Source organism: Lactuca serriola, chromosome 2, assembly GCF_051521515.1.
Source record: "Lactuca serriola cultivar US96UC23 chromosome 2, Lser_US96UC23_V15, whole genome shotgun sequence".
In the NCBI taxonomy this organism is placed as follows: Eukaryota; Viridiplantae; Streptophyta; class Magnoliopsida; order Asterales; family Asteraceae; genus Lactuca; species Lactuca serriola.
Window position 1 is genome coordinate 200,064,826 of NC_136409.1, and position 72,089 is coordinate 200,136,914.

Sequence of the window (72,089 nt, forward strand, 5' to 3'; positions counted from 1 at the left end):
GTAGGTAACTGTAATGTCAAATCATCAACGTACATACCCTACATTTACGAGTAAATTATAGTTTTGGTACATATAATTTAACATATTTGTTCTTTTGCTTTTTGAACAGCAAATTTTATTAAAAGAACCCAACTAGCAAGAGTCTAGAAAAGGAACAATGAAGCATAAGAAAAACCAGCTCTATGTGACACTAAATGGAGAGGAGGACCAGTCCTCCCACTTACATATCACCCTCTTCCCCCTGTATTTTAACCAAAAATACGCCAACGATTTAATGTCTTCCGCCCCCCTAGTAGGATTTCTAAAGACACCATTGAAGACTCTCATTCTTATATTTCCACATGTTCCATAGTAAGCTATGACAAATTGTTCTGAATATTTTTCGCCTCTTAGGACACGTACCCCATTGCTCCACATATGTAAGTAAATCAGCAACCGAAGTAAGATAATTATATGTTATTCCGCACTAGTTGAAAATTTTAGACCTTGTTTCACAAGCATAAGGGCAATTTAGTAAAAGATGATCTGCACATTCCACCCTACCAATGCAAGCACCACATGTAACTGGAATGAACCCTACACCACGTACTCTTAATGTCACTGCCGATGGGATTCTCATTTGCATCGCATGCCATATGAAGCAATTTACTTTTATCGGAGAGGTCTTATTCCATTTGAAAGTGGGGAGACTAATATAAGAATTTCTCTGTTGTTCAATCCGCCTACGCATGGCACATACCAAATATGTAGCACTATTGTCTAATACACAATTCCATTGATCTTTACCTCTTGATAGCACAACAGTAGACATCTTAGCTTGTAAGTTGGCTATGTTTTGATTAATCCCATGGTCTACCACCCGAGTTTTCCAATGGCCAACAAATTCCCCATTCAAGAATCTATCGGAAACTGTGCACCGTTTTCTATCTTCCAGATCGTAAAGATGCGAATATTTGACACTTAGGATCTGAGGTCCTATCCATTTGTCAAACAAAAACTGTGAGTTTTCGCCAGGTTTAATGTGCAATTTAAAGATATCCTCTAATTCAAGACCATTCTTTTTTAACTCTTTCCTAACAGAGGCAATATTGTTCCAGACACCACATATGCTTCTGTTTGCTAAATAGTCGTGAGGCTTATGATTAAGATTATGAATGCCCCTAATCGTTCTACCCCATAATGAGTCCATCTCAGTTTTTAGGCGCCACCACCACTTCACGATTAGACCTATGTTTAGGGACCGGATTGAACCAACACCCAAACCACCATCAGCTTTTGGGGCGATCACTTTGTTCCATGAAACCCAGTGGATTTTTCTTTTGTTATCGTCACCTCCCCATAAAATCTTCTCCTGGTTTTTTCTAGTGCTTCTGTTATCTCCATTGGTGCCTTAAACAGAGAGAAGTAGTATGTAGGCAGATTCCCCAAGACAGAAGAGATTAGTGTCAGCCTACCTCCAAATGATAATGACTTTGATTTCCATGAGGATAGTTTAGATGCAAATTTATCAAGGATTGGTTTCCAATTTTTTGTGAGGTTCATGTTTGCACCGACCGGAACCCCAAGGTAATTGAAGGGGAAGCTACCTGCTGCACATCCAAAGATGTTGGCCCAATTCGCTATTTCTCTACTAGAAGCACCAATTCCGAAAACTCTTGATTTGATGAGGTTGACTTTAAGGCCCAAAGTAATGTTTAAGCAATTCAGAATTCTGGCTAGATTTTTTAGATTACTACGTGACCATTCACCCACAAATAGTGCATCATCTACATAAAAAAGATGTGTTAATATAGGCCCGCTAGGAATTTGGATTCCTTTAAAAATTCCTTTATCTCACGCAGCCTCCAAAGCAACATTCAAGCCCTCCATTGCTATGATGAACAGAAACGGGGAGAGTGGATCACCCTGTCGAACACCTTTTGAGATTTTGAAGTCATCCGTCGGTGATCCGTTGACTATCACCGAGATCCAGGAAGAATTCAAGCATCCACGAATCCATTGCCTCCATTTACTACCAAACCTCATCTGCGCAAATATAGAATCTAGATACTCCCAGTTTATAGAATCAAAGGCCTTCTCGAAATCGACTTTGAACATTAGAACCCTCTTTTTAATTTGCCTTGCCTACGAGTATAGTTCGTTGATCACAAGAGGGCCATCTAGAATACTTCTTCCCTCTACGTACGCTGACTGGGCATCTGCAATCAGCCCACCAATGACAGTTTTAAGCCTATTTGCCAGAAGCTTAGTAACTATTTTGTACATACTACCGATCAAGCTAATAGGCTGGTCATCTGCTAGGGATATCGAGTCTTTCACCTTTGGGGCTAATGTAATGAAAGAGGAGTTGCAACCTCTCTTAAGAGTTCCAAACTTGTCAAAGTGGAGAACAAAATTTATCACATCATCTTTGAGGGTATCCCAGTAAGTTTTAATAAACTTAAAAGTGAACTCGTCAGGTCCAGGAGCCTTTTCACTCCCACATGCCCATATCGCAGCTTTCACTTCCTCAAGACTGAATGGTGCTTCAAGTTTTATGGCATCCATCATGGTTAACTTCTTAAAATATGGGCTTGTGAATTTGGGTCTGATATGTCTGTTCTCTGAAAATTTGTTTTTGAAAAAATTGTATGTTTTGTGTTTGACCTCCTGCATCTTGGATGTCCATCTCCCATTCACCATCAGTCCATTAATTCTATTTTTTCTGTTCTTGTTGTTAATAAATCCATGGAAATATTTCGAGTTTTCATCTCCTTCAATGTTCCACTTCACCCTAGATTTTTGTTTTGAATCTAACACCGCGATTTTTTCTAGTTCTAATATTTTTTGAAGTCCACGACTTCTGGTGTCAAATTCATCATTAGTTAAAAGCCTTGATTCCGCTGCTTTTTCAATTAGTGTTACCTCCGCTTTAATTCTTTGTATTTCTTGATTTTCTTCCTTTTCCGTATTACGTTTCCATGCCTTGATCTCTTCCTTTAAGAATTTGAATTTGGCAGCAAGTAGGGCATCTGGGTTGCCATACCCATAAAATTTCCCCCATGCTTCCTTAATAGTATTTTCAAAACCGTCTTTTAATATCTAAGAATTAAATAGTTTGAATGGAGGAAGTCCATAGTCATCAGATGGAGAGTTTAGGATGACGGGGTAGTGATCTGATATTTCACGTGGGTGAGCAGTAACCACTGATGAAGGGAAGCATGAGAGGAAGTTTGAACATGCCAGAAATCTATCTAGTTTGCTTAATTTCACCCCCACTCTGGACATGTATGTATATATCTCACCTCTCATCCCAAATTCTTGCAACTCAGCCTCTTGAATAAATCTGTTGAATGATGCAGCACTCACCGGAAAAAAATATGAGTTAACACGTTCTTCTGATCTTCGAACTGTGTTGAAATCACCGAACATGACCCAATTACCTGGGTTAGAATTTTTTTATCATCAAGAGTTCTCTCCATAATCTTCTTTGATCACTAATGTTGTGTGGTCCATATATATTAGCAAGAGCTGTATCACCTGCTATTCCAGTCCACCTACCAATGACTATAATATAGTGTCTTGATTTTATCACTTCTCTCTTCTAAAAACAGTTTGTGTTCCACATTGATAATAGGCCACCAGATCGACCACAAGAGTTTACCACTTCATAATCGTAATCATGAGGTCCCCAACACCCATGAACATCTATTTTTCGCAATCGACTAGTTGTGTCTCCTGTACCCCCACAAAATAGGTTCTATGTTAATTTTTTAAGGGGGATAAGGTGGTTCAGGCATAGTCATACTCACACCATTGGATTATGTGCCTGGTGGTGGCTCCAAGTTTTGTTTAAGTGGGGAATTAAACTCAGGTATAATCGAAGTGGGGGGATGAGGGAGGATTATTGTGACGAGAGAGGATAGATTCGAATTAGGTATTTGGGAGCATTCCAAATCTGATTTACTCACCGATTTATCTCTTTTTCTCTTCTTTTGTTTTCGTCCACCAGATTTCGGGTTAGATCCACTTGCAGGAGAACTAATTTGGGCATGGGGAGAAGTGAAGGAGAACCGGGTATTGATATTAGGGAAGGGCCCAAAATATCCCATAAGGACTAGCTTTTCTACATGCTCAAGGAATTTTGGCCCAGGAGTTTTAGGGTGTTCCACCGCCACAGATTCAATGTGTTGACTTTTGATGGACTCATTAATGTGGATTTCAGGCGGCTCATGCGCCATGGGATTTAGATCGTCACCGATATTATGATTTGCATCGTGAATGATTCCCGACGGTTCCCCTCCCGGATACCCATCAGACCTCCCGCCGCCGGCGCCGATGCACACCACCATCGAAACCAGATCGGCAGAGGATTCTGGCACTGGCGCTTTTTTCTGTGATTCTCGATATTTACTTTGTAATATTTCCCCTTCTTCAGGTTCATCGTCTTCACCTCCTAACCAGGTATCCGACACTCCATCCACTTCATCGTCTGATTCTTCGACCTCGTTAAACGGAAGAGGTTCGAACGGAGACCAGTCCTCGGTGTATTCAACAACGCCGACCGGATAATTCACCCCGTTTTCTTGGACAATTATTTCCTCGTTGATCCATTTCCTATTGGATTTGAGCACCCCTATCTTCCCCATTGAGTACTCACGTCTGGTGGAGATGTTGTCAAATGTGGCAATCACCTTCCCAAATCTACTTGCAATTTTGAGAAAAATTGTTTTCATCCCATAGCGGTAAAGGCATGCTAAGAATTTTAAGCCATGCAGTTCTTTCATAGCTCAATATTTGTTCATCTGCACATCTAACCCATTTGAACCAGTCACTACATCGATTTTTATCTTTTAGATACGCATCCGAGTCACTGGAACATCCAAATTGGATGGCTAGTGGAAGCCCCCCCAAATATTTCGTCTCATCGATGAAGATACCGTTAGCATAGAGGGTACCAATGTGGTCTAGACTATGAGATTCACCAATTAATAGCCACTTATTCATCCATCCTTTCATGTGTGTGTTAGCGTTGAGAACTATGGGCGGATTAATTATTGTTTCCTTCGATCCACCGATGACCTGAGCATAAGTCTTGTGTTCCTTGACACCGGAGATGTGGGGAGAAAAGTCATGGTATGTACCTGTCTGCACTTGATTTCTATCTTTCGGTTGTCTTCTAGGCTCACCCTTATGAATCTGTGGAGGCTTCCTTGGGTGCTTTGATATGCTTACTTCTAGAGTTTTATTTCTACAGACAATACCCTGTAGCTGTTCCTCCAACTCCTTGGCGTCTTTGGTGTCCCCATATCGGACAAAGGCAAAGTTTTTCCTGTACAGATCTTTCTTTTAGCCAAAATAAATATCCATAACCTTCCCGAATCTACTGAAAGGTTCTCTTAATTCCTCCTTTTTCGTCCCCTCAGGAAAACCAGCCACATAGTAGTTGGTAATCTCTTTGTTCACCGCTGATTTGCTGTTTTTCTTACCTCGTCGGACCTCCGTCCATTCACCGTTTGGGTGGTGACCTCCCATAAAAGTAATTGATATTTTGATCTCCTTCTTCTCTCTCCCCAAAAATAACCTAAATTTCTCCCTTAGGAAGTTACCATTAAGTCATCTCTATTAAATGCATGTAAAATGACCATTCTACTTCTATTATTTGTCATTTTATTAAATGAATGGACCATTTCTATAAATTAGCTTAAACTCAACTTAAAATAGAAGCTCCACAATTGAATCAACCGGCCAATCCCATTTTTTTAGCCACAATCGACAACGCTAAAGAAGAAAACCTCTCGACCGATAGCCACCTCTTACACCAATGATCCCGTCCATTCACATCACTGATGTTTCACCTCCATCCTCATCATTGTCAACGCAATGTCTGTTAACTTTCACATCATCGTTCTCCTCTCTCCCTTTCTCTGCGCTACAACTATGGTCACCTCCTCCATCATTGATCTCATTTGTCTCTTCCATAACACAACATAAACTTAATCATTTATTCTCCCTATTATCGTCACTATACTACCTCTTGTAGTCAAGAGCTTGACAATAGGTGGTAGTAGAGCAGGCGATTACCAATGACAAATCATGTGTTCTTAATTGATTGTTTATCCAATAAAAAATGAATATTCTTGAACTCAGTAAAGGAAGGAGATGAAATCAATTTTGATGTTTCTACCCCAAAAAAGGAAGGTTGAAGATAGAGCCAAAAAATGAGGTTTTAACTTGGAAAAAGGTGATGAAGTCAATTTTCATTTCATCCAAACTAATTGCTAAAGTTTGAAGATGAATTTTGAGGTTTCATCGCAAGAAATCAAATAACGGAGATGAAGTGGGAGACCCACCTTCTCTAGCAGCTTAAGAAAAGTGTCAAGTGTCCACCACCATTTATTGTTGTGAGATTGGACTTATCGAGATTAACATGGGTTGGGATATTTGCAAGCTTTATGATGCGACATTGGAATCCTGGCATCGGGTATTGAGTGTTGGGTTTGGATTGTGGATTGAAGATGAGCGTCGTTAGTTGGTTCCTGAAGGGATTTTGTAACGCCCGTAGATTCGGGATACTCAATTTAGAGATAATAGGGGTCGAAAATGACTTTTTGACAAAAGATTATTTAGAATAAATAATCTTAACCAAGTTGTAAAATATGTCTCAAGGGTTCCGTACATATAAAGAACATTGAAATCCGAGTTATAACGAAGAAGTTATGGTCCATCGAAGTTTTACGGCAAAACCGGCACGACACCGGGAGACGTAAATAGTGAATTTACGATGGAGAACTTTTTATCCTTAGAAATTTAAACAAAAGTTGTATTATACGTTAAACTGAGAACATACAAAAAAAGAACGCCCAAATCTGACTTCGTATGAGGAAGTTATGAATTTTCTAAGATTTAGCTTAACAGTGCACAACCCGAAAATCAAATTTTAGATCGAGCGGTTTTTGGCCTACGCGACCTAAATGAGAATTGAAGATCTCATTAATAGAAACTCAACGGTAAAAATACAGATGAAAACAGAGTCCGTATGTAGAAGTTATGAATTTTATGCGGACATTTAACAGTATAATCTCGTCGTACTGTTAAATTTAAGATCAGTCGAGAATTAGCCGACGGAGTCAAAATGAAAGTTGTAGATATTATTTTTACCTACGCGTGGATATAAATAACGTCAAAAACGGAGGTCTTATGTGAAAGTTACGGATTTTAGAATTCGGAAGTGTGTTGTGCGAAAATGGGTGATGTGGCACAATCTTGGCCATTGCTTTCTCCCAAAGTCTTGCCACTAAATGGTGACATGTGGCACCAAGTTCAGCCTTTTTCACCCTATAAATAGAACCTCTCTCACCCTCATTTTCTTCACACCTTTCTCATTCTTTCTTCTCTTTACTCTCTCTCTCTAAAACCTCTCTCTAGCCCCGAACCCCCCCCCCCCCTCGGAAAAGCCTAGGGAACCTCCCTAGCACGAGGCGGAAGCCCCGGAGTGCTCGAAGGCTCCGAGAAGAAGAGCTTTTCGGCTCGGGAATGCTGCTCCAAGCAAAGCCTGGTTTTCTATAAAACCCGTTGTTTCGTCGAAGGAAATTACTTTTAAGAAGCGAACCGCTGTCTGAGTTCGGATTCACCACCTTTTCAAGTGAGTGCATGGTCCCTTTCGTCTTACACATAGATAGGAAGTATTTTATATAAATTACGTGCTATGTGTGCATATTATCTGAATACTTGTTGTCTATGATGGATGAATGATTTTATACATGTTTTAAATGATTTAAATACATATTTATTTTATATCTACAAATATGTTGGGATAAAACATGGGTAGATGAAATAGTTGGTGTTTGATGAAATAAAATGATGAGAGATAGGTGATGGATAGGTGATGATGAATCGGTGATGTAGGATGAAAGATACTATAACCTTGTCCGGCAATTTGGAGATGTAGTCATCTACTAGAGTATAGATGGCGACCACGGACTATTCTAGACATCCCATGGAAACACCAGGAGACTTATAACCTGTAGGTGATGAATTACAAGTCCAGGTGATGTTGTGACTATATATTCATGTGATGATACTCTAACCCTTACTATGAATTACGAGTTCAGGCGGCGTAACTACGTATTAATGCTTTAGGAACGAGCATATAAGGAAATGTGAGGTAAAAAGATGAGAGGTAAATATGATATAGGAGATGACCCTTATGATAATTCTTTAAGGAATATTAAATAAGATAACGGGGATGGGTAATCGGGTTAATTGTTTGATGTTTAAATATAATAATTATATTATTGTGGGTTGAAAACCCTATGTACTCACCAGGTTTCCCAACCTGACCCACTCCAGCTTATTTGTATCACATGTGTCGATACGAAGCTACTTTGCACTGAGAGATTTAAAAGAGATGTAGATCACTAGTGTAAATGAATGTAAGTTCTGTTTATGCTTATGTTTCTTTATTGACGATGACATCCCTAAATGTTTTAATGAATAAAAATACATTTCTTCGAAAATGCTTTAATAATGTATTGATCATGTTTTTCTGGGAACAAATTCCGCAACATTTTTATTAAAAGAAGTACTCTGATTTTTATAAAGCATAAACAAAATTGGTCTTTTCTGGCCGTGAAAATGGGGATGTCACAGTTGGTATCAGAGCATTAGTTTAAGCGAAACAGGAATATGAGTTTATTTCTAGACTTAAACTTAGAGTGGACTGGACCGCAACGCATATTCTACAAACATATTTTGTTGGACGGAATTGTAGTGCATGAACATTAAACAATTGATTTTTGTCTTAAAAAGATTGGCTGTTTTTATTATTTTTGAAGTAGTCCAATAATGTGAAGAACCTCACTTGGGAAAAGCCTAAAATGAATTAGGAGCCCACTTGAAAATTATAGCCCAAAATAACAATTGATAGCCCACTTGAAATAGTTAGCCTATTATTTTTCTTCTTCTATTTTTTTTTTTGCTAAGTTGATTCAAATGTGTCCGTTTCTTTTTCATTATTTACTTCCTTTTTTGTTTAATTGTGAGACATATTAGGTAAAAGGGTAAGGTCCACTATTTTTTATCAATTTTGAGAAACAAGAGTTCCCAGTTATTCCTTAATGTCACTTTTCATTGTGAGGATATACCCAAAAATAAGAAAATGGTGACCAGAGCTCATAGACATCCATGAGATGATTTTTTTTTCTTTTTATTTCTAGTTGGAACTTATCGCCTGCAAAAGAGATCAGAGTGGTAGGCTTCGCCGGAATTCATCAGAGATCTGTAGATTCACAAAGATTTTTTTTGTTGTTTGTTTGGTTCTTTTCGTGAGCTCGCCAACGAGCTATGACCGAACCAGAGGGTCCAACGAGCTACGGGACTGGAGGGTCCCACTGAGACACATCGACCGGAGGGTCGTATTATAGCCTTGAGTGGCGTATGTGTTGTATGTGGTATTTTGGGGAACTCACTAAGCATTTATGCTTACAGTTGTTTGTGTGATGTGTTTCAGGTACCAGTGATGAGCGCGGGAAGGCGCCGGCATGATCCGTACACACTTGAGGAGTTTATGTTTTGGATTCTGGGGAGATGTCTTTGTGATAAATACATTTGAAACAATTTGTTGATGTTATTTTGTTCAAAATGATGGTTTTGAAAATGAAAAATTTGTTTTGAAAGTTTACGTTGTTACAACGTTGGTATCAGAGCCTTGGTTTGAGGGATTCGGATGCATCTTCGGGCGTATCTGAACTCAAACTGAGGAATTGAGGAGAATTTTTATAATAAAATAAATTTTTTGAAAAGAGTAACAGAGTTTTGAGACAAACAGAGCAGAGCCGTGTGTACTATCAGCCAGCGCCCAAGCGACGAATTCCCCAAAAGTACCCTTACTTTATGTGTTATGAGATATGTTATATTATGCATGCTAGAGTAGGCTAAGTATATATATTATGACTAGAGTGGCCTAATTTGTGATGCCTTAGCCTAGGAGTTTTCTGCTGCTGAGATGCTTTGAGGGCGAGTGATAACAGTTAGGAGCTCATGAGAATAAAGTACTTGTAATCCAAGATCCAAGGAGGAGGACTTGAAGTGAATGCTGGTGCGGTGTGGTCACTAGTATTGGGCCTGTACTACTGAAGACACCGGACCAGTGGGCATTTCAAGTAAGAATCTTTTGGACGACGCAGGACAAGTAGGGTTGCGTCATCGAGTATCAGCATGTTCGAACGAATCTCTGATAATTTTTGTTGTATTTCAGAGACATCATGATTGGGACTCGACACACACCTGAGACCAGTGGTATCAGCGACAAGGAGATCCGTCGGATGATTCATGAGGAGGTGGTTGCTGCCATCCGGGCTGAGATTCCTGAGATGTTTGGAGACATCAAAACCATGTTGATCGAGACTTTTGATGAGCGGTACGCTGCGTTGACTAAGGCTGCTGCAGCTGCAGCTACTGCTGCTGTTGCTGCTGCCAGACCTCATGGATGCGACTCGTTGTTCCGGGAGTTCAGCAACACGAAGCCACCAGAGTTCAACGGGACGCAGGACCCGATTGCCGCTATGAGGTGGATCTCTGACATCGAGGGATGTTTCTATACGTGCTCTTGTCCAGAGCACTTGAGGGTTCGGTTCACCTTGAACCAGCTCCGCCTGGGAGCGAAGGATTGGTGGAAGTTCGTGACGGCGAACTTTACTTTGGCTGAGATTTCTGAGGTGACCTGGGATAGGTTCACCGCTATGTTCCGAGAGGAGTATGTTCCCCCGGTAGAGAGAGAACGGTTGATTCAGGAGTTCTTGACCCTCAAGCAGGGTACTGATTCAATGACAGTCATCACCAGGAAGTTCCATGAGAGGGCAATGTTTTGCCCTGAGCAGGTGTCGACTGAGCAGGCTCGTATGAGCTGGGTGTTTTGAGGAGAGATATACGGGAGTTCGTGGCGAACTCGACTTACCGGACATTTGCTGAGCTCCAAGCAAATGCCCGGAAGAGGGAGATCGAGTTGGAGACTCAGGCCAGGGAGGAGGCCGAGTCTCAGAGGATGGATCGGCGCCCGGCCCAGTCTCAGTCGGCAGCCAAGCGGGCTAGACCCGCTAATTCGAGATCTGGGGGCGCGAAGGGCCGCACTTGTGGGAAGTGCAGTAAGAGTCATGAGGGGTCGTGCAGGGTTGGGGTATGTTACAAGTGTGGGAAGGAGGGGCATATCATGTAACATACACGTTCTGAAATTGTGTATTGTTATTATTAAAAGTGAATAAAATTGAGTGTTGAGTTCTAACAGCTAGTTTTTACTAGAAATGAAGTAAAACTATGTTTAGAATCACTCATAAAATATTGGAAGTCTTATGAGATTCCAATTAATAGTCAAATCATGAAAATTTAGCGAAAATATAAAATTTGAAATAAGTAAAATTTTATTATTGAAAGCTGTAGATAATCTCGTTAGAAACATTTAGGCGAAAACCTCATCGAAATCCGAGTTATAACGAAGAAGTTATGACCAAACGAAGATCCGTGATAAATCCGGAAAATACCTTGTCGCTTAAAAATCTAGTTTTCGATAAACTAATTTTTAGCCTTAGTAATGTAAATGAAAGTTGTAGAACTCGTGAAAATAATCAACTTTCATATAAAGACCGTTTGAATCTGACTTCGTATGAGTAAATTATGATTTTTTCGAAGTTTCAGCTTAGCAGTAGACAGCTAAAAACTCGAATTTTAGATCGAGTGATTTTTAGCCGACACAACCTAAACGAGAATTGAAGGTCTCGTCATTAGTAGTGCAACGGTAAAAAGTCTGACGAAAACGGACGTCGGATGAAGAAGTTATGAATTTTTAACGGATTTTCCTGTCCCGGTCTGTTAAAAATAATAATATTAAAATTAAAATCAAAATTAGCCGACAAAGTCTAAACGAAAGTTGTAGAGCATAATTCTAGCTTCGCGTGCATATAAAGAACGTCAAAAACGGAGCTCGTATGCGAAAGTTATGGATTTTAGAAGTTTTTGCACATTTTTCGAGAAAATTCGTATGAATAGTGAAATGCCACGTCACCCTCGTATGCGAGGCTTCCACGTGTCGGACAGATGTTCGCTTCTGATTAGACCGCAGCCTTGCGTGTTGCCTTCTGATTGGACCAAGCCGAGGACCACTAAGCCCGGAGCACCTTCGCATGAGACACCCCCTTGATCACCCTCGCATGCGAGACCCACGTGCGAGCCACCTGCTGTCCGAGCCGAAGACCGAGCCGAAGACCGAGCCGATGACGCGCCTGAAGCTGATGACTCCTCGCATCCGAGCCTCGCTGGAGCCCTGCGAAGCTGCCATCTGGTCCGAACCTCGCAGCCACCGTCTCCTTCCCTTCGCTTCGGATCCGAAGCTCAGCCCTATATAAGGGGTGCGAGCCCTCTCGGCTAGTTTTAGAAATTTGGCATTTTCACCCCCTCTTTCAATATTTTTACGATCCCGACATCCCCCGAAGCCCCGGTACTGATTCTAAAGCCCGAAACACACCCCGAGACTCCCGAGAATCCCGAAAAATTTATCTTTTCGGTTTTGAAGCTCTACCTTTTTAGAGTCCGGTTTTTAGCTAATTCTCCCGGTTTTCAACAAATAAAGCCATATTTGGAGCCGATATGCTGCTCAAATTACTATTTTAACCCCCGATTATTTTAAGGTGAGTTCAATATATAGGAACAATTGTATGTTATGTGTTATATGTGCTATGTGTTTTTCAGTGTTATTATTCCGGGTTATTTCTATTCGCTATTTTTAATAGCAAAGTTATGCCTTTGACCATGTGATCAGTAAAAGGACTTAGATTCACGGTGGTACTGGTATGTAGCCTCTGGCCATGTAGAACATGTCTCGTAAGAGAATGACTTCTATTCTATGGCATTGACAGAAGGTTAGATAGGACTGGTATGTAGCCTCTGACCATGTAGAGCATGACTCCGTAGGAGAATGAACTCTATTCTATGGTATTGGCAAATGGTTAGACAGGGCTTTAAGCCTGAAATCTACCAAAATGTTAATCCGAAGTTGTATATCTTCTGTGCCGTTTGGGCCAAAAAGCTTTATTCATGCATATCAAGCATGGAAATTGTTATGTCTCATTGATCGTAAATCTTTGAATCAAATCTTGAGTTGATATTGAAAGCGTGACATATGATACGCATATGCTATTGTTGTTCTTGTTCCCTTTTGCTTCTGTCATATTGATATATATAAGGCATAAGATTATATTGTATCTATTTATTGAATTCACTAAGCATTATCGCTTATCCCTCTCAATATTTAACAATTGCAGGTGATGAGTATCCAATATAGTTTTATACTGCTGAAAGATTTAGAATGGTTAATACTATTTCTATGTATTTTAATGTTCATGTATGTATATGAATAGTAGATTCCTGGGTAGATATGAAATGTAATAAAACTTAGTCGGTTTGTATCCAATCCTTTGTAATCACTTTATCTATATAAAATATTGTTTTATAAATATGCATGTAGCATGTTTCGAGGAAGTAACTTAAGAATAATGTTGGAATAGTATGAAAGTTTGGGTCTTTCATAAATACGAAAGTTGGGGTCTTTCAATCATGGTATCAGAGCAATGGTTTAAGTGAACTAAATATCACGGATTGGTATTTAGACTTAAACTGTTGGAAGCTTAATATATGAGCTGATTCATAATAAGTATATGGATACAAACCATAGGAAATACTTAAGTGTGGGATTGGGTAGTGATAAACCCTAGTATTCTAAGATATTAAGTTACTTCAGAATTTTAAGAAAATTAGTTTAAGTGAACTAGAAATTTTGAGAATTTCCAAACTTAAACAAGAATTGTTAAGTAAAGATGATACGATATGTATCTGGTATATTTTAGGTTGAATACCTAATGGAATCAAGCACTATAATATTAAGAGGAGATATGCCTTATATTCTAATATGTGCTAAATGATAAATGAATATAGCATGACTTAAGGTGCTTATCTATAATTGCTATTATTTGAGAAAGCTTAAGGTCTGTTGTTGACCTTGGTTTAGAAAATTTTATGTTCAGAATTCTAAGAATTTTCGTAATAGAATTTTTCGAAGTGATAAAGAGACTTATGATAGTTGACATCGATAAGTTTATAAATAAACGATCGCGAGATATCGTAAAATAATAAATATGAATTATTATCGTAATAAGTGTATTAATGCCAATAGAGTGGTAATATACATTTAAGGTATATTTGATATATAATAACATCTTTGGAAGAAAGATGTGCATTTGAAACACGTTTGGGCGAGACAAATGTGTTGGTGCAAATCCACGAAGTTGTTTCCACCGTTGTTTAGATTGAAGCAGTGATTGTTTAGAGAATCAGAAGAACCGAAGATGGCGGTCAATACTTCAATAGTATCTCAATTGATGTGGTACAAGATTAGAAGAATTAAATGAAGATCAAAGGAAAGGCTAATGAAGTTTTTCAGACTCAATAGGCCAGGACTTTGTGATGTAGTATGTAGTTCGAGTAGTAACCCTGTAAAAGATGTTCAGACTTAGTATTTAATAATACTAAGTGATGATTGACTTCTATCCCATCCTTATAGAAGTTCCATTGTATGTTAAGCCAACTTTAACATACAAGATTGGGATGGTGAATTGAGTCATTTAATGGTAAATGGTTAAGCAACTTACTTGTTTAAGTAAGGTAGAATGCTTAATTGAAGAAGAAATACACCCATAGTATCGTATGAGAAGAGATGTTGTAGTCAGGAATGACAGAGAACTAAGTTGAAGCTAGTAGAGCTTGCTGAGATGCAGCTAAGATGCAGACTTCTTAGGATAGACTCCTATGAAGTAGACTTAGGCTTACTCAGATATAAGAATCACGATTTCAAGGAAGAATAATGAAATGAACAAATGTGCATGATGGTTTGCATGAGATTAGAAGATGATGCAGGTAGTAGAAGACCATTTGTCTCCATGCTGCTAGAGTAAATTTTGGAATAGTGTGTCTTGTAGAGTAGACACTACTCGAGAAAGAATTTATATGAAGAAATGGAAGTAAAATTTCTATCGACCTATGGAAAAGTATTAGGATATATTAAAGCGAGCATATGCATGAGAAGAATCCTAGAAGGCGAGTATAGATAATCCAATATATGTTTGATAAAAACGTGAAAACCCTATTTGAGTCTAGGAGAAACTGTTGTATGTATTTGTTTGAACACATTCATGTGTGATAAGTTGCTTTGTGGAAACTTTTGAATGGTGACTTGGGAACTGCGAGACAATACTTGGGACGAGTATGAGTAGGTGTGAATAGTAGTAGAGGCCTATACTACTGGAAGCACAGGACTCACACTTGGATCAGGAAAAGTCACAAGGTTATCAAGAAGCTAGTAAATGATTTCGTTTTATTCATGTGTGTCTTTACCTTCGTTTCGGTAACGACTAAGAAGATAATTATCGTTCAAGTCTTAATGTCATAAAGAATCGAGTTCGATTAGTATAAATCCGCGAAAGGAGTTGATTGGTTCAGAGAACCATGTCTCATATAGTGACGAAACTTCAGTAGGAATACTGAAGAAGTAAATGGTCAAGGTAGTCGATAGAAATATAAGGATCTTCATTAAAGAATTGAGCAATCATTTGCCAGAGATATGACTTGCTATGTGGTGTTACTGGACACAAGAAATATTTCTGCCCTACTCTTACTAGTCAAATGGTAGGGAGTCAAGTTTCCATTCAACAATCAAAGAGTACTCAAACTAAAAAGGAGGAGGTACCAAAAGCTAAAAGATATGTAGGTTCGAAAGCACGAATTAGAGATACGTGGCGCTATTCTTTCTATTCCAAAGCATCTACGTGTTGATCAAACTCTTTTTGTTTTCGCTATTCTATCAGCTCGATTTATTCGATCTGATTCTAATACAAGAGTTTGGATCGTTATGTGTCTTGTGCGAGATAAAATCAAAGGTCATTAGAATAAAACCATTTGAGTTGCTGTTATAGCAAAAGTAAAGACCTTATCATGGGTTTAGTCTATAAACCAAGGAGCAGGAGTCTGCAATGAGAATTGAGTTTTAACTCAAAGATTAGGATCGAAAGCCCAATAGAGAATGATGAGCGGGTGCAGGTTTGAGCACCGCTAGTAATTAATAAGTTTGAAGAGTTTGACAATCGTTTGGCAAACTAAAAGTTAAATATCGTACATTTTAGATTACTACAAAGGAAGTAAGTTAAAACTCGAATGTTGTGACTAGTAATTTTCTCGTAAACTCTAGATTTACTCAAATCTTATTTGATTTCAATGCCTCGGATTCTTTCGTGCCTTATAAATTCGCATATTCTCTTCAAATTGCTTATTACGCAATTGTCCAATCATTTCATATAGATAACATAGGAAATATATCATTACTTGTTGTTAGTATTATAGGAATTGAAAGTTATAATCTTCCTGCTAACCTAATTCCTATCTTTGATATTATTCTCGACATGGATTGGTTGTTAAAGAACCACGCAGAGCTCTTGTGCTACAAAGAGATGATATGCATCCCTATCGAAAGGGAAGATTCTATTTATGTCTACGGTGAAAATAATAAATTTCTTTCTTAGAAACTCGTAAATTATGTCGAAGGGATATTCTACTTATCCGGCTTATACAGTTAATACCTTAAAAGAGGAGAAGAACACTGTGAATGATAACCTTTGGATAATTGTCGACAAGCTAACTACGAGTGCATATTTTCTCGCCATACGTACAACGGTTCTAATGGAGACATAAGCACAAGTTTACTTAGACGAAATTGTGGCGAGACATGGTGCGCCACTAAAGATTTTTTTTCCGATCGTGATACTCGCTTCACTTCTCACTTTTAGGCGAGTATGAAGAGTGAATTGGGATCTCGAATTACCCAACACAACTTGTCATCCTCAGACAAATGATCAGAAGAAGAGAGCAATCCAAATAGTAGAAAATATACTGAAGGTATATAAAGTACTATATGAGCATAAATGTCATACTCAAATATGTTGGCGTAACCTAGGACAGAAGATCTTTGGAGGATCTGAAATGATTCAAGACATCATTGACAAGATACAAATTTTTCGAGAAAGAATGAAAGCAGCCCAGGATCGACAAATGCCCTATGCAGAAAGGAGGAGACGACCCGTAGAATTCCGGGTGGATGATTTAGTAATACTGAAGTTATTTCATGAGAAGGCATTATACTGCTTGGAATTGCCTGAAGATTTGACAGATATTCATGAAATGTTTCATGTGAGCTATCTGTGTAAAGGTTTAAGCATATATGATGAAAGGGTTCTATTATCAGAGGTGAAACTGGATAATAAGTTAAGTAGAAGAGATCGTAAATGAAAGAACGACTAATCTACATAATAAAGATGTAGAGTTGGTGATTTTCATATAGAAACACCGTCGAGGCTCAAATTATACTTGGGAAAAGTAAGAATGAAATAAGAGTGAAGTATCCCTAATTGTTTTAATCGTTATGATTTCGGGGACGAAATCCTCAAAAGGATGAGGTATTTGTAACATACACGTTCTGAAATTGTGTATTGTTATTATTAAAAGTGAATAAAATTGAGTGTTGAGTTCTAACAGCTAGTTTTTACTAGAAATGAAGTAAAACTATGTTTAGAATCACTCATAAAATATTGGAAGTCTTATGAGATTCCAATTAATAGTCAAATCATGAAAATTTAGCGAAAATATAAAATTTGAAATAAGTAAAATTTTATTATTGAAAGCTGTAGATAATCTCGTTAGAAACATTTAGGCGAAAACCTCATCGAAATCCGAGTTATAACGAAGAAGTTATGACCAAACGAAGATCCGTGATAAATCCGGAAAATACCTTGTCGCTTAAAAATCTAGTTTTCGATAAACTAATTTTTAGCCTTAGTAATGTAAATGAAAGTTGTAGAACTCGTGAAAATAATCAACTTTCATATAAAGACCGTTTGAATCTGACTTCGTATGAGTAAATTATGATTTTTTCGAAGTTTCAGCTTAGCAGTAGACAGCTAAAAACTCGAATTTTAGATCGAGTGATTTTTAGCCGACACAACCTAAACGAGAATTGAAGGTCTCGTCATTAGTAGTGCAACGGTAAAAAGTCTGACGAAAACGGACGTCGGATGAAGAAGTTATGAATTTTTAACGGATTTTCCTGTCCCGGTCTGTTAAAAATAATAATATTAAAATTAAAATCAAAATTAGCCGACAAAGTCTAAACGAAAGTTGTAGAGCATAATTCTAGCTTCGCGTGCATATAAAGAACGTCAAAAACGGAGCTCGTATGCGAAAGTTATGGATTTTAGAAGTTTTTGCACATTTTTCGAGAAAATTCGTATGAATAGTGAAATGCCACGTCACCCTCGTATGCGAGGCTTCCACGTGTCGGACAGATGTTCGCTTCTGATTAGACCGCAGCCTTGCGTGTTGCCTTCTGATTGGACCAAGCCGAGGACCACTAAGCCCGGAGCACCTTCGCATGAGACACCCCCTTGATCACCCTCGCATGCGAGACCCACGTGCGAGCCACCTGCTGTCCGAGCCGAAGACCGAGCCGAAGACCGAGCCGATGACGCGCCTGAAGCTGATGACTCCTCGCATCCGAGCCTCGCTGGAGCCCTGCGAAGCTGCCATCTGGTCCGAACCTCGCAGCCACCGTCTCCTTCCCTTCGCTTCGGATCCGAAGCTCAGCCCTATATAAGGGGTGCGAGCCCTCTCGGCTAGTTTTAGAAATTTGGCATTTTCACCCCCTCTTTCAATATTTTTACGATCCCGACATCCCCCGAAGCCCCGGTACTGATTCTAAAGCCCGAAACACACCCCGAGACTCCCGAGAATCCCGAAAAATTTATCTTTTCGGTTTTGAAGCTCTACCTTTTTAGAGTCCGGTTTTTAGCTAATTCTCCCGGTTTTCAACAAATAAAGCCATATTTGGAGCCGATATGCTGCTCAAATTACTATTTTAACCCCCGATTATTTTAAGGTGAGTTCAATATATAGGAACAATTGTATGTTATGTGTTATATGTGCTATGTGTTTTTCAGTGTTATTATTCCGGGTTATTTTCCCGGGTTATTTCTATTCGCTATTTTTAATAGCAAAGTTATGCCTTTGACCATGTGATCAGTAAAAAGGACTTAGATTCACGGTGGTACTGGTATGTAGCCTCTGGCCATGTAGAACATGTCTCGTAAGAGAATGACTTCTATTCTATGGCATTGGCAGAAGGTTAGATAGGACTGGTATGTAGCCTCTGACCATGTAGAGCATGACTCTGTAGGAGAATGAACTCTATTCTATGGTATTGGCAAATGGTTAGACAGGGCTTTAAGCCTGAAATCTACCAAAATGTTAATCCGAAGTTGTATATCTTCTGTGCCGTTTGGGCCAAAAAGCTTTATTCATGCATATCAAGCATGGAAATTGTTATGTCTCATTGATCGTAAATCTTTGAATCAAATCTTGAGTTGATATTGAAAGCGTGACATATGATACGCATATGCTATTGTTGTTCTTGTTCCCTTTTGCTTCTGTCATATTGATATATATAAGGCATAAGATTATATTGTATCTATTTATTGAATTCACTAAGCATTATCGCTTATCCCTCTCAATATTTAACAATTGCAGGTGATGAGTATCCAATATAGTTTTATACTGCTGAAAGATTTAGAATGGTTAATACTATTTCTATGTATTTTAATGTTTATGTATGTATATGAATAGTAGATTCCTGGGTAGATATGAAATGTAATAAAACTTAGTCGGTTTGTATCCAATCCTTTGTAATCACTTTATCTATATAAAATATTGTTTTATAAATATGCATGTAGCATGTTTCGAGGAAGTAACTTAAGAATAATGTTGGAATAGTATGAAAGTTTGGGTCTTTCATAAATACGAAAGTTGGGGTCTTTCATATCACGAGGGAATGCCCCAAGGGATTCTCAGTTTGCTTTCATTGCAACCAAACCCGGCCATCGGAAGGCCGAGTGCCCGCAGCTTCTTCAGGGATCAGCACAGGGATCTGCGCCTACTGCTAGGGTTACCGAGACTCGGCCGGTGAAGGCCGAGGCCCCGAGGGCTCGTGGGAGAGAGTTTTAGTTGACCACGGAGGAGGTCTGTGCAGCGCCTGATGTTGTGGCTGGTATGTATTTTCTTTTCATCTTTTATTTGAGTTGAGATTTTATGCTTATATGATCGTATGCGTAGGTACTTTTCTTGTGAATTTTGTGCCTACATTGGTGTTATTTGACTCGGGTGCGAGTCGGTCGTTTGTTTCCATAGCATTTAGTCAGCATATTAGTACCCGTCGAGAGGCATTGGATCGGCCTCTGCGAGTTTCCATAGCTGATGAGCGAGCTGTGTATGCTTCGGATGTGATTCGAGGATGTGTCCTTGAGATCTTCGATGTGGAGTTTCCGATAGATCTGGTCCCGATCGCGATGGGGACGTGTGTGTGATAGTGGGTATGGATTGGCTGAGCCGTTATGGAGCTGTGATAGACTGCAAGCGTCAATTGGTGTCGATTCGAGACCCTAGTAGGGGAGTTCTTTCGGTGTACGGAGAGGGTACGCGTTCGGGTCAGCATTTTGTTCGGCCGCCAGGGCAAGACAGAGTCTACAACAGGGTTGTAGGGGTTTTGTGGCATATGTGATGGATGTGAGGGCTGATATTGAGAGACCGAAGTCAGTTGATGAGGTTCCGATAGTACGTGAGTTTTCGGATGTGTTTCCAGAGGACTTGCCAGGTGTGCCTCCGAAGAGGCAGGTAGAGTTCGGTATTGAGTTGGTTCCAGGAGTTGCGCCTATCGCTAAGGCGCCGTATCGCCTTGCGCCTCCGGAGATGCAGGAGTTGTCCTCGCAGCTTCAAGAACTGCTGGGGAAGGGGTTTATCAGGCCGAGCAGTTCGCCTTGGGGAGCGCCTATCCTTTTTGTCAAGAAGAAGGATGGCTCGCTCCGGATGTGCATCGATTATCGTGAGTTGAATAAGCTAACGGTCAAGAACCGTTACCCATTTCCAAGGATCGATGATTTGTTTGATCAGCTGCAGAGAGCATCTTGGTTCTCCAAGATCGATTTGAGGTCTGGGTATCATCAGGTGAGGGTACGGGGGAGGACGTACAAAAGACAGCCTTCCGGACTCGTTATGGGCATTACGAATTCGTGGTGATGCCTTTCGGACTCACCAACGCACCAGTGGTGTTCATGGATCTCATGAACAAGGTGTGTAGACCGATGTTGGATCGCTCGGTGATCGTGTTCATCGACGACATTCTGGTGTATTCAAGATCCAGAGAGCAGCATGAGGAGCATTTGAGGCAGATCCTCGGAGTTCTGAGATCGGAGAGGCTTTATGCCAAGTGTTCCAAATGTGAGTTCTGGTTACAAGAGGTCTAGTTTTTGGGGCATCTCATTAACCAGAAGGGGATTTTAGTCGACCCGGCCAAGATTGAGGCGGTTATGAGGTAGGAGGTGCCGAGATCACCCATCGAGATCAGGAGTTTCTTGGGATTGGCCGGCTATTATCAGAGATTTATTAAGGATTATTCCAAGATTGTTGTGCCCCTCACCAAGTTGACCCGGAAGGGTGTTGCGTTTTCTTGGGGTCCGGAGCAGCAGACCTCGTTCGAGACACTTCGCAGGAAGTTATGCGAAGCCCCAGTGTTAGCCCTTCCGGAAGGGATGGAGGATTTTGTGGTTTATTGTGACGCATCGATATCCGGATTGGGAGCGGTGCTTATGTAGAGGGGGCATGTGATAGCATATGCATCAAGGCAGCTTAAGCCTCACGAGTCGAGATATCCCACGCATGATTTGGAGCTGGGGGAGGTAGTGTTCGCTCTCAAGATCTGGCGACACTACCTGTACGGGGTTCGATGTACGATATACACGGACCACAAGAGCTTGAAGTATTTGATGGATCAGCCCAGCCTAAATATGCGTCAGAAGAGGTGGTTGGACGTGGTCAAGGATTATGATTGTGAGATCCTGTACCACCCGGGCAAGGCTAATGTTGTAGCCAATGCACTGAGTCGTAGGGCGGAGAGCGCCCCAATGCGAGATGTATGTTTGAGATTGACGGTGATGACCCCGATTTTGGATGCTATTCGAGGGGCCCAGGCTGAGGCTGTGCAGCCTGAGAGCCAGAAGAGGGAACAAGTTGTCGGGCTGGTATCGGGGTTCGTTACCGATATCCGGGGGCTTATGAAATTTCAGGGTCGGATTTGGGTACCGTCCGTGGGCGGGATGCGTACCATTTTGATGGAGGAGGCTCATCGATCGAAATTCTCGATCCATCCTGGGGCCACTAAGATGTTTTTGGAACTGAAAAAGGATTATTGGTGGCCCTGTATGAAGAGGGGTGTCGCATGGTTTGTAGAGATATGCTTGACCTGTCGCAGGGTTAAGGCCGAGCATCAGCGCCCACATGGTAAGTTGCAGCCGTTAGAGATTCCCGAGTGGAAATGGGAACAGATTACCATGGACTTCATCACCAAATTGCCAAGAACCGCGAGGGGTGTCGATGCAATTTGGGTGATTGTGGATAGGTTGACAAAGAGTGCTTATTTCTTGGCCATTAGTGAGAGCTCTTCCGCGGAGAAGTTGGCGGAGATGTACGTGAGAGAGGTAGTATCACGGCATGGAGTGCCGATTTCGATTGTCTCATATCGAGATGTACGTTTCACTTCCAAATTCTGGAAGAAGTTTCATGAGGAATTGGGAAAAAAACTGCATTTTAGTACTGCGTACCACCCCCAGACCGACGGGCAGAGTGAGCGGACGATTCAGACGCTCGAGGACATGCTCCGAGCATGTGTGTTGGATTTCGGCGGAAGTTGGGACACGTATTTGCCCTTAGCAGAGTTCTCTTACAACAACAACCATCATTCGAGCATTGGCATGCCGCTCTTTAAGCTGTTGTATGGGAGGAGGTGTCGGACCCCTATCTGCTGGGGAGAAGTAGAGCAGCGCGTGATAGGTAGTACCGAGATCGTGCTTCAGATGACAGAGTAGATCCAGCAGATCAGACAGAGGTTGTTGACCGCTCAGAGTTGTCAGAAGAGTTATGCGGACAGACGCCAGTCCGGGCTTGAGTTTCAGGTCGGCGACTTTGTGCTCCTGAAGGTCTCTCCTTGGAAAGGAGTGATTTGATTCAGGAAGAGGGGCAAGTTGGGGCCCCGATATATTGGTCCTTTCAGGGTGGTCGCAAGGGTAGGCAGGGTAGCCTATCATTTGGAGTTGCCAGCAGAGTTGGGTCAGATTCACGACACTTTCCACGTGTCGCAGTTGCGAAAGTCTGTTGCCGACGAGTCGGCAGTAGTGCCACTAGAAGATATTCAGGTGGATGCGAGCCTGAATTATGCTGAGAGACCAGTGGCGATCAGAGATCGAAAGATCAAGGTCCTGAGGAATAAAGAGGTGCCACTGGTGCAGGTCCAGTGGCAGCATCGGAAAGGGTCAGAGTTAACTTGGGAGCTGGAGCGTGAGATGCGTTAGCAGCATCCGAAATTATTTGCAGAGTGAGACTTCGAGGGCGAAGTCTGATTCTAGTGGGGGAGAATTGTAACACCCGGATTCCTAGGTATTATTTTTATTCTTTTATTTTTGAATGATGTGAGGAGACTCGGCGAGTTGGAGTCTGAACTCGCCGAGTAGGATCGCGGTTTTGCATGCGGGTTCGCGTCTGGACTCGGCGAGTCCACGTTGGTTAATGAAACCCTAATTTTCAGGGTTTGAGACCTATTTAAAGGGGCTTATGGCCGTCATTTGCGGCCACCAACCCCAGAGAGAAACCCTAAAGAGATCTTGAGCGTTTTGGGAGAGAGAGGAGGCCATTGTTAACCTTTGAAGCTTTGTTTGGCAAGGCAAAGGAGATTCTAGCCAAGAGGAGGCAAGGGAGGTGGACATCCTTCGAATTTGGAGCTCAGAGCATCATTTTGGAGGTATATTTTGGCTCCCTTTTCTGTTGTTATGATGAACATGGGGGTTTAGGGTTTCTTGACCCCTTTGTTGGTTAGATTTGATGTCCATTTCGTCCCTATTTGTGATGAGGCTTGAAATGGGATCCATAGAGGTCCAGAGAAGCTTTATTCCTTAAGCTTTATGAGGATTCATGGGAGTTTTGACCAAGGGTTATGAGATATGGGGCTAAAACATCATATAGGAGCAAATAGATGTTGTTTGAGCACCAAGGTTTGGACTTTACGTGATTATCATGCTTGGGGAGGCAAGATCTATGATTGTATGGAAAAGATCTGACCTCAGAAGTGAGTTTGAGTTTATGCATGGCATGAACTCGCCGAGTCTGAAGAATAGACTCGGCGAGTAGTATGAAGTTTGCCCGAATCACTCAGTGAGTGGTCTTGCCGAGTTGAGGGAGTGATTCAGTGAGTCGGGGGGACTGAGTCAAGCCGGAACTCGCCGAGTTGTTCTTGAGACTCGACGAGTTGAGTCGTGGTGGCCCCGCGATTCATGCCAGGTGGAACTCGTCGAGTCAGAGAAGTACTCGGCGTAAGAGAGGATCCAAGAGAGTCAGTGGACACGTATAGACTCGCCGAGTCGCCCTAGCGCACTCGCCGAGTCCGGTCAAAGTTGACCGTTGACCTTGTTGACCTTTAGGGTTGAGTGCAGTTGCATTTATGAGTGTATTACTTTGTGTGATTAGGCGAAGGCTAGATCACATTTTTTCTGAGACAGATATTTACCGAGACATCGAGGTGAGTCTTCTCACTATACTTACCTAGAGTGGTATATTGTGTAGACCAGAGGGTCTTATGTGTTACGTATGAGATTATGTGCTATGTGCTATGTGTATGTTGTATGTTGTTATAGACCGGACCGAAGGGTCCAACGATACAGACCGGGCCGGAGGGCCCAACGAGCTATGACCGGACCAGAGGGTCCAACGAGCTACGGGACTGGAGGGTCCCGCTGAGACACATCGACCGGAGGGTCGTATTATAGCCTTGAGTGGCGTATGTGTTGTATGTGGTATTTTGGGGAACTCACTAAGCATTTATGCTTACGGTTGTTGTGTGATGTGTTTCAGGTACAAGTGATGAGCGCGGGAAGGCGTCGGCATGATCCGTACACACTTGAGGAGTTTATGTTTTGGATTCTGGGGAGATGTCTTTGTGATAAATACATTTGAAACAATATGTTGATGTTATTTTGTTCAAAATGATGGTTTTGAAAATGAAAATTTTGTTTTGAAAGTTTACGTTGTTATAGCGTTGGTGAAGATTGCGGGACGATTGGACGAGAATCGGAAGAATTAGAAAAATCAAGTTTGGACGAGCATCCAGAGGGCAACACGGGGCGTGTTGGGTTTGCCTTAGAATCCAACACGGGGCGTGTTTGACTATCAAACAATTATTTTTTGACTTCGATGAACATGACCTGTGTTCATTTATCCTATATGGACACGGGGCGTGTTGGGCTATCTGGGCATTTTTGAGCATCGTACTTCAAATTTGGAATCGAGAATTGAAGGTTTGGTTTATACTCAACACGACCCGTGTTGATTTGCTCTATTTTGACACGGGGCGTGTTCGACTTAAAAACTGTCTTTTTGGCAGTTTTTCCTCTTTTCTTAGTACGAGAATGAGGTCATTTTGGGGGTAAGCAGAGCAGAGAAAAAGCATTTTTGAGGAGAAGGAGGTGAAGTTTTTAGCAAGGATTTTCCGTTAAACATTTGGAAACATTTTGATTTCGTATTTGTAAGCATTTTAATTCTTGATTTCATCTTCAAGATTTCTGGTTTTGTTCTAGTCATGTGTGGCTAGAACTCTAATTTCTCCGACTCATGTTTTGACTTTCTAGTTGTGAATCTAATCATATGACTTGATGTTTGTTCTTAATTTCTATCTAATGAATTTGATTTGCTTCAACCGAATGTTTGATTCTAATTGTGATTCTTATTGGCCATTTGAATTAGGGTTAGGTCATTCAAGTTATCTCTTTTACAAAATCCGTAATTGTTTTGTGAAATTGAACAAGTAACAAACATTAAATTGATCTCTATTGAATGAATTTAATGTAAATCTTATCATACACTTTTACACTCCCGAGCTTATGAGGAGTATTGCGTGTTGTTGGGAACATTCACATAAAGCTTCATGCAATCTTTCAATCTAATTCTAAGAGTTTGTTTAGATTAGGTTAGTAAGGTTAGGATTAATCAAAGAGCTTGTTTTGGTTAATTGTTGTGGTGAATGGAAAGTTAGAGCTTGTTAACACTTTTAAGTACCAACTTAGATAGAATGAAACAAAAGTCTTGTCATCTTGGATTCACATTATTGAACTGTCGTACATAAAGTTGGAGTCTTTATAATATCTGAATTTAATTTACTCATTCAGCCAATTACTTGTGATTTTACTTTATTTGTCTAATCGTTGCAATCAACCCCCCCCCCCCTTTTTTTCTTTCATCTTTTGTGAACAAAGTACCTTACGCAAAAAAGGTATAGACTGATTGTCCCGTGTCTCTGTGGATCGACCCTACTTGCCTTGTACTACTTTTTAGTGCAATAGAGTAGTGTTACTTTGGAGTATATCGTACCCCTATTATTTGTTGGGTCTGACACCCCTAACATTGCCTTCACCAAAGCAACATGATAGGATGATTTAACAAATGAGAGGATATTATGGTTTATAAATATATTATATGAATACTATGTTAAAGGATAAATCATATAGTTTAATTAATATTAGACAAGAATTAAGTAAGAATTAATTTTGTGGCTAAAAGACATTAATTAAATAAAGGGGACTTAAACTGTCAAATGTGTGATAGTTGAGTATTGGGCTGAAGAGGCTTATGGAACTAGGCTTGGACGAAATTAGGGATGTGTCCATCCTAATTTCGGCCAATGTGGCCCTATTCCAGAAGCTTCCTTGGACTGCTTAAGGCCTAAGCTATCCATTAGGGTTTTGACTGAAACCCTAGCAGCACCAGTATAAATAGGACCCCAAGGCATCAAGTATGGTTACAACAATATCACATTTTACCTTAATTGACAAACTGGTTTATGGTAGTTAATACATTGGTAGTTACTTACATCAAATGCTACTGTACATCGTTATTTTCCCATTGCATTCACATTGTGATCTTCTCACATAAACAGTAATGTAAAATATATTTTGGAAATGATAGTCATACTTGGGAAAGTGTAACATACACGTTTTGAAATCGTGTTTTAAGTAAATAATATTATGAAATATTATGTGAATTTGAATGTTGAGTTCTAACAGATAGTTTTTACTAGAATTGAAGTAAAACTATGTTTAGAATCATTCAGAAAGTATTGGAAGTCTTATGAGATTCTAATTAAAAGCCAAATAGTGAAATATAGCGAAAATATAAAATCTGGAATAAGTAAAATTTTATTATTGAAAGTTATAGATAATCTCGTTAGAAACATTTAGGCGAAAACCTCATCGAAATCCGAGTTATAACGAAGAAGTTATGACCAAACGAAGTTTCGTGATAAATCCGGAAAATACCTTGTCGCGTAAAAATTTAGTTTTCGATAAACTAGTTTTTAGCCTTAGTGATGTAAATGAAAGTTGTAGAACTCGTGAAGATAATCAACTTTCATATAAAGACCGTTTGAATCTGACTTCGTATGAGGAAGTTATGATTTTTCGAAGTTTTAGCTTAGCAGTAAACAGCTAAAAACTCGAATTTTAGATCGAGTGATTTTTAGCCGACACAACCTAAACGAGAATTGAAGGTCTCGTCATTAGTAGTGCAACGGTAAAAAGTCTGACGAAAACGGACGTCGGATGAAGAAGTTATGAATTTTTAACGGATTTTCCTGTCCCGGTCTGTTAAAAATAATAATATTAAAATTAAAGTCAAAATTAGCCGACGAAGTCTAAACGAAAGTTGTAGAGCATAATTCTAGCTTCGCGTGCATATAAAGAACGTCAAAAACGGAGCTCGTATGCGAAAGTTATGGATTTTAGAAGTTTTTGCACATTTTTCAAGAAAATTCGCATGAATAGTGAAATGCCACGTCACCCTCGCTCGGAGTTGGCCACGTATCCGAAGCTGCTGCGTGGCAATGCCCGAGAAGCGACGCGTGTCGCACAGGAGTCCGAAGTCGTCACGTGGTACTCGCATGCCTGCCTCGTGCCCTACTCGCGTGTCGCATGCTGATTCGACCGAGGGTGCGGTCCAATGGCTATCCGACGCGCCTCGCATTGATCACCCTCGCATGCGCAACCCACCTGCGAGCCACCTGCTGTCCGAGCTGAAGACCGAGCCGAAGACCCAGCCGATGACGCGCCTGAAGCTGATGACTCCTCGCATCCGAGCCTCACTGGAGCCCTGCGAAGCTGCCATCTGGTCCGAACCTCGCAGCCGCCTGTCTCCTTCCCTTCGCTTCGGATCCGAAGCTCAGCCCTATATAAGGGGTGCGAGCCCTCTCGGCTAGTTTTAGAAATTTGGCATTTTCACCCCCTCTTTCAATATTTTTACGATCCCGACATCCCCCAAAGCCCCAATACTGATTCTAAAGCCCGAAACACGCCTCGAGACTCTCGAGAATCCCGAAAAATTTATCTTTTCGGTTTCGAAGCTCTACCTTCGCAGAGCCCGGTTTTCAAGAAAATTCCCGGTTTTCAACAACGAAAGTCATATTTAGAGCCGAAGTACTGCCCAAATTAATATTTTAGCCCCCGGTTATTTCACGGTGAGTTTAATATATAGAAATAATTATATGTTATGTGTTATATGTGCTACGTACTTTTCAGTGTTATATTCCGGGTTATTTTCCCGGGTTATTTTTAATTGCTATTTTTAATAGCAACGAAATACCTTTGACCATGTGATCAGTGAAAGGACTTAGATTCACGTTGGTACTGGTATGTAGCCTCTGGCCATGTGGAACATGTCTCCGTAAGAGAATGAATTCTATTCTATGGTAGTGGCAGAAGGTTAGATAGGGCTATAAGCCTGAAATCTACCGAAATGTTAATCCGAAGTTGTATATCTTCTGTGTCGTTTGGGCCAAAGCTTTATTGATGTATATCAAGCACGGAAATTGTTATGTCTCATTGATTGTATATCTTTAAATCAAATCAATGATCGATATGGAATGTTTGTCACATAATTCACATATGCCCTTGTTGTTCCTTGTTCCTCTTTGCTTCTGCCCTACTAAAGTATATATATGGCATAACGTTATATTGTATCTATTATTGAACTCACTAAGCGTGTCCGCTTACCCTCTCGATGTTTAACAAATTGCAGGAGATAAACATCCAGTATAGTTATATACTGGTAGAAGATTTTTGAATAGTTTGAAACTATTGTATCGATGGAAGCTTATGAATAGTTTGAAACTATTGTATTTTGCACTCCCATATGTATAAAACTATAGAATCCTGGGAAGTTATGTAATATATAACACTTTAAAATAGTCGGTTTGTATCCAGTAGTTTGTAATCTCTTTATCAATGTAAAATATTGTTTTTATGAATATGCAAGTAGCATGTTTTGGAGTAACTATATTGTCGAGTATGAAAGTTTGGGTCTTTCATAAATACGAAAGTTAGGGTCTTTCAGAAAGATACACACTTTTACAAACAACACAACACACAGAACATTTGGGCCTTGGTAGAAGGCTACTTTTTAGTAGAAAATATAGGATTTTCTAGGAGATACAAACACTTACTACAAACACTCACAAACAATTACATCAAATATTTACAAACACTTTCATACAAACAATGACACTAAAATACTTATGAATTCACCAGCTTAAATGTTGATCTTCTCTTTCAAAATAACTTGTATTCTCAGATCACCAGTATATAGGTACCGATGACTAGGTTTTGAGAAGACAGATCTTTCAAGACTCGTCTTTATTTTGATTATTCATTTTTTGGTGTCTTATAAACTATATACAGAACACACTTGTATTAAAATTATATTATTAATGCAGTGGATGATGTTGTTGCTTGTTTACTATTATACATTATTGTGATACTGTACATGACGTCCTCTGCCCCGGAATGTTTCTGCTGTTCAGGTTTTGGGGTGTGACAGATTGGTATCAGAGCCGAAATTGAAACCCTAGGAGTCTTCATAGCTAAAATTGTGCCTCTCATCACTCTCTCTCTCTCTCTCTCAATTAGCATCCTCGTGCTTGTGGTGTTTGTAAGCCATTAGAGGAGTTACACTTGTGACTCTAAGCTCTAAGGACAAGAAGATTCAAGCTTTGAAGAAAAGGTAATCATCTAGATCTGATTTCTTGTATCAATTTCAAAATATATACATTGGATCTAGGGTTTGTAAGTCTTGGATGAATTGCATGTACAATAGAGAAACCTAGATCCAAACATTAGGGTTTGCATGAGCACATAGGATGTTCTTTTGGCTTAAACCCATCACCCATATCTCATTATTATCCAAGTGTGGTCAGGGGCCATATCTCATTACTATCTGAGTGTTAGCGTGGCCCGTTATTCGAGTATGGGTGGGGCCCGTATCTCATTATTGCATGATATGTGGTATTTTGGGGAGCTCACTAAAGTTTGTGCTTACTATTTTCAGTTTATGTTTTAGGTACTTTTGGTTGCAAAGGGAAGAGCTCGGGTTGACTGCATCGCACACACCATTGGGATTCCGCATATAATGTTTTACTCTAATTTATGGCAATTGTTAAATTGGTTTTTATTTGAGATGTTTGAATGATGTTGGAAAATTCTATTTTATCTATTATAAAAAAAAGAAATTTTTGGGACCATATTTTGGGATGTTACACTTCAGCTAACTAGTAAGCGAATATGCTAAGTTACATATTACAGAAACTAAATAATTTTAGAAGGTTAGGTTTTAACTCTATTGTACAACTCTTGTTTGAGTAAAAACATTGTAGTGTTATACCTTTCATTCGAAGAATTATCTGGTGTCACTAATATGTAATTGTATCCGTGAGGTAGTTAAAGGGTGCTAGTAGGAGTAAAATCTGATAGCGATGAGTTGTATGGTGATTGTCCTAGGAAATCCTAGGAAGAGATTTAGTGATGGGACCTTGTCTTGTGGAGGATTGTATGTGTGGATAAGGAGTGACTTGGAGGATTCAAAGCGATTTTTGAGGAAAGTACAGATAGATGTGGAAGGTAGTATGGTCTAGTACTACTGGAAGCAGAGGATCCATACTCGAGTCAAGGAGAGCTGTGAAGAAACCAAGAAGCTTGTAGGGTATGAGACTTCTCGATATCTTTATACGTATTATGATGATTTATATGGTCTATTTTTAGTATGGTGAATCTTTGAGGCAAACCGATTAGTGGTTCTGGTGCTGGTGAGGGTTCAGGCTTGGGTTCTGGAGTCGGGCAGTTGGATGATCAGACGCGGGAGTTCATTTCGTCTGAGATTATGTGTGTCATACTTGAGCAGACTCATGTGATATTTGGTACGATCAAGGCGGGTATCATGGAGGTGTTTGTCACACCCCCGGCCGAGGACCGGAACTTTCCGGGTTGTGTGACTAAGTTCATGGATCATAGGCAAATTGAATATATAGCACAAATACAACAATAAACAAAATAGCATTCATGTTCCATCTTGATATTTAAATACAAGCATTTTACAAATAATAATAATAATACATGAATTTTCTTAACTAATAGGCATATAATACAACAGCAAGTAGACTCGGTCACCTATAATCCAATATGTCTTGAATGTATGTTTAGTGATTTCCTGTGAATACATATAGTTTTGAGGGTCAACACAAGGTTGGTGAGTGTTATAGGTTTTCTGCTAATAGCACTAATACTTTTAAAAAGTCTAAAAAGTATTATCTTTGTATGTATAACAATAGTTAGTATTGTGTTTGCAAAGAGTCTTTAAACGCCAAAATGTATTTTTGTATAAGTAAATACATACTTAAAACTGTGTTTGTAATAAATCCTTGAAAGCCAAAATGTATCTTTTGTATAAGTAAATTCATACTTTAAACTGTGGTCGTAATAAAACTTTGAAATATCCCAGAAAACCAAAATGTTATGTTACATAAGTAATTACATACTTAAAAATAGTTTTGAAAGCAACCAAGCCCATGGTTGTAGTTTGAGAGAGAGAGAGAGAGAGAGGGAGAGAGAGATATTTTAGTTAATGTTTTTAGTGAGTCCTATAACCGAGCTACTTGACTGAATTTACCCCCCTACAACGCTTCATTGGACGTTGTAGTAATGATTGATAGACACTTATCACCTGCTTCGATTGATCAATCGAGATTGTAGCTAGCAACCGCAGGTGGGAATGTCAACCCCATATAGATCTATACATATGTATCTCGCTCCGAAGATTAACGGTTATAGTAGTGTAGGTATGCTAAGTGTTTAGACTTAACTAATGAATAACGTAACGTCTCACTAAAAATCCCTTAACTAAAAAGTTTATGAATAACTCTCAGCCCTAACTTACTTGTGGGTAAGTCACTAGGCATAATGAACATCGTTATATAAGGTTTATAAAAGTCGAGTATGTTTGACATATATGTAAAAGTGTAATGCGTTCGCTTTATAAAAATGAATGTTTCAAATTAACGAACATATGTACATGTATAAACTTTATGCATATAAACATATAATTATACATGAATAATAATAGCTTGAATCAATAAAATACTACAAAGTGTTATAACGTACTTGTCGTAATCTACAATGTCACATAAAAATCATATATTTTTGTATCATGTAACATTTGTCGTGTGGACTAGTTATTTCACGATAAAAATTTCATAATATGTGTATGAAAAGTTTATATTAATTATTTGTAACAATATGTTAAATTTTTAAATAACATTTCTATAAACAACATTTATTTTATTTTCGCATAAAGTATAATATATCTGTATAAACAAAATATATAGGCACATGTACCCCCCCCCCCCCCCCCCTTAAATAATTAAAATATTGAAAAGGGGTCGTAAGCACTCACCCTTGAAGCGTGAGTACCAATCGTTCGAATTCGGTTTCTTTGAGAAGTTTGACGTGAGAAACCGTAAATCCACAATTTTTGAACTTTGGAATACTCTCGAGACAATTTCGTAACAAATTTGAACTATTAGGGACTGATTTGTAATTTGGCTAAAGTATAGGGGCTTTTGGTAATTTAATTTAATGGATAGTACTGTTTTGGTAAAAAGAATACCAAATGGGGGTTGTTTTAAACAAATGGGTTAAATGTTTGGGATTGGGAGTCTGGGACCTATTTTCAATAACAAGTTTAACAATGGGGTAATTTAGTCATTTTATAATTAAAATGACTTAAAGAGTTACGACTTTTTATTAGGTTGGTGTATCGTCGTTTTGACCGATCGGGCACAAGGGAAAGAACGGGTCGAAGCTATGGGAGATCGAGACATGAATTGAGAGGCACCGGCAACGACTATCACCGGCGTTTTCTTTCTTTTCTTTCTGGCCCGATCAGCAGCCACACGAATGGGGAAGACAAAACAGATTGGTAATCTCCAAGGGGTGTTTTAGGTGGTTCAATCGATTGAATCGGATGGAGAGGAGGGCGAAGCGAGGCGACTGTGATCCTCGGACGGGAAGGAAGAGACGAAGCAGTGGGGATACTCGTCTTCTGTCTTGGAAGTAGTTGCGAAGGGAAAGAGGTCCGAAGGGGTCTGGGAGGCGTCGCGAGCAGCAGCAGCGACGATGACCGGTGTTCGGTGGGTTTGCTCGTCTTCTGTCTTGGAAGTAGTTGCGAAGGGGAAAGAGGTCCGAAGGGGTCTGGGAGGCGTCGCGAGCAGCAGCAGCAACGATGACCGGTGTTCGGTGGGTTTGCTCGACGGGAGGGGAAGATACGGGTGCGACGGGGAAGATGATTCTGCAACAACAGGTAATCTTGTTTTTTTTTATATGCATCGATGGAGAGTATGAATGTTTGGTTTTTGATAGAAAAGGATAAGAAAAACAGATGTTTGTGTTTGATTGTTGACGGAAATCGTTCGGTTGTTTGGGTTGGGTCCGTTTGACAGGGAATGAACAAGAAATCAAATGGGGGTCTCGGTGGTTGAAGGTAATTGGATGGGGGGTCTGCTCCGGCAGCCTTCCTTGCTCTTCTTCTTCCCTTCTTTTGACTGTAAATGCTTAAATCAATAGGTTTAGATGGGTTTTTGGTGTGTTTGGATTCGATGTTCAACAGGGAAGAGGGAAGGATAGAAGCATTAACGAACAGGGGGTCTTGGCTGTGGTCTTTGATGGACGAATTAACGAAGCAATGCAGGTGATGGTTGGCTTGATTGTTGATTTTATTGTGTTTGAGTGTTAACCTGGTTCTTATTGACAGGTAATGTAGAAGAGGATGAGTTTGAAGGGGGTTGTTTCCTGTGACAAAGGGAAACTTTGGTTTGAGTGTAGTAATGTCAATTGTGTATAACACATCTCCTTTTGTGTGACATTTTGGATGTGTTAGAATTTGTAGCTGGCATTATGTTTAATATATGTATTTTGTGTGAAAATTGCAAATATTGAATTTCTTCATGTGTATTATATGTATTGATTTAATTTGTATTATGTATTTGTTTTAATATGTAATGTGTGTATAATTTGTAATTAATAAATTTCCCTAAGTATTTTGTTTGGTTTGGATTTAGAAGCAATGTAATACCCTAATTATTTGTGCATTTGGATGGGTATTGATTTATTTTAGGGATAATCTTATAAAACCGAACATATTTTCTTCAAAGTCTTAAAAAAAACACTATATTATTTTTTTTGTACATTAAAACCCTTATATTTTTTAAAATGTATCATTTAAAACATTGAGCTCGGTAAATCCTAGATAGCCAAAAATGTTAGGTACTCGATTCTTAATGTTTCTATTGTTACAATTCATTAGATTAAAAAAAATTTGAAATATTAGGGTTTAAATGCACTAAAAAAAATAATATAATGGTTTTTCTATATTTTCATTAAAATAGAGTAGGTTTTTCTAAACTCAGAAAACCTTAAATAAGAATTTTAAAAAATATAAAGGTTTTAGTGTACTAAAAAATAATATAGTGGTTTTTTTAAACATTTGGTGAAAATACGTTGGGTTTTTCTAAGGTTTTCTCTTTATTTTAATAGTTATATACACTAGTATACATATTTGTATGTGAAATTTATTAATTTGTTAAACCTTGGTTTTAAAATACACACACAAATGATGTGATGTATATTTATGACAATTTAACCAACCACATGTAATTGCTCATGATATATGTTCATATCCAAATATACATACATATACTAGTTGTGTTCAAAAAATTATTCAGTGTTGGGCTATTTTCATCATTAAAATCCACATCAACTGGATTTGGATTTATATATTATTCCTGAATACATAACCAATATTCCGATAACAGGAATTATGCCGAAATAAATAATTTAAGGTTTCAGGGTTAATAAATCTGAAAACGTCTGGTTTTCCAACTTTTATAAATATTTTTATTAAAAATATTTTAAATATGAAATTAAATATTAGGCTAAAGACTGAGTCCAAAAATGCTTTCAGAACTTCCATTTGAGGTGTGCAAGTCCCTCAAATGTTAAAAACGGTTTTAGCGATTTTAAAAAAATCAGTATTATACTAATTTTTTATTCTTAAAACGGTCGTATCTTTTGCATACGAACTCCATTTTGGACGTTTTTTATATTTTCAGAATCAGGGAAATGCGTACTACAAGGCTAGAGTGTTTGTTTTTCTCACAACTGCTTAACACAAAATTTCAGTTTTTCAAATGCATTCCTATGGTTGTAGTTTGAGTTGTTTGATTTGTTTGTCAATTTACATATTTGGAAGTAAGTTACCATATGGTATCTCATAATAGTTGAAATAACTCATTTATTTCACATAATATGCATTAAAACTCAATGAATAAAATTACATATAGATTTACCGTGAACTTCACCGTTCATAGTCTTTAACCTAAATTTGGGATGTCACATTACCTCCCCGTTAAGAGAATTTTGTCCCGAAATTATTATGTTCTAGAATATTTTGTTCCACTATCATTTTATGCTACTGGTATTTCATTCCAATAATGGAGGGAGCACCGTTGAAAAATTTCGGATACTTTTGTTTCATTTGATCCTCGCGTTTCTAAGTAAACTACGACTCTCTATGATAGTTCCATCGGACGTTTACTATAGGAACACATATTTGTTTTGAGTCTTTTTATTTCTTGATCCACGATCTACACCGGTTCCTTCACGAAATGAAGTTTAGTGTTGACATGGATCTCATTGGGTGGAAAGACAAGGTTCTCATTAGAGAGACACTTTCGAAATTACAGATGTGGAAGGTATCGTGAACTTTATTGAGTTCTTGAGGTAAATTGAGTGTGTAATCCACCGAACCATCCATTATCAGGATTTCAAAAGGTTTGATGTATTGGGGATTTAGTTTACCTTGTTTTCGAATCTAATGACACATTTTTTTTAGTGCAACCCTTAGTAGGACATGGTTTCTTATTTTGAAGTCTAAGGATTTGCGTCTTATGTCAGCATAACTTCTCTGATGACTACGTGTGACATTTAAACATTCCTTTATTTGAACTATTTGTTTCGTTGTTTCGTGAATAATCGCAGGACAGTAAGTAGAGTATATATAGCATACTTTTTAACTAGTTGGGTATTTCTAACTTCTGCTCAGCATATCAGAGACGACACCTATATCCGTATAAGACCTCGAATGGAGTGGCCTTTACGCTAGTATAATAACTATGGTTATATGAAAACTCAACTAGTTGTGAGTGAGTATCCTATGCATTACGAATGTCTATCACATAAGCACGAAGCATGTCCTCCAGAGTTTGTAGTGTTCTTTCACTATGTCCATCCGTTTAAGGATGATAGGTTGTACTCGTCTTGGGTTTGGTTCCTAGGAATCTTTGCAATGATTGTCAAAATATGGAAGTGAATCTACTATCTCGGTCTGAGATAATAACTATTGGCAGACCTTAAAGCCTTACTATCGCCTTGAGATTGGTCCTAGTGAATTGCTTTATTATGTTAATTTCCTTGATGGCTAGGAAATAGGCAGACTTGGCTAAACAATCAACCATTACCCAAAGGGTGTCATAACCGTTTGAAGATCTTGGCAACGTCGTTATGAAGTCCATGGTTATCTATTCCTATTTCCATTCCAGGATTGACGGTTGTAGTAGTCTTGTTGGCTTTTGGTACTCTGCTTTTACTTTGGAACAAGTCAAGCATTTACTGACATAGTTGGCAATCTTTACCTTCATGTTGGGTTACCAATAAAGCTTCTTGAGATCGAGATACATCTTACCTCATCTGAGATACATTGAATCTCTCAATTTATGATCTTTGTTTAAACTAGACTCCTAGCTTCACCAAACTTTGGGGTCCAAATTCGGTTCATGAAATATCATGTTCCGTCTTCCTTGAGGTCGAACTGTTTGTTCATGCCTCTTAGGTTTTCCTCTATGATATTCTCAGGTTTGAGTGCTTCTAGCTGAGCATCTTGAATTTGGGTGGTGAGATTAGAGTGGGTTGTAACGCCCGGGTTTCGGGGCTAAGCATTTTTAGACAATGTAATAGTCTATGTCAACTATTGTAACTCTTTTTCAAATAATAAAGATGAAATATTTGAGTATTATGTGTATTTATGTGCTTATTGTTGGATTAGTGTCTAAGTCCATAACTATTTTGGTATGTACTTGACCCGATGGTGCATGGTCATTTTGGGTTGCCTTCACCAAAGTAACTTGATAGGATGAATTATGAAGAGAAATGATTAATTATGATTTATTAATATATTATGAGAATAATATATAAAGGAGAAATCATATTGTTTAATTAATATTAGTCAAGAATTAATTGATAATTAATTTTGTGGCTAAAAGAGATTAATTAAACTTAAGGGACTGGAATTATAATTATAAAATAATTGCAATTGGGCTATGGATTACCTTATAATATAAGGGTGGACGAATTCTATGGGGAAACCCATTAGAAATCGTCCAAGGCTTGTTAAGGAAGGAGTCCATGGGTTGCTTAGGGCTTAAGCATCCAGATTAGGGTTTCCTTGTTAGATAACCCTAATAGCCTCACTATTTAAGGACCCCTTGGGCACCAAAAACGTGGGCAACTGAATCCTTAGGGCTTCTACACGTTTTGGGTGTCTCTTCTCTTCTCCTATTCATCCTCTTGCTCTTGGTGTTTGTGAGCCATTAGAGGAGTGACATTTGTGACTCTAAGCTTTCTAAAGTCATTACAAGGAGGATTTGAGATTATTATTGCTACATAACAATTAAGGTATGATCTAAACCCTAATTCATATGTTATATTGATTATCATATGCTAGATCTAGGGTTTGAAGTCTTGGATGAATTGCATGTACAATAGAGAAACCTAGATCCAAGCATTAGGGTTTGTATAAGCACATAGGATGTTCTTATAGCTAAAACCCATCAGTGGTATCAAAGCCTTGATTGGTTTCTATTGTATTGATGCCTTGTATGTTTGTTCAAGATGTAAAATTGATTTTTTGGCTTTCTGACTACTGAACTCGGCGAGTTCCAATGTGGACTTGGCGAGTTGGCTCCTACTCGGCGAGTTTGAGCGTCAGAAGGAGGCAGTTTCAGGATTTCTTGTTGTTTTGCTTGAGGATACTTGCCTTAATTGTTTTGTATCTTTAATATTCGAATTTTATCCTATATTTGAGTGTATCCTTGATTAAACAAAAGATAATTACCAATTGATTAGATAATAACTTCCTTATTTGATTAAAGTTTGATTATTTGTATTAATTGGGTAACTTATCTTGCAAGAAATTAATTTTAGGTCAAATTAGATAATAATTAGATTAATTGTTTAATTTAAGTTATTTGCTATTTGATCCTTATGTTTTGAAAAGTTTCAAGACTTGCCATCAAGTTTTGGAATTTAAATTTTGATTAAAAGGTTTGATTTTGAAATATTTAAATTCTAAACCCTAATGTTTTGAAATGTTTCAAAACTTGCCTTCAAGGTTTTGGAATTTAAAAGTTGATTAAAAGTTTAATTTAGGAATGTTAAATTCTCAAACCCTAGTATTGTTTTGAAAAGTTCAAATCACACCCTTATGGTTTTATTAATTAATTAAGGTGTATAATTAAAAGAGATTTAATAAATCCATATAGTTTTTGGTTTACATTTAATTAAATTAAAGGCATAATTTTAAATTAGACCAACTAGTATTTTAAAAGTGTAAAATACACCCTATACTATATATAACATTAAAAGTCTAACATTATATATATATATATATATATATATATATATATATATATATATATATATATGAGTAAAAGTCAATCTTACCGTTAGTAGGTCTCATTCACGAAGCTGGTCTATAAGGGGTGTTTAAGGAAATTGCCTATAAAATGGCGATTGAATGGGTATCCACTCTTACCCACCGCACTCTTGACTAGTGGAGGGTCGTTAGCCGAACGGGTAGGGTAGGACACAAACCTTCCATTAAAAGTATAATGAAATACAAAAGTAACTAAATGCTTTTACAAATTCCAAATCTTAGTTACTTTAGGAAAAAGTGAATTGATGCAATTCCATGAAATTACACTTTGTACCCATGCAAAGACGTTAGTGGAGCATGTGTGGTTAACCGACACACTAAATGGTTCTAAGCAAAGGTAGCAAAGGGTGACTCAATGTTTGTCATAGTTCGGTGGAGCGTGTGTGGTTAACCGGCATATCAAATAGGTAACTGTAACATGTGGGGGCACCATGTAGATTTACATGGTTGTTCACACCTACTTTGTGATCCTTGGCATCCCAGTCACAAACTAGAGGGGCATATCGAGATTTAAACATGCCATTGAAAAGTTCAATGAATCTCAAAGGATCTAGGAGTTTTCAAAGTATTTAAAACTTAATTTGTTTTCGTTTTTCATGGTGGAAAATTAGTGAATCGTCATTCACTTACCTTCAAATGTTCTTCAATTTGGGTTACGACATCTCTCTCCCAAGTTGTGGAATATTGTGTTGGTCCTAGCCTCAATATCTCATTTGGGTTATTTATTAAGGACTCAATCAATCAACCAACTTGAATTTGTTTTCTCCCATTTTGTAGATGTCAAAGTATGACAACTATGGTATTCCCAAATCCTGTGGAACAAGCTTTCCACATGAAGATGATATTCCACGATTCGATTGAGGAACAAGAGATCATGCTTCACATCCTCCACCTCCTCTAATTATTCTCCCTAACCCACAAGTTCGAAGACTTGAAAAGTTCAAGCTCACTCAAGCCCTTTTGGCAAGTAAACATAAGGAAGGAAAGTCGGTGTCTGCACACGTCCTAGAGATGAAGTCACACATTGATAAGTTAAGAATGTTGGGATCCATTGTTTGTGAGGAGCTGGCTATTGATTGGGTTCTTCAGTCGCTCCCTAAATCATATAGTGAGTTCGTAAGAGAGTACTATATGACGAACCACGATGTGACCCTTATTGATCTCACCTATATGCTTATTGTTGCTGAATCAGCAATAGTTTGGCGCACTGGAAGAGCAAAGTTGATTGGTGAATCTGCCTTCCAGACCTCTATGGATATAGGCAATGGCAACGAAAGGCATGTCATGATCGAAGAGTTTGATCATAAAAGAAGGGCATGTCTGAAGTAGTTCCATATGTTGTTCCAAAAGAGTCAATTTGCTTTTATTGCCAAGAGAAGGGGCATTAGAGACGAAGTTGCCCTGTTTACCTAAGAGATCTAAGAGATGGGAGAGTCAAAACATATGGCTCTACTTTAGGTAAAATCCATTGGAGACGAAGTTGCCCTGTTGTCAGTCGTCATAAATCGGAAGTCGGGAAATAGTATAGAGAGAATGATTAGAATTCGTGTCTCATATCTATACGATATCTAGAATGGAGGAATATATGATCTCTTATCTAAAGGACACGCGTATCTGATAAGATCAGAGTTGACAGCGGCTTTGGAAAGCTACGATTGCAGATCAGGATCTGAAGTCCTATGCATAATAGTTATTAGACTTATCCAAGTGGGAGACTGTTGGATTAGTGTCTAAGTCCATAACTATTTTGGTATGTACTTGACCCGATGGTGCATGATCCTTTTGGGTTGCCTTCACCAAAGTAACTTGATAAGATGAATTATGAAGAGAAAGGATTAATTATGATTTATTAATATATTATGAGAATAATATATTAAAGGAGAAATCATATTGTTTAATTAATATTAGTCAAGAATTAATTGATAATTAATTTTGTGGCTAAAAGAGATTAATTAAACTTAAGGGACTGGAATTGTAATTATAAGATAATTGCAATTGGGCTATGGATTACCTTATAATATAAGGGTGGACGAATTCTATGGGGAAACCCATTAGAAACCATCCAAGGCTTGTTAAGGAAGGAGTCCATGGGTTGCTTAGGGCTTAAGCATCCAGATTAGGGTTTCCTTGTTAGATAACCCTAATAGCCTTACTATTTAAGGACCCCTTGGGCACCAAAAACGTGGGCAACTGAATCCTTAGGGTTTCTACACGTTTTTGGGTGTCTCTTCTCTTCTCCTATTCATCCTCTTGCTCTTGGTGTTTGTGAGCCATTAGAGGAGTGACATTTGTGACTCTAAGCTTTCTAAAGTCATTACAAGGAGGATTTGAGATTGTTATTGCTACATAACAATCAAGGTATGATCTAAACCCTAATTCATATGTTATATTGAATATCATATGCTAGATCTAGGGTTTGAAGTCTTGGATGAATTGCTTGTACAATAAAGAAACCTAGATCCAAGCATTAGGGTTTGTATGAGCACTAGGATGTTCTTATAGCTAAAACCCATCACTTATTACTTATTTACAAATGTATAATAAATAAAGGATAAAAATAAGCATCATAATTAAAGTGTGACATAAGCCCGATATCTTTACATAAAATTGTAGTGGTCGAAACAAGGATTCCAGAGATATAAAGAACGCCGAAATCCGAGTTATAACGAAGAAGTTATAACTCGTCGAAGTTTCGCGATAGAACCGGTACGATACAAGGAAGCGTAAATAGTAAATTTACGATAGAGTGAGATTTAGTCTTAGCGATCTAAACGAAATTCGTAGAATACAATAAACCGAGAGTTTCCATAAAAAGAACACCCAAATCTAACTTCGTATGAAGAAGTTATGATTTTTCGAAGTTTCGGCTTAGCAGTGTACAACCCGAAATTCGAATATTAGATCGAGTGGTTTTTAGCCGACACAACCTAAACGAGAATCGAAGATCTCGTTAATAGTAGCATAAAAATAAAAAGACAGACGAAAACGGACGTCGGATGACGAATTTATGAATTTTTAACGGACCAATCCTGTCCCGGCCTGTTAATAATATAACTTTTAAAATAAAATCAAAGTTAGCCGACGAAGTCTAAACAAAAGTTGTAGAGTTCATTCCCGCCTTCGCGTGTATATAAATAACGTCAAAAACGGAGCTCGTATGAGGAAGATACAAATTTTTGAAGTTTAAAATCGAAATTACGAAGCTGATGATAGAAGTGCTGACGTGGCAGAGCCACAACCGTCCGATACTGATGACAAGGCTTGCTTCTGATCATGCCACATCACCTCGCCTTCGCTCTACGCCCCACGTACGAGATTCGGAACGCCCCACGTTCCCTCGGTTCTTATCCGGTCCGAAGTGCAAGACAGTTGGACGCAGCTGGCAACCTCATCTGAAGCTACGCCCAGCGTAGCTCCTTTGAACGCGTTGCATACCACCGAGGCTTCGCCCCTATAAATACCCTGCAAGGGCTGCCGAGGAAATCACTCATTTCTTCATTCCTTTATCTCTCTACTTTCTCTCACTACCCGTTTTAACCCCCCTAAACCCTAGGAAAAATCCCTAGCACCCAAAGGAAGCCCCAAGGCTCCCGGAGTCCCGAGAAAAAAGGGTCTTTCAGTTCGGAAACGCTGCTCCGAGCAAAGCCCGATTTTCTTTAAAATTCGTTGTAAGTGAGCTACGCTTATGCAATTTTTAATATAGCTTTCTAATAATTATAGTAATGTTATTATGGTCCTTAAAATAATTATTTGGGCTATTATTATGAGTTATATAAGTATTGTTTAACGCTTATATAATACTAATAATAATAATAACTAGACTATTAATTAGTCGCAGTTAACGTTAGACTAAACCCTAGTGATATTGATACTAGGTTTCATCGAGGGATAATTGTTTTGAGGTAATGAAGCGTTGTTCGAAGGCAGAATCACCACCTTTTTAGGTGAGTGCATAGTCACTTTCATCTTCCACATAGATATGAAGTATTTTATATAAATTACGTGCTATGTGTGCATAATATCTGAATACTTGCTATCTATGCTGGGTGAATGATTTTATACATGTTTTAAATGATTTAAACTGTATATGTATTTTATATCTACAAAAATGTTGGGGTAAAACATGGGTAGATGTAATAGACGATGCGTGATAAAATGATGAGAGGCCTCGATGTTGTTGTTGTTGTTGATTTTGTCATCTAGTGGAGTATGGATGACGACCACGGACTCTTCTAGACAGTCCAGTGGAACACTAGCAGGCTCGCAACTTGTAGGTGTTTGTGAACGATGTGTTCACCGGTGTACTCCATCCCCCACATGGTTGTCTTAAGGACATTTATTGCTGAGGAATCCCCTTAGCAGTAGTGTCCATCCCGATGATGATCCTTAGGCTTGGTCCCTTATGATAGGTGTTTAGGGACGTAAAGTGAGGATAACAGGAACGGGTAATCGGGTTATTGTTGATTGATGAAATTAATAAACTTATTTATTTTGGGTTGAAAACCCTATGTGCTCACCAGGCTCCCAAGCCTGACCCACTCAGTTTCATTTATTACAGGTAGTGGCGCTCGAGCATAGATGTGATGTTTTGGATGAGCGATTAAGGGATTTTAGGCCTGTAAATACAGAATAATGTAGTAAGGCCTATGTTGTATTTTTTATGCTTATGATCTGTATCGAACATGACATCCCGAGTCTTTTTAATGAAATACATTTCTATGGTAATGCTTTTGATAAATCTTTATCATATTTTGATTTGGGACAAATTCCGCAACACTATTTAAAATGTTACTCTGATTTTCAAATAAAGCATAAACAAAATCGGTCTTTTCTGGCCGTGAAAATGGGCATGTCACAAGGGTGGTTAAGGTTAATGCTTTCTTACGAAGTGGCTTTGTTTTCTCTTTCCTGGTTAAAGCGCCTGCTACGATGTTTGTTTTACCAGGATGAATACGAATTTCATATTAATAATCATTTAGCAATTTGAAACTCTTTCGTCGTCTCGTGTTGAGCTTCTCTTAGTCGAAGATGTGTTGAAGACTTTTATGGTCGATGAACACGATCCACTTTGTTCCTTACATGTAGTTATACTGTCTGGTTGGGAGCCCCAAACTCGTCGAGTAGAAACCAAAATGGAAGCGGGATTTTAAGTCACCTACTCGACGAGTTGAGTGCCTTAACTCGATGAGTAGGACTGCCAGAGTGAAACCCTAATTTCAGGGTTTTGCACCATATTTAAGCATCTTAATCCCCTTATGTCAGCCTCATTTACAACCTCCTAGTCCTAAAGACCTAGCCACAAAACCCTAGAGTCTTGTGTGAGCTTGTGAGACCTTTTTGAGAGAAAACTTGTGCTTTTGAAGCTTGTGGAAGAAGAGGAAGCTAGAGGACTCAAGAAGAAGAGAGTAGATCCAGAAACTACACTTCATTTGCAGCATTTTCAGGTAAGCAAGTCTCAAACTTGCTTAATTATTTCTTTGTTGGATTAGGTTTCTAAGTTTATAACTATTTTGGGATGTACTTGACCCGGTTGGCATGGTCCATTTGGGTTGCATGGCATTGCAACACTTGGATAGACTAAATGAGAGAAAGGACACTTAAAGTTTATTAATATATTATAAGTTCTAATATATTAATAATATTATTTAATTGGTATTGATCAAGAATTAATTTAGACTTAATTTGGTGATCAAAGGGAGACTAATTAAATATATGGGGTTGATTGTGTAAATCATCCATTCTTTTATAGTGGGCTAATGATCCATGGTTTATTGGATTGGGCTAAAACCCATAAGGTGCTCCATGGATAGTCCATGGAGGTTATAAACCCATGGATCATGGAATATGAAAGGCCATGTCAATTAGTGTTTACATGTTGTAACCCTACTTGTGACACAACTACAAAAGGACCCCATGGCTAGCAAAATCGTACTACTAAAAAAGAACAAGAGGGCTAGTCGATTTTGAGTGTTAGTGAACTTCTCTCAAGGTTATTCCAAGTGTTGTGGTGTTGTGTGAAACATTTGAGGCAGCACACTTGAGGTGCTAGGATCACAAGGTTTTCAAGGAATCCAAGCAACAAGAAAGGTATGTTCTACTACTAGCTTTTATGTTTCAAAGTTCCCATGCTATGCTAGTTAGTTTAAGAACCTTGGAAAATCAAATTTGCATGTATCTTAGTAAAACATAGATCCAAGGTTTCTAGGGTTGCTTGTACACCTTAGGAGTGTTAGAATGCTCAAACCCCTTCAGTGGTATCAGACCCTAGGCTTGTTTTCTTGATACTTGATGCAAATTGTTGAAAAAACTCAAGATTTCTGCATTCTGCTGAGAGAACTCTCCGAGTCCATGGGGGGACTCAATGAGTCCATGTGTTAATTCATCCTACTCATCGAGTAGGTTCTTGCAGCCGACAAGTAATAGGCCATGAACACAGATTTTCGATTTTTGCTACTGGAAATGGACTAGAAACATTACCCTAAACTGTTTTGGTCTTATAAAACTTGTTTTAGATGGTGTAATGATTATGCTAATCCATTTTCAATAGCTATTATCAAAATTTCAAGTCTTATATGTGTTTTTTATGATTCTTGAAATTGTTGATATGAATGTTCATGAACTTATTATGAGTATGGTAGATCATAGGAATTATTTTTGTTAGTTTAATTCTTGATCTTAATGTGTTTTAATAGAATCCATAATTTGTCCTCAAGTTATGGATTACCAAAAGTCTTTCTTTTAATGTCCATTAATAAACACATAGGTTACATAAAATGAAAATTCTCTCATTTTAATAAACCATTAACTCATAAGTTATGAAAGATGAAAAGTTTTGAAAGTTACAAAACTTGCCCTCAAGTTTTGGAACATGTAAAGTCACTTTAAAAAACTTTAGTTCCAACCCCTAGAATTCTAAAAGTTAAAATTCAACCCTTATACTTTATAATATTATAATTTGATAATATATATATATATATATATATATATATATATATATATATGTATGTATGTATGTATGTATGTATGTATGTATGTATGTATGTATGTATGTATAAGAACAAGTTGTTTTACCGTAAGTAGGCCTCATTCACGAAGTCGGTCTATAAGGGAGGGTATAAGGTTGTTGCCTATAAAATGGCAGCTTAATTGGTATCCACTCTCACCCACCCCCATTATCTTCTTTACTCTTAAGGATCTACCCTAAGAATCAGCTATTCCTCGTTCATTTATTCCTAAGGATCATCCTAAGGAATTAGCACGAAGTCCATCGTTGCCACGGTTTACACAACAGGCACTAAGTCTGCATAGTAGCTAGTGTTTAGGCACCAAATCTGCATGGTGACCAGGGTTTAGGCATCAAGTCTGCATGATCGCCAACATTTAGGCACTAAGTCTGCATAGTCACCAGGGTTTAGGCATCAAGTCTGCATGGTCACCAGGGTTTAGGCATCAAGTCTGCATGATCGCCAAGGTTTAGAGTACACCGGGTGAACATATCGTTCACAACACCTATAGGTTGTGAGTCTGCTAGTGTTTCACTAGACTGTCTAGAATAGTCTGTGCTTGTCATCCATACTATGCTAGATGACGGGTTCAACATTTAGGAACAAGGCTTCTTACATCGTCCACCTCTCACCCTTACCTCATGGTCTATATCACCTCTCAACTCATCATCCAACTCATATTTCATCTACCCAACATATTATGTAGATAAAAATACATATATAGTTTAAATCATATAAAAAGTGTATAAAATCGTTCATCCAGCATAGATAGCAATTATACAGATAATATACACACATAGCATGTAGTTTATATAAAATACTTCATATATATGTGTAAGATGAAAGAGACCATGCACTCACCTGAGAAGGTGGTGACTCGGCACTCAAACAACACTTCGTTACTCTCAACACAATTTTCCTCGGACAAAACCTAGTATCATTACCACTACAGTTTAGTCTAATACTCACCGAGACTAATTAATAGTCTAAATATTATTACTATTATATAAGCGTTAAACAATAATTATATAACCCATAATAAGAGCCCAAGTACTTATTATAAGTTCCTAATAACGTTAATATAATTAAATAAAAGCTATATTAAAAATAGTGTAGGCGTAGCTCACTTACAGCGGGTTTTATAGGAAACCGGACATTGCTTGGAGCAGCGTTTCCGAACCGAAAGACCCTTTTTATCAGGACTCCGGGAGCCTCGGGGCTTCCTTCGGGTGCTAGGGGGTTCCCTAGGGTTTAGGGGGTTGGAATGGGTTAGAGAGAGAAAGAAGTTAGAGAGACAAGTGATTTTGGAGTGAAGAAGTCGGCAGCCTCGCACTTCTATTTATAGTGGCTGAACCTCAGACTATGTTGGGCGTAGCCCTTGGTTACGTTGGGCGTAATTTCGGATAAGGCTGCAACGTGGCAATCTTCGGATGGTGCGACGTGGACGCCTCAGAACCGCATGAGATCGAAGTATGCTAGGCGTACTCCATTTCAGATGTTGGGCGTAATGCAAAGGGTGGCGTGTCACTCATCCGAAGTGGGTCCTCCGATCAGCAATGGACGGTCCAAATCGAGCCACGTCATCACTATTCGCACCAGCTTCGCAAATTCGAGTTCCAACTTCAAAAATTTGTATATTCCTTATACGAGCCCCATTTTTGACGTTCTTTATATCCACGCGTAGGCGGGAACGTACTCTACAAATTTCGTTTAGACTCCGTTGGTTAATTTTGACTTTATTTTAAAAGTTAGATTTTTAACAGGCCGGGACAAGATTGGTCCATTAAAAATTCATAACTCCTTCATCCGACGTCCGTTTTCGTCTGTCTTTTTATCGTTACACTACTATTAACGAGATCTTCGATTCACGTTCAGGTTGTGTCTACTAAAAAAACTGTTCGATCTAATATTCGAACTTCGGGTTGTACACTGCTAAGCCGAAACTTCGAAAAATCATAACTTCCTCATACGAAGTCAAATTTGGGGGTTCTTTTTAGGGACACTCTCGGTTTAACATTTTTTATGACTTTCATTTATATCGCTAAGGCTAAAAGTCATTCTATCATAAATTCACTATTTACGCTTCTCGGTGTTGTGCCGGTTCCGTCGTGAAACTTCGACGGGTCATAACTTCTTCGTTATAACTCGGATTTGGGCGTTCTTTATATGTACATAACCCTTGTAAATTATACTACCACTTGGTTAAGATTATTTATTCTAAATAATCTTTTGTCGAAAAGTTGTTTTCGACCCCTATTATCTCTAAATTGACTAGCCCGGATTTGCGGGCGTTACAATATGCTAATTGCTTAGCACTATCGAAGGTAGTGGGTCTGGATGCGGTAACAAGACCTTTGAACTGGTAAAGCTATTCCCAATATGTACCTTTCAGTATTTTTGTATTCCGGGTTCACCATTCCTTGGTAAAGGTTTGTGTGGTTGTTAAATCATGAAGTATAGGAAGTCACATCCGATCTTTTCATGGTGAGGTTCTAAATTATAGAGAGAAAATTGAAATCCTACCAATTTCAAATGATAGAGAGAGAAGTTTGGAGACTAATGAATGATCAATTATGAGTTATGGGTTTCTCTGCTAAGGAGGTAGCAGAGCTATTAGTTCTTTGTTCTTCTTTAGGTTTAGGCAAACTAGGAAAATATGAACGTTATCCTAGATTTTTAAGTATATTTTTAAATGTAAATATTGTTTTGGGGGTTGATACAGGGTTTCTAAGGTACTAAGTTTCTGCACTGAATCTTGATAACATCCTTTAATCTCTAAAACTTTCAACCATTGTAGTCTGTCAAACTCCTTGCTTAAGGTTTGTTGTTCACCGGCCTCACCATAAATAACATAGGTGTATCTTTTGGGTTTATTTATGGTATGGCTTATGTATGTTACTAACCTTAATTGAGGCATTTGACCTAAAGGGTTGCGTTGGTAGCTTTAGTTGGAGGCATGTTAGAATTTTATTAAGTGTTCTCATCACGGGTCAGAGTATACATTACTCTTATATATTATTGTTGGTGGGGTTTGCAGTATTATTAAATTTTTTTGTACTCCAAGACTACCAAGTACAGATGAGGGCCAGACAGGAAACACCAGAGGGGAGGACCATTTTAGCAATTAAGCCGTTTCTAAAATCCAACAACCCTATGCGTCCCTTCAAACCAAATTCCCCATACCGTAAGTAGCCAAGAAGTAGTGTAATTAATATTGTATTAATAATACTTTTATTAGAAGCTAGTTGCTATAGTTGTATTCCTCTTTCGAGGATACGAGTTCTCTATAGCCAATTTAGCTCTGATATCAATCTGTCACACCCCCGGCCGAGGCGGCGAAACACACCGAGCTCTGCGACTAAGTTCATGAATCACAGGAAAATTGAATATATAGCACAAGTACAACAATAAACAAAATATCTGTGACATCCCCAAAATCTCGGCCAGAAAAGACCGATTTTCATTTATGCTTTTAAATATTTTCAGAGTAAATCCTTTTGATTTGAAAGAGTTGCGGAATTTGTTCCCAAAACAAAACATGATAAAATAATATTTATCAAAGCATTTCATCAAGAGATGCATTTCATTATATAATCAAAACTCAGGATGTCATGTTCCGATACAGACCATAAAGCATAAACGATAAACATTACAAGTCATTCAACAAATATATACATATACAGACTTGTAAACAAAACAACAAGATGATCCATCCATCTTACGCCCTTGTGCCACTTCCTGTAATACAAATAAAACTGAGTGGGTCAGGCTTGGGAGCCTGGTGAGCATATAGGGTTTTCAACCCACAATAAATAAGTTATATTTAATTTCACCAACCAAACACTATCCCGATTACCCATTCCCGTTATCCTCACTTTACGTCCCTAAAACAACTATCTCAAGGGACCTAATCTAGGATTTTCATCGGGACGGACATCACTGCGAAGGGGTTTCCTCAACAATAGATATCCTAAAGGCAACCATGAGGGGGATAGAGTACACCGGTGAACACATCGTTCACAACACCTACAGGTTATGAACCTGCTAGCGTTCCACTGGACTGTCTAGAAACAGTCCGTGGTCGTTATCCATACTCCGCTGAATAACTAGATCAACAACAACAACAACAACAACATCAAGGCCTCTCATCTGTTTATTACACACCAACTATCTACCCATGTTCTACCCAACATATTAGTAGATAAAATATATATTTTCATACGTAGTTTAAAGAAAACCTGTATAGCATGCTTTAATCAACACATATATCACATAACAGATGAGGCACACACACACATAACACATATCTCATAAAGAAATAAGCAGATCTATAAGATAGAAGAGAGTGAATACTCATTCACACATAACACAACCAAATATATACACATAGCACGTATTTTTATATAAAATACTTCGTATTATTGTATTAGAAGAAATAACTACACACTCACTTGATCAGAAGACGATCCGACAGCACTACGGCTTATAGAAGTAATAATCCACAGCAGATCTGGAAGATCTCCTCGAAAATCAAACTTCTCGCGGACAGAGCTACAACTCGGGAACCGCGCTTCTCGGGATCTTCAGGATCTCGGGACTTGCATCGGGGCTAGAGTATGATACCGGGACTTCGGGGTAGCTTCGGCACGAAAAAAGATGCAAAAGACTAGAGAAAAGAGAAGAAAATGAACAAGAATTATGGCTGCCTTCGGATCCCCTTTTATAGAGGCTGGAGCCTCGGAGTACGCGGGGCGTACTGCGTTACGCGGGGCGTACTGCCCAAAACGTCATTGCTTACGTATCCGAAGTGCTCGAGTGCGAGTGTCGACATCCCTCGGAGTACGCGGGGCATACTCGAGTACGCGGGGCGTACCTCGGATCAGATCGGTGACTCCTTCGGATAATGCTTCCGAATTTTGATTTAAATTTAAATACAAAATGATTAATAAACTTCGGAAATTCATAACTTCTTCATACGAACTCCGTTTTCGACGTTCTTTATATCCACGGAAAGGTGAGACCATGCTCTACGACTTTCGTTTAGACTCCATCGGCTAATTTTGACTTTATTTTTATTAATTATTTTTAATAGGCCGCGACAGAAACTTTCGTTATAAATTCATAACTTCTTCGTTTGACGTCCGTTCTCGCCTAACTTTTTATCGCTTCGATACCAACAACGAGATCTTCGATTCTCATTTAGATTGCTTCGGCTAACAACCGCTCGATCTCAATTCGAGTATTTCAGGCTGTATACCGCTAAGCCGGAACTTCGATAAATCATAACTTCCTCATACGAAGTCAGATTTGGGCGTTCTATATATATTCGGAAACCTCGTTTCGACTACTACAACATTAACCAAAGATATTAAGTTTATTTTACACTTAAATTTTGACGCTTATTTTTATTCTTAATTAATCAGACCACATAATTAAGCAATTAAGCACAAAACACATAATACTCAAATAATACATTCTTATTATTTCAAAACGGGTTACAAAGGTTAACCTAGACTATTATATTGCTAAATATGGCAAGCCCGGAAACACAGGCGTTACAATATCATTCATGTTCCATCTTGATATTTGTGTAACATCCCGAAATTTACGACCAAAATTTTCATTTTGAATTTAGTAAATCATAAAACAGATTATGGAAAACATCATTAAGTTATCTCATATCATAAAAACCCATATGTCACATGTCTCAAAACAAGTCATAATAATGTCAGAGTACAAATCCCAAGAACATTATAGTGCGGAAATCCTGGTGTGATGCGCTGCAGTCATGTCGGCTCCTTTCCCTTCGACGAGGAAGTACCTGAAACAAAAACTGTAAACCGTAAGCACAAAGCTTAGTGAGTTCCCCCATCATACCACATACCATATAATCACATAATTCCTAGCATATTTGTGTGTTGGCCTCCCATTTGGTCTCTTTCAACCGGTAACTGCCTAGCATATATGGGTGTTGGTCTCCCCTTCGGTCTCTTTCAACCGGTAGCTACCTAGCATATCTGGGTGCTAGCCTCCCTTTCAGTCTCTTTCAACCAATAACCGGAGACTATTTCACCCCGTACTACTACCAAATAATACCCTAGCATATACACATAAATCATATACTGCCTAGCATATATGGGTGCTAGCCTCCCCTTCAATCTCTTTCAACCAGTAACCGTGGACTATTTCACCCCTACCACTACCACATAATAACATAACATACAAGCAAATAAAACATAGCAGATAGTGGCATACCATAAAATTATCATGAAGACAATCATCCCTATTATAATGAACTACTAGTGGGTCGGCATTGGTGCCTTAGCCCCACTTCTACTGGAAGGTAACTCACCTCAATGTCGTGTAGTAGCTGAATTGTCCTCGACTCTATGATCAACTCCTCTCAAAATCCTACACATAAAAATATACCTTAATTACCCTTTTATACTCATAACCCTTCTAAAGGTCAACTTTGGTCAATGGTCAAAGTCAAAATTCAACATCCTAGTCATAGTCAACATCCTGGTTAACTCAACTCCCCAAGTTGGTCCATCAACTCGTCGAGTTCCATGATCCATAAACCCTGGAAATCTCGATCCAACGCATTGAGTTCCTCTTCATATAGAGTCGGGACATTTTGCTCACAACTTGTCGAGTTCTTCCATGAACCCGTCGAGTTCCTCTTTATACAGAGTTGGGACATTTCGCTCACAACTCATCGAGTTCTTCCTTGAACTCGTCGAGTTCTCCAATCTTCAAACTCAAAAACCATGTCCAACTCGCTGACTCATCACCTAGACTCAACGAGTTTGCCCAGTAACAAAAAAGGTTGGGGGACCACGACCCAACTCGCCGAGTTACATGAACAACTCATCGATTCCCCTATACTCTAAACCCATTCAATCGTTTCCATTCAATTTAAATGCTTCCAAACCATAGATATGGTCTCCTAGGACCAAGTTACCACGTAAAGTTGCTAATTTTACGTTCATGCATGGTGTTATGAAGCTAGAAAGATCAAAACCAAGCTATATAAGAGATCTAGGGCATGGGGAAAGGCCAAGGCTTGATAAAGCTGGCAACTTTAAGCCTCATAAGCTTATGAGTGTCTAGATCTGAAACCAAAACCTCCATATACACTCAAATCTCGAGAATGACTTCAATATGGCCCAAAAGTAACAAAATACAACCCTAAATGAAGATCTAAGCAAAAGAAAGCCAAGGTATCAACTTTATACCTCAAATAAGTCAGAAATGCAGCTCAACTTTCGGATCTAATGGCTCCCTCTTGAATCCTCAAGCTTCTCCTTCCTTCTTAAGCTTCAAAATCACCAAGAACACACAAAATGGTTCAAAAACACTCAAAGGTGTATTAGGGTTTTATGGCTAGGGTTTAGGGTGGTGGAGGCTGCAAATGAGGCCACCCTTTGGAGGTTAAGGTGCTTAAATAGGGTGCAAACCCTTAAAATTAGGGTTTCACTCTGGCAGCCCTACTCGTCGAGTTGAGGCTCTCAACTCGTCGAGTAAACTTCAAGCCTCGCATCCAAAATCCATTCCTACTCAACGAGTTTGGGGCCTCCAACTCGTCGAGTCCTTTTGCAAAAATGACAAATTTGATTTTAAATACATAACAGGATCCGGGCGTCACAATTTGAATACAAGGTTTTTACAAATAATAATAATACATGAATTGCCATAACTGATAGGCATATAATAAAACAGCAAGTAGACTCGGTCACCTGTAATACAATCTGTCTTGAATGTTTGTTTAGTGATTTCCTGAGAATACATGTAGTTTTGAGGGTCAACACAAAGTTGGTGAGTGTTACAGGTTTTTTGCTAATAGCACTAATACTTTTAGAAAGTCTAAAAAGTCTTATCTTTGTATGTATACCAATAGTTAGTATTGTGTTTGCAAAGAGTCTTTGAACGCCAAAATGTATTTTTGTATAAGTAATTTTATACTTAAAACTGTGTTTGTAATAAATCCTTGAAAGCCAAAATGTATCTTTTGTATAATTAAATTCATACTTTAAACTATGGTCGTAATAAACCTTTGAAATATCCTTGAAAACCAAACTGTTATGTTACATAAGTAATTACATACTTAAAAATAGTTTTGAAAGCAACCAAGCCCCTGGTTGTAGTGATATATATATATATATATATATATATATATATATATATATATATATTCTAGTTAATGTTTTTAGTGAGTCCTATAACCGAGCTACTTGACTGAATTTACCCCCTACAACACTTCATCGGACGTTGTAGTAATGATTGATAGACACTTATCACCTGCTTCGATTGATCAGTCGAGACTGTAGCTAGCAACCGCAGGTGGGGATGTCAACCTCGTATAGATCTATACATATGTATCTCGCTTCGAAGATTAACGGTTATAGTAGTGTGGGTATGCTAAGTGTTTAGACTCAGCTAATGAATAGCGTAACGTCTCACTAAAAATCCCTTAACTAAAAAGTTTGTGAATAACTCCCAGCCCTAACTTACTTGTGGGTAAGTCACTAGGCATAATGAATATCGTTGTATAAGATTTATAAAAACCGAGTATGTTTGACATATATATATATATATATATATATATATATATATATATATATATATATATATATAAGTGTAATGTACTCGCATTTATAAACATGAATGTTTCAAATTAATAAACATATGTACATGTATAAACTTTATGCATATAAACATATAATTATACATGAATAGTAATAGCTTGAATCATTGAAATACTACAAAGTGTTATAACTTACTTGTCGTAATATACAATATCACATAAAAATCATATATTTTTGTATCATGTAACATTTGTCGTGTGGATTAGTTGTTTCACGATAAAAATTCCATAATATGTATACGCAAAGTTTATATTAGTAATTTGTAACAATATGTTAAATTTTTAAATAACATTTTTATAAACTAGATTTATTTTATTTTCACATAAAGGATATATATTTGTATAAACAAAATATATAGGCACATGTATCCCCCCCACCCCCCCCCCCTCCCGAAAAAATTAAAATATTGAAAAGGGGTCGTAAGCACTCACCCTTGAAGCATGAGTACCAATTGTTTGAATTCGGTTTCTTTGAGAAGCTTGACGTGAGAAACCGTAAATCCACAATTTTTGAACTTGAAATACTCTTGGGACCATTTCATAACAAATTTGAACTATCAAGGACTGATTTGTAATTTTGCTAAAGTATAAGGGCTTTTTGGTAATTTAATTTAATGGATAGGACTTTTGGTAAAAAAAATTACCAAATGGGGGGTTCTTTTAAACAAATGGGTTAAATAATTGGGGTTGGGACCTATTTTGAATAATAAGTTTAACAATGGGGGTAATTTAGTCATTTTATAATTAGGGAAATCTACGGAAAAGCCCCAGTGTTTTGCCTCAATTTATGATTTACTCCTAAATTAATTTTCACTTATGAAAAATGACAGGTTACCGGCTATTACACTCAGTTTAGCCCTTCGAACCGGTAACCCTTGTATTAGCCGGTTACTCCAGCTGACTGTCCTTATCACCCTCCATTAACCTCCCCGTCATCCACTTCTCCTCTGTAAAAACTCTTTCTTACCTTCCATCGAAGCAAAACACTACCTGAGAAGAATCAAAGGTAAGAAAATCCACATGGTCCTCCAATATCTTGTTTCCCTTATAATATTTGATTAATTTTTGTTTTGTAGTGATAATGGTGATAGTAGATGACTTGGATACCATTGACGTGGAATTGGATGAGTTGTTTAAACACAAACAAAGAATTCTATGCAAAGATGAGTTCCTAAACACTCTCACAGACGAAGCACTTGACGAATTCACCATACTTGAGATAAACCTAAATGATTTTGAAGGAATGTCAAAAGACGAAGCACCATAGGAGAAGTTGAGTGATAGTGAGGGTGACGATGAAGACAAATTGCAGTTTCAATACTCAACCCATGATCCGAACGTGAAATGGAACAATATGAAGCCAGTTCGTGGGGAGAAGTATGAATCACCACACCAACTAAAGCTTTGTTTAACAAATTACTCTATAAGTAGGGGTTATCCAATTAGGTTCAAGAAATGTGATAGTGTGGTAAGGTGGAGCCGATGATCTCTTTGCAACATTCCTTCCAACGGGATATCATGGACGGGAGTCTGAATTTCTTTATTCAGGATATAAACCAAAGCTAAGGCTCGTGGTTGTATGTGCAAGTGACCCTAAGAAATTTCAATGTCCCTTTGTTGTAAGGGCCTCATGGAGGAGCACTGAAATATCATTCCAAATCAAAAAACTGGTTGAGCAACATACCTGTGTTAGGAATTTCCGTAGTGCTAATCTTATGGATCCCACATGGATAGTTAGGCAGTTTCTGAAGGAGATGGTTAGGAAACCAAATCTGAAATGTAAGATGCAAGCTATTATTCAAAGAAGGTTCCATTGCAAGGTTTCATGGTCAAAATGTTATAAAGCAAAGTGTAGGGCAATTTCTTTAATAGATGGAAAGTTGAGTGATCACTATGCAAAATGTCACAACCCCAAACCGGAACGGCGGAAACGTTCGGGGGTGGGTGACGTCATGTACAGTATCACAACAATTATATAATAGTAATCAAAGAACAACAACCATTCCATTAATAATACAAGGTTTACATTGTATTCGGTTCATATATGATTGACTCTAAAAGTAAATAGCAAAACAAAGACTTGAAGCTACTATGCTCCGTCTTCTCAAAACATGTGCATGTACCTGTCTACTAGTTTCCTGAGAATACAAGTGATTTTGAAAGTGTATTAACATTTAAGTTGGTGAGTTCATAAGCATTTTGTTTTAGAAAAATAAGTTCTTTATTTCTTGAAAATGTTCATGGGTTCCTCTAGAAAATCATATATTTTCTTAGTAAGTAACGAAACGTAATATGATCATACCAATTCCTTCTACGATTACTTAATGAATACAAGTTATATATAATCCAGATCGGATGGATAGTTGAAAATGTTCATGGATTCCATTCTTCTTGTTCCAAATTTCTTTTTGTTGCTACCTTCCTTGGGTTGCTCGAGGATGGCTGTCATGAAGCCTTGACGAACTTCATGATCCACGAGTATCTGTGCCAGGCGCTTGGCACTATCAAAAGTAAGTGGGTTAGCAGCTATCATGTTTCCTTGGATCTGAGGAGATAGCCCCCCAGATGTATCTCTCCACTTTCTTACTTTCTGGGGTGACCATCCCGGGACACAACATAGCTAGGTCACTGAATCTGGTTGTGTAATCTTTTTCCTCATCCTGTTATATAGAAAATAAAACCTAATCGGAATAGATTTGAGATGTAATTAAAGAGGATTAAGGGATACTTACCCGAAAATTAGGGCAGCCGATGAACCTCCTGCTAGAGTTTGTTGGCCTCCATGATGTCCACTTACCAACAGGGTCTTCACAAAAGCATGTTGCCCTTAATGCTTGCCTTTGTGATCGGAAATTGCTCCTGCTTCCCACTGAGCTTGAAGATGCCATTTTGGTAGAGTTTTGCTTCGATGGAGGGTAAGAAAGGGGTTTTTACAGAGGAGTGGGTGACGAGGAGGTTAGTGGAGGGTAATAAGGACGAGTCAGTTGGGGTAACCGGCTAATACAAGGGTTACCGGTTCGAAGGGCTAAACTAATTGTAATAGACGATAACCTATCCTTTTTCATAAGTGAAAATTAATTTAGGACTAAATCATAAATTGGGGCAAAACTTTGGGACTTTTCCGTAAATTTCCCTCGGAAAATATATTGGAAGATGATGATATATGAATGCTTATGTAAAAATTTTCATATATAAAACGCTATAATGTCTATATAAGATAACAAGAAAAAGATTCTCATAAAGAAAAAAAAATCACCATTACACATTATGTTATGGTAAACAAAATACATTTTAACGGAGTAGGAATTAAGGATTAAGATTTTTAATAACTATATTTAATTTTTTCTATACGAACATATATTAGTTTTTCTTATTCAATAAAGGGACATTATTTTTCTAATCCTATTTAATAAATTGACTATGTTTTTGAGAAATAAAAAAAAATTATCAATAAAACAACAGTGTTGATATAAATGAAAATGTTAGTTTTCTTTTTTTTTTTTTAATGTCCGTGATGATGCGTAACTACTTTGTCCAGTTAAGAAATAATGTATATTGTATATTTAGTATTACAAAACAAATTATATTTTTAAATAAAATAGCCAATAAGACGTTTTCGTAACCAATGATTCAATGTTCCATGACAATTCAAAGTAACTTTAGATGTTAAACCTTTAAAAATTTATGTTCACTAAGTATTAAGTTTGAAAAATAAAGGGTTCAAATGAGTTTAAAAGTATATTTTTTGGTTTTTAAATTTGTATATAAGTATTTAAACTAGATTATGACCCGCGTTAAATGCGGGGAAACATATAAAAAATATATATTTAAAATTATAAAAAACCGATACAATAAAAAAAAGATCAACATCAAAAAAATTATTATCATTAAACAAAATAAAACATGAGTTGACAATTAAAACTATAAATTAAAAAAAAATTATTCAATCATAAACTAATATAAAATAGTAAATATCTTCATCATAAAAAACAACGGTTTTCAAATGCAATTTAAAAAATATATACAATCACATATTTTCACTTGATATAGTCACTGTCTTAAAATCTAAATGAAATGAAAATACTTCATGAGGACGATGTGTCAGAACGACATACTCAATCGTATTTTCTTTAAAAGAAATAAAGGAGATTGTTTCGATAATCTCACCATTCATGTGCACCGTCATTGTAATTACTAATATCTACTTTAACCCACCGATTCTAAATGAAAACCCAAATACCCCACAAACGATCCCCACTTATAGAAAAATATCCTGATTTTCCGTCAAACTTGATAAACTTTGATGCATATGAGTTGAAATCATTAATAATAGAAGCTGCATATATCACTAAATATTCTTCCGAATATAGATCGAATCGCAAAATGTCATTGTTGGAAAATAAGAAGTAAATCACACCTCCACTTATAATTGCATCACCTGAAACAAAATAAACAAAATAAACAGAAGATGGTAACATGATATTACGAAGCTCTCTCCATTCTCATGTAATAGAGGCAAACAATTCTAGGTGGAAGTAAAGAAAATAACATATTGTTAATAAAATAAACTAAAATAATATACCTAAAATATAATACAAATAAAGTCTTAGGATGACAGTGTGTATGATAATCGAATGATCTTGAATGCAATACTTTCGAACTTATAACTATCATAGCAAACTTTACCGCAACCTATTTTGAGTTTGGAAAGGACAACGATTTGACATTTAAAGGCGTTGGCTTAAAAGCAATTTTTTTTTGGATATTCATCTCTATTATCACATTCAACAACTGTGAGTCTGCACAAGGAAGATGCTAAAATTATACACGAAAATGGTTTACCACCAATGTTACAATCTTTCCCACCACATGATGGAACAAACTGATGTTCTATAGTTGCCCATGGTTTTTTTTTTTTTGGACAATATCTCCAAAAACCATATTATTTCTACGTTTGTACAGATCAAGAACATGCTTGTTGTATGTGAGTTTTTCAAAATATTTAATTATACAATGTAAACTATCAAATGTCTGTAATATTGTTATTTGAAAGCATTTCAATAATCATCTTAGATTTCAATGATGACAACTGTAAAACGAACAAAATAATCAAAAATTATACGATTTTAAAATAAACAGATTTTGCATGTAACATATTCATCAAAAACCTTTGTATAACAATACTAATAAAGTAAATATAATTTAGTAACGTACGATGGATGGGTGATCTTGCGTATCATTACTTTTATTGTTTGAAGTGTACTCTATTATTGATATGATGAATTGAAGTGATCTGATAAGTCAAATTGACAATAAATAAGCAAAACAGGAGGTAATAGGTGTGAAATATTCGTAAATGTCAAAAAAGGATTCGATATTTAGGGGAAATATAGGAAAAGTGAATGTCGAGTTAACTTTGTTTTCATTGAAGACATTCAAAATAGGTAAAGGTTCCACCATATTTATCTTTGATTAATTAATTTTATTCATTAATTTGATTCTCATGAGTTTTGACACTTATCATTTTGTGATATTTTTGAAATAAATCATATTTACATGTCAATTCTGGTTTTTTTAAGTTAAAAAAACCACATAATACGTATATTATATATGTAAAGTATTAAATGTAATAAATGTGATTGTAATTTGCAATTGATAAGTTTCTTCACTCCTTATTTCGAAATTTTATTATTAAAAAAATACTTATTGTTTACCTTTGATATTTAATCTTTGTTTACCTTTGATATATATATATATATATATATATATATATATATATATATATATATATATATATATATATATAAGGAATTTCACCTCCCAAAATCTATATTATATTTGATGGTGACACTAAAAAATAGTTTGTTTTTGTGTAGAGCTGGTAATCTATAAATGTAAATTGGTTAGTATAGGTTGCCATTTAGAATCCGTATTAGTATGTCAAGGCTCAGTCACATATCACGTTTGAAGTTGAAGTTACATGTTATGATGATCGTAAAGTAATACACCAATGATCAATCCATGTAAGAAAAACAGCCTAAAAGTAAAAGAACGCCTAAACAAATAAATATAAACCATTCAATTACAATCAATTTTCAACCTCAAAACCACCCAACTTACAAGAATCAATCATAATCCGTAAACACTATTATCCAAATTTTGTTTTAGTTTTGAAATCGCATACAATAAAGAGATTACAGTATATAAATACAAGCAAAACTTTTTTTTGTCAACCGCTATGATTAGCAGAGCAGGAAAACAATCTGCACCAAAGCTTCATTCCCATGGTTGTGTTGGAACAATCACACTTCTCCCTCTCTCTGTAAACTATAAAGTAAAGACAGAAGATGAGGACCTTTATGAACGTGACCACAAATCAAATTAGTCAAACCAACATCGGGAACCAATGTTGGGGTCACTTGGGGTATATGCTTGCTTGAATAGACTCATGCACGCCGTGTCATTTTGTTGAAGGACACCATTTAATATGCATTTCGTCGCACCTAGAAAAATAAATAACATAAAGTATAACAATCTACTTTATATGTACTTTGTTTATCATCACATCCTACTTCTTACTATTGCAGAAATGTATTGCTGAAACTTCTACTAAATTATAGTAATATCAAAAGGAACATACCATGTGCACCAACGGTCTCTTTAATGCGTCCACGACGACCCAATTTTGTCCAAACTTCCATGGGTTGTATTTAAATTATTTATGAACATCAAAAAGGCTTTAATTTTAATATGCGAAGGACATTTATGTCTTTTACCGATAGACAAGGTCAAGAGCAAGTCTTTGTCCTGCCTATTTAGATTAGCAAAAAAAATTACAAAATATTATCATTAACTACTGCAAATAAACATGTTTGTACCTTGAGCCATTTGACATCCTCAGGGTTACGAAACATATATATCTTACTGCAGGCTTTGACTTTGAAACATGTTGTGGATATCTTCACTAACCACAATAAATAACACAAAAGCTTTCAACCCAATAATACTACACAAACTATAAAAACAAATCGCCTTATTTCATTATTGTGGAAGGGTATTTTAGTCGTTTGACAACCTTCAATAGACTTTACAAAGTTGGTGCAAGAGCTTGTTACAATTTTAGAGGTATGGAGGGTGTAAAACTATTTTCATTTCAATACCATAAAAATTAAGGATTAAATGCAGAAAATAGCAATGTACTTATGTTATAGCAATATCACATATATAAAAAATAGACGTACAGTGCCTTGATGAGAAAAAATGAAAGTATAATGATGTAATAGGATGGCATAAAAAAGCAAATGAAAGTATGTTGTTATTTCTTGCAAGTATCCTTAACTTTAACTCAAAGAAGTCAAATAAATAAAATAAAATATATGGAAATATGAAGTGTATCTTACCCGGTCAAAATGATCTTTTTCAGAATAATTTTATCAGGATCAGTACTTTTTAATGAGCCAACAATAGCAAGGGCAGGTGTGGAAAAATCACCTTTACTCTTCATAACAATTAATGGAAGAGGAGGAAAAGTGATTGGAGATATACTGAAGCAATAGAAAAGCGTCATGCAAGAAGAAATCTTTCCATCTTGTGTTTCTCTGAATTAAAACTATCATTTGCAAAAGTCGGCCTATAAAATTATTAATTAGTGGTCAAGATATGATCATATGAATTATATGATATCAAAATCATACAAAGGACACAAGTACGTTGATTTTTTAAGTAGTTGAAAAAAATCATAAAAAGGAGACAGATGTTACCTTGTGACAAACTGCCTGAAGACAACATGAAATATAAGTTCTTCTTTGGCTTTTATGGGCTCAATGTATGTCTCGTGTTTCTTTAACTGTTATGAACTCAATTGATTAATCACGGACACGAATAACAACAAATTATTGACTTAATATTAACCTACAGAACCATAAAAATAGCAATAATTAAAAAAAATGACAGTAGAAAAAACTGTCAACATAGATATATTAAATACAAGCCAAAAATAAAAAAAGACATTAGCACATTCACCATAATTTTTTATAAACTGTTAAAATAGTAATGGTTACCAAAAAAGTGAATATTAATCAAGAATTGAGATAAATAATAATGACATGTATTTTACTTATGCTACAATAGAAGCAATGTACTTTATGTTTTAATTGTAATAGCAACGTATTTTTTTAAACATAATAGCAAATTAGCAATGTGCTCATATTTCTTAACCGGTTATAGCAATATATAACCTCAAACCTTTAAAAATTTATGTTCATTAACTATTAAGTTCGAAAAATAAAAGGTTCAAATGAACATATTAAATAAATATAATAATAATATTTTTTATATATTAAATAAATATAATAATAATATGGATATAATTATGAACATATGTTTTGTATAAATAAAAGACATAAATGAAATACTGATTTTGCCGATTCAAACAAGAAAAAACTAAAAATATTTATTATAATAATAATATGCACAAGCATTAATATTTTTTGTGTTTCTATTTTTTCTAATATTAATTAATTTATTTGTTTGATATTTCATATTAAATGATTTCTTCGTAAACAAGACCTATCAATGTACGAATTAGAAAAAATATATATCAAAAAATACTATCTAATGGCATTAGCAACCATATTCACAAATGTTTTAGCAAATAATACGTCTTTAACTTGTCCACATATTATCTTCGTGTAATCTTTAACTTGTCCACATATAATCTTCATATGCATAAGGTTATTAATCCTTAGGCTATGAGATGTATCCATAACCCCAGAACGTCAAAAGTGCAGACATCATGCTACGCCACCTCCACATATGAGGGGTGGAGTTCATGCTTTACCAAGTTGCAAAATAATCACCACACACCCTATGAAATTGAGCTCCCACTATAATGTCAAATTAATTTTACAAAAACACCCTATGAAAACGGTTTACTTTTTCTTTTGATAAATATGTCAGTTACAAATAATAAAATGCCAACTAACGTGCATACATTGTCAATGGATTACATGTTCTTTGGAAAGTAAAATGTTTTCGAAAGAAAAATAATCGATACAATGAGACTATTCACCAGAAAACGACGATTCAACATGTCAAATGGAAATTAATCGAAAAAATGAAATTATTAACCACCATCGCATTCGCATCCCTCTGCATATACTCTAATAAATAAATGTTTTTTTTGTCACATGTTACACTCACATTCAATTTGTTAAATGTTATTTTATGATTATTTTGAATTAACTTTTTTCCACATGTCGTTTTTCTATTTTAATAAATTTCATATAATACTTTAATGTAATAATTACAATAAATGTATTAATAAATAAATATCAATTTCATTAATGGAGTTATCTTCTTATTTCAAAATTCCCAAATTAAAACTTATTAGTTTATTTTATTTATTTATTTAAATTTAAAAATTAAAAAAATCAATTTTAATAATTCATTATTTTTTTTATTTTTTATAAATCTAAAGTTCTTAAGTATTTAGACTTTTATATTTAATTTTTTTAATTAACTCATGTAATACATCTGTCTTAAACCCAATACTCTAATAAATGAAGGTTTTTTGTCACATGTCACACTCTCATTCAATTTGTCAAATGTTATTTTATGGTTATTTTAAATTTATTTCTTTTCCATATGTCGTTTAATGGTTTTTTCTATTTTAATAATAATTACAATAAATATAGTAATAAATGAATATCAATTTAATTAATATACTTACCTTTTTATTTTAAAATCCTAAATTAAAAAAAGATGATTTGTACACAACAATTTTTCTCTATACACAACAATTAGTGCTTTAAAATGTTGTATTATACAACTCTATAATGCATAAATTGTTGTGTATGACAAAAAACTATTGTGTACGAATCACTTTCCTAAATTAAAACTCATTAATTTACTTTGTTTATTTATTTAAATTTAAAACAAAATTAGATTTTAATAATTTATTATTTTTCTTATTATAAATCCAAAGTTTTTAACTATTTAGACTTTTATATTTAATTTTTTTTAATTAACTCATGTAATACATGAATCTCACAACTAGTATATATAAAAAAAAAATGGAAAAGAAAAAAATATAAAATATAAATATAACTTTTGAGAGAGAGATGGTGGGCTCTCGGGGACGGGGAAGCCACACCCACGGTTTTTCTGGTACTGCTCACCGACAATACCTCCCATCAACCGCGTCCACTCTAGAACAACTCCATGCACCCTAAGAACTTAAGAGAGACCTGCATATAAACCTAATGCAAATTTTAAAAATAATTTTAGACTTCAATGTAAACCAAAAAACAAAACACAATTATTTAGTTCTTCAACATAACAAAAAAAAATTCCCAGCTTCCAAAACTATCCTGTTTATGCACCCTTCATAAAACCTGCATCTTATTTATTTTTTCCATATTTTGGCAGAAACTAAAACCTATTGTGTGGTTTTATCATCAAAAAACATAGCATTACACAAAAAAATACGCTCTACAACAATATACTTCCCTCTATTTACTGGTAAAAAAGAAGGATCTATTGGCTCGCTCACAAAGAAAACCCAGTGGTTGCTGCTCGAGCTTCTGCAATTCTAAGTGCCATGGTCGCTCTATAAGTTGCCAAGTCAGCAGTCTCCATAAGAGCTTGAGCTTCTTGTCGTTTAACAATGGCTGCCATTTCTGACCTCCTTACATCTTCTTGCGTTTCATGCACTTTCATATACGCCTTTGCAGCCTCTTCCAGTGTTTTTTGTTCATTCATCATCAGCATCGCTGTTCAGATATCAAAATCAAGCATTTAACAATTTATACAATGGCATCTGTTGGATTATAAATGAATGCTTCTGTTTTACTTAAAGAATGTCTGAAGAAGATACTCACCTTTCAAGAAACCAACATGTTTTCCTGCATGAAGTTGGCTCTTCCGTCTTCTAAGTGACCGTTTTTTGCGAAGAACAATATTTGTAGCATGTTTTCTAACTCTTTTACGCGGGTAACACTGCCATCAAAGTCCTCATGTTAAAAAAATCCCAAATTTTATATTTCGTATATACACACATTTTTTCAAAATGGTTAATTGCATAAAAGACACATTTTTTACCATTTTTCTGATAAGTCCTAAGAGAAAGTTTTACAATCTATAAACCAAAAGACTAACCTAACTTTTCGTTTTTACCTTTTTACCGGATTTACAAGTTTCCATCCGGTAAAAAAAAGATATTAGGTTTTTTCTTCCGAAAAAAAATGGTCAAATATTGTCTTTTATGCAAACAACCATAAAAACACAACATTTAGATCACTTTTTAGCAGATGGAAATTAGTAAACCAGGTAAAAAAGCAAAACCGAAAAGTTGGGGACAGTTTTTTAGTTTAGAATGTAAACAAAAAAAAAGTTTTATCCGGAAAAAAAAAAGTAAAAATGTTGCGGCTTTTATGCAATTAATCCTTTTTAAATTGCATTTCACCTGAAAAACTCTAACTAGAGGCGAACGTTTCTTCTTCCGCTTAGTCATCCAATACCTATACAAAGCCTCTAAAACATCCTTTGATGCCAACCCTACACACCGATTAATCGCTGATGTGGCATTAGAATAATCAATTGAACTACAATAACTTCCTCTCTCAAAAGCATCAATTACTTTCTCAAAAGTATCTTCCAAAACACAATCATTAGCCCCAAACTGCTCTTTATTAAACTTCTTTAACCACTCCTCATCAGCAGAATCCATATCATAAATCGGATAACTCTTTCGCAAAGTTCTAGAAACTTCATCACTTTTTGAACTAATATAAATATCCGGTAGCCTAAAGGGTACATATTCCTCCTGTTCATATCCTGCCACTTCCCTAACACCAGGCACTGGCACTATATTATTATCTACATGGGTTTGCCATTTTTTAAAAAGTGATACCCTTGGTACCCTTTTTCTGGAAGATCTAGGCTTTGTGACTAACATATATTTACTAAAATGGTGGAGTTCAGTGACAACAGATGGCACTTTGATATCATCATCCATAGCATTTTCAACAACTTGATGTGAGATCAATGCATAGGATAGGAATGCAAATTTCAAAAGTAAGCTTGAATGCATATACAAGAAGCAGAATGGAAGTGAAATGAAGTCAACAGTAAAGAGTGGTATAGAAAGAACTGAGCCAAACACTTTCAAGAATCCATGGCTCATTGTACAAGTAGTGTCCTGAAAGATAGCAGAAAATGAGACAGATAAGATATTATGCAGAAATATATTTCTTGCCTTTTGAGAATATTTCCATCAATCACATGAAAAATATTTAGAATCTTGGCAATTATCAGAGTGTAGTCCAAACATAACATCAATCCAAAAAACAGATATAGAATATGATAGATCATTAGCTTAAACATGAAAATATATATAGCATAACATACCTGAGAAGACCGAATGCCAATGGATGAGTAAATACTAAGGGTGAGCTCTGATAACAAGAAAGAAGAAAACTGTCTCCATGAGAACACTTTGACCTTCCTCATGTATCTTAAAACTGAACTAACAGAACAAGAAAGCCCATTACTTCTGCTGCTATTATTATCACCACTTGTGTCACTACAAGTGCCAAAGAAAATAACAGGCCCTTTGGATAAAACATCTTTCCCATTAAAACCTAAATTTGAATTGAAAATCCCAGATACTAAATTAGTTCTAACCCTCTTTTTAAAGTACTTATTTTTAAACATCTTATCCGAACCACACTTTTCCTCCAAACTATTGTTTTTTAAACTTGAGTCACCGGGTATTGTCCTCTTTCGTTTCCTGGTATAAACAGCTCCAAATTGCTTAGTGCGACTCACTTTATCACCCCCATCAAGATTATCATCAACCAAACTCGTTTTCTTAGATTCCCCCAATTTGATCTCATCGTCTTGTTCATCGGTTCTATGTCCATTCTCTTTGATTTCTCTTGGTTCTTCGTGATCAGTTCCCTTAACCTGATCAGTACCATTTATGTGTTTCTTGGATTCACCCAACTTGATTTCTCTTTCATGTTTTTCATGATCAAGAAGCTCAACCTTGTTTTCTTGGGTATCTACAACACCCATGGACGTTAACCTTATGCGCTTAGAAACTAATCGTCTCCCTGACCTTAAAATCGTATCGCCGGAAACCCTGGCACTCCTCTTCATCCCAGCTGATCCCATGGCTACCCTTCAAAAATTAGTAAGCCTTCGCTAGCACTAGCCCTGGAAATCTGTCCCTAGTATACCTCCTCCTCCCCACCCACGACGACACAAATACTTTTTTTAAGTACTCAGAGCATCCAACCACAGAACACCCACAATAAAATCTTCCACAACCCAACTCAGAATTATGACCATATGTCTAAATAAACACGAAAACTGGAATTTTAAAAGACATAATAAGATTCTTGAAAAGATAAACCTGGGTGTTATCAAAACCGGTGGATTCTTAGCGAAATTCCGAGTCTTGGCGATGTTTATACGAGCTCTGGATTTCTGATAGAAAATTTAATGCGCGTACCTGCTGACAGTGTCTCGGGTTTCAAGAACGAAGATCGGAGAGAAATAGGGACAGAGAGATGGGGTCGTGAAAACTGAAGAATCGGGCGGGGAAAGGCCTTGGGCGGGAAAACAAAAAGGTGTATATGGCGGTGGATGGATGGAAGAGAGAGGAAGGGGAAGAGGTGGGAGCCGTTGGATCTTGCAAACCTTAGGATAAGCCCACTATGGTGCGTTATAGCGTACTTTCATGTTACATAAATGGTCCCTGTAGTTCGTAGTTATTTAAGTGAAGCGTTAAGTTAATTTAAAATTATTAAAAAGACTAGTTTATAATATGTAAGAATTATATTTATAAAATTAATTAAATTTTCATATTAAATATATAAAATTATTAATCAATTATTTTAATTAAAATATTAATTATTTAGTAATATAAAATTATAATCATTAGTTTAAATAAATATTGAAAACTATATCATCTTATAATCAGTATTAATGTTATTGAATTTAATGTAAATAGAATGGAAAATTTAAAATTTTTGAAATTGATATTTAAAAGGTTGAGAAACGGCATGATATTAATTAAGACACCTAATAAGATAACACATGATAAAAGGAGAATAAACTTATTCTTTTATTAAAATATAAATTTTTAAAATTTCATATACATTTAGAGCTATAAAAAAAATAAAACGTTCGACAAATAAATAAAAAGGGAACCGTTTGTTAAAATGTTTTCGATTATATTTATTAACAAACAAACAATATTTTATGTTTGTTTGACTAAATTCCCCAATGGTTCTTGTGTTTTTAAAAGGGTAAATTACACCATTCGTCCCTTATGCATGTGCCCAAAAGCACGTTTAGTCCCTATTTTTAAAAATTAACTCGGACCGTCCCTGGTTTTGTTTTTTCTTGCACGCTTAGTCCCTATTGACATAAAATGACTATTTTGCCCTTAATAATTTGTTTTTTAATTTATTTATCAGTTTAAATTAATACAAAAAACAAAAAATAAAAAAATATTCTGTCCAAACCCACCCACCCCTCCTTTCCCTTCCCCAGATTCTATCCTTCTCTCTCACCTATTCATCTTCCTCTCTAATGATCGGCGCCCCTGAAATACTCCGACGAGATCATGAAACCATCCAACCTCAATGGATGATGTAGAACAAAAGCAACAGTAGAGAAAGAAAGAAGCTGGTGGCGGTTGAAATCTGTGTTTCAGATGGGAGTATCCAACAGAGATGGTGGTGTTTAGGGTGGTTTCCAGTAAAGAATTTATCCCTCTTTCTCCTCTAAACCCACCGATCAGAGGGAGAAAGAAAGTGATGGAAACAAAATCGATGAGAGGAAGAAGAAGAGAAAGAGGAGATCAAGGAGATCGGTTTTCCGGAACTGAAATAAAATCCTCCATGTGTTGCCTCAATCCACCGCCGTCTTCCCCCGCAAGCCACTGACGTTGTAATCCATGGATTTGCACTTCGTGGATCTGCACTCCGCCGATATGAACGCTAGAGATCGTCTCTTCGAAGTCTTCTAGGTGGTGGTGCAGGAGACGTCTAGTTTAGAGATGAAGAAAGAGACAGAGTGGTTTAGCGAAGTCTGGTCGGAGGTGGAGGGGACGACGACGTCTGGTTGGAGAAGAACAATGTCTTCCCCATTTTGATTTTGCCCTAATTATGGATTGTTTGCATAATAATTGGTTTTTTTTTATATATTTTTTGGGTTTTCTGGTAGTGATGATTGAGCGGTGATAGGTGGTGTTCGAAGGGGGTGGGGTGAGTTGAGAGCAGATTTCTGGTGGTGGTGGTTGTGCAAGTTTTCGATGGTGCTGCAGATTTCCGATGAGGGTGGTGGTTTAGTGTTCTTCAAAAAAAAAAAGAAATAACATGTAAAAGTGTTTGATGGACCCATAACTTTAATTTAAATATTTTTTAATAACTAAAAATAATCAAAACTATTAAAAATTAATGAAAAAGAAATTGCAAAGGACATTTTGGTCATTTCAAGTCTCACAGGGGATAAAACATGCAAATTTAATCTAACGAGGGATGAAGCATGCACCTTTCTATGATATAAGGGATGGTCCGAGTTAATTTTTTAAAATAGGGACTAAACGTGCTTTTGGACACATGTACGAGGGACGAATGATGTAATTTACCCTTTTTAAAATATCCTTTACAAATATTTTGATGAAACTTTTCTGGTACAAATGGTCCCTTAACTTTGGTTTTTTAACGTTATTGGTTAAGTTTTTGTGAAAAAGTTAACATACCCTTCTTTTTACAAGGAGCATTTGTTAAACTTTCCCTTTGCAAATTAAAAAAATAAATAAATAAATAAATCGTCACACTCAAATTAATACAAAAAATAATAATAAATAAATAAAAACCAATTAAATGACACTCAAATTAATACTTAATTGATAGACACTTGCGAGGTTATATCCAGGTTTGGGATAGTTTTGAACACAAGTTTTATATTTGAAAAACTTAACCTACTAAACTAGATATAAAGAGATCACAATGGTATTTTTAATGACTTATAATTTTTGTCACATTTCCATAACATTTTTATAGCTCACATGTGGTTTTTGAATAATTTAAATAGTATGTTACCAAAACATTGACATGTTAAACATGTTATATAATTATCGGAAGTAAGCATGATGTTTTTTGAACATTTAAAATAGTTTATTACCTTTTGATAATATTTTCTTTAGATGTTAAAATTGAAAACAAAAATCAAGAATATAGTGGTTCATGTAAACCCTTTATACCTACATTATATATATATATATATATATATATATATATATATATATATATATATATATATATATATATATATATATATCATTATCATCATTATCATTATCATTATCTTCTATATTTATAAAGCTTGCATTTTCTTTTGATTGTCGTGCATTTGAAACCCCACACATTTTCACCTTCTAAATAATTAATCATACATAATCAATGATAATTCATATGAGATAATGATAATCACATTAAAAATTTAAGTCACTCCACAATAATTTGTTAAAACCTCATACATTTAAACCCCCCCCCCCCCACCCACCCACCCATATCTGGATCTTATTCAACGATTTTAATTATCCGTAACCATATCTTACTGCAGCCATCTCAAGATTCTTTTTAGGGTTCTTAGGCCTACAACCATACAACTTTGGAGAGAATATATTATTGAAAGGCAGCGAAAAGTTTCATGAAATTGGAGAGCGACGATGAGGAGTATATGGTATTTGAAGGGTAGGTTGGAAAGAATGTGTTGTAGTTTGACTACCCACCTCCGTTTCACGTTTCAATAATTTTTTGTAAAAAAAAGTGATTCAAGACATGTAAAGTTTCATATAGACCCTACAAAGTGTTATTATGTGTCAAATACAGCCCCTCACAAATTTGATGTTATAAACTACAATGTAACTCAAAGTGGTTTTTCAAATATAATGTTTTTACTATAATATAATATTAGACGAATCACATATATTTGACGAATCTCACATGTTGTGCAAAAATTTAGTTACATAGATAATATATTATAATTATATTTCATTTAAAATA

The 72,089-nt window shown here is 36.8% G+C and overlaps 2 protein-coding genes across 2 annotated transcripts; one reads left to right on the forward strand and one right to left on the reverse strand.

Moving 5' to 3' along the window:
• The first annotated feature begins 33,325 nt into the window (after nt 1-33,325).
• On the forward strand, nt 33,326-34,536 carry LOC145090713 (uncharacterized). Its single transcript, XM_079028817.1, has 4 exons — nt 33,326-33,888; nt 34,028-34,068; nt 34,195-34,275; nt 34,339-34,536. The coding sequence occupies exons 1-4, from the start codon at nt 33,705-33,707 to the stop codon at nt 34,345-34,347; spliced, it is 315 nt and encodes a 104-aa protein (XP_078884943.1). The 5' UTR covers nt 33,326-33,704; the 3' UTR covers nt 34,348-34,536.
• Nucleotides 34,537-65,301: 30,765 nt separating this feature from the next.
• On the reverse strand, nt 65,302-68,664 carry LOC145088086 (uncharacterized). The gene is made up of 4 exons (XM_079026292.1): nt 67,414-68,664; nt 66,470-67,204; nt 65,886-66,003; nt 65,302-65,777 (listed from the first exon to the last, which is right to left on the reverse strand). The coding sequence occupies exons 1-4, from the start codon at nt 68,179-68,181 to the stop codon at nt 65,554-65,556; spliced, it is 1,845 nt and encodes a 614-aa protein (XP_078882418.1). The 5' UTR covers nt 68,182-68,664; the 3' UTR covers nt 65,302-65,553.
• Nucleotides 68,665-72,089: the final 3,425 nt, after the last annotated feature.

Excerpts from the sequence above, each read along its gene's own strand:
- LOC145090713 (XM_079028817.1), top strand. The coding sequence starts at position 33,705 with ATGACCGGTGTTCGGTGGGTTTGCTCGTCTTCTGTCTTGGAAGTAGTT. Across the intron at positions 33,889-34,027 it reads AGATGATTCTGCAACAACAG|GGAATGAACAAGAAATCAAA; the intron begins GTAATCTTGTTT and ends TCCGTTTGACAG. Across the intron at positions 34,069-34,194 it reads GGGGGTCTCGGTGGTTGAAG|GGAAGAGGGAAGGATAGAAG; the intron begins GTAATTGGATGG and ends GATGTTCAACAG.
- LOC145088086 (XM_079026292.1), bottom strand. The coding sequence starts at position 68,181 with ATGGGATCAGCTGGGATGAAGAGGAGTGCCAGGGTTTCCGGCGATACG. Across the intron at positions 67,205-67,413 it reads TTGGCATTCGGTCTTCTCAG|GACACTACTTGTACAATGAG; the intron begins GTATGTTATGCT and ends GCTATCTTTCAG. Across the intron at positions 65,778-65,885 it reads ACATGTTGGTTTCTTGAAAG|CGATGCTGATGATGAATGAA; the intron begins GTGAGTATCTTC and ends ATATCTGAACAG.